This window comes from Nicotiana tabacum, chromosome 17, assembly GCF_000715075.1.
Source record: "Nicotiana tabacum cultivar K326 chromosome 17, ASM71507v2, whole genome shotgun sequence".
Classification (NCBI taxonomy): domain Eukaryota; kingdom Viridiplantae; phylum Streptophyta; class Magnoliopsida; order Solanales; family Solanaceae; genus Nicotiana; species Nicotiana tabacum.
The window spans coordinates 132,677,333-132,738,280 of NC_134096.1; the positions used below are offsets into that span (position 1 = coordinate 132,677,333).

The 60,948-nt window shown below is 38.4% G+C and overlaps 4 protein-coding genes across 4 annotated transcripts; 2 read left to right on the forward strand and 2 right to left on the reverse strand.

Annotated features, from left to right (window-relative positions):
• The first annotated feature begins 145 nt into the window (after positions 1–145).
• On the forward strand, positions 146–3,850 carry LOC107789296 (fe(2+) transport protein 1-like). The gene is made up of 3 exons (XM_016611074.2): positions 146–990; positions 2,945–3,094; positions 3,332–3,850. The coding sequence occupies exons 1-3, from the start codon at positions 379–381 to the stop codon at positions 3,635–3,637; spliced, it is 1,068 nt and encodes a 355-aa protein (XP_016466560.1). The 5' UTR covers positions 146–378; the 3' UTR covers positions 3,638–3,850.
• Positions 3,851–18,277: 14,427 nt separating this feature from the next.
• Positions 18,278–21,964, forward strand: LOC107759040 (fe(2+) transport protein 1-like). Its single transcript, XM_075235111.1, has 3 exons — positions 18,278–19,075; positions 21,181–21,330; positions 21,435–21,964. Exons 1-3 carry the CDS (start codon positions 18,470–18,472, stop codon positions 21,738–21,740), a joined length of 1,062 nt encoding a protein of 353 aa, XP_075091212.1. The 5' UTR covers positions 18,278–18,469; the 3' UTR covers positions 21,741–21,964.
• Positions 21,965–45,883: 23,919 nt separating this feature from the next.
• On the reverse strand, positions 45,884–54,155 carry LOC107789293 (fe(2+) transport protein 2-like). Its single transcript, XM_075235896.1, has 6 exons — positions 53,944–54,155; positions 49,624–49,705; positions 49,349–49,505; positions 47,695–47,795; positions 46,291–46,440; positions 45,884–46,189 (listed from the first exon to the last, which is right to left on the reverse strand). Exons 1-6 carry the CDS (start codon positions 54,153–54,155, stop codon positions 45,884–45,886), a joined length of 1,008 nt encoding a protein of 335 aa, XP_075091997.1.
• A 2,592-nt stretch (positions 54,156–56,747) lies between these two features.
• Positions 56,748–60,337, reverse strand: LOC107789294 (fe(2+) transport protein 1-like). Its single transcript, XM_016611068.2, has 3 exons — positions 59,684–60,337; positions 57,426–57,575; positions 56,748–57,321 (listed from the first exon to the last, which is right to left on the reverse strand). Exons 1-3 carry the CDS (start codon positions 60,287–60,289, stop codon positions 57,016–57,018), a joined length of 1,062 nt encoding a protein of 353 aa, XP_016466554.1. The 5' UTR covers positions 60,290–60,337; the 3' UTR covers positions 56,748–57,015.
• Between the last annotated feature and the right edge of the window lie 611 nt (positions 60,338–60,948).

Consider the following 60,948-nt stretch of genomic DNA (forward strand, 5'->3'; position numbering starts at 1 on the left):
AACTTCTTTTAATTATATACGGCAAACACTAAAATTTGTTTCCAGTTGGCTTACTTAGTAGATTTTAGATCTTAACCCGCTCAATTATGAATAGATTATCAAGCAATCTGATAAACTTTAATCCCAATGTCTGTCGTTTGATTATAAATTAAAAAGTAACAAGAAAAATACAACTTGTACACTAACATGTCAGCTTAGCATTTAAGACCTTAGTATACTATTTTTATCAATGCACATGATATCACCAAATTCTATGTCTATATAGTTAGTATCTCCCAGATATCATCACAACTCACAATTACCTCAAACCAAAGCAAAATAAATTTCACTAAAACCAAGAAAAGAAGCCACCGAGAGAAAGAGAACAGTGGCTCATCAATGGCTTCTTCCAAAAATTTCAAGCTTATCTTCATCTTTTTCATCCTCATCTCCATTTTCACACCTCAAGCTTTCTCAGAAGAAGATCGCTCATGTGGTTCAGAAACACACAACACATGCAACAACAAATCCAAAGCTTTAACCTTAAAAATCATAGCCATAGTCTCCATTTTAGTAACTAGCATGATCGGAGTATGCTTGCCTCTTGTCACACGTTCAATATCGGCGTTAAGCCCCGACCGGAGCCTCTTTGTTATCGTTAAGGCATTTGCTGCCGGAATTATTCTTGGTACTGGTTTCATGCATGTCTTGCCGGATTCTTTCGACATGTTGTCGTCCGGTTGTCTGAAGGAAAATCCTTGGCATAAGTTCCCTTTCACTGGATTTGTTGCTATGTTATCGGCTATAATTACGTTGGCTATTGACTCTATGGCTACTAGTTTGTATAGCAAGAAGCACAAAAATGGTGTCACTCCTGAAAATGGTGGTCATGATCAAGAAATGGGCACAATAAATAATGGCCATTTGCATTCTCATCACCACGGATCCCTAAGCTCTAAAGATGGAGACATTCAAGGAACAAAACTACTGCGTTACCGAGTCATTGCAATGGTTAGTCTCTATTTCTGGTTAATTTATGTGACGTAATTTGAAATAATATTCCTAGCTATTCGACATGAAATAATATTTAAGCTATATATACGCACCTAAAACATAAAAAATATTTACATACTTATAGTATAAGAAATTTCTTCCACTGGCGGTATATATTAACTTAAATGCTTCAAGATTTGAAGGGTTGACAGTGGGTCGTTGCTCTGAAAAAGAATAGATTCTTGCCTAATTCTGGTTGACTGCTCCAAACCATTCATAGATAGATCCATTTTTATACAGCCACATGCATGCCTTTTAGTATCAACTGCAAATGATCAGATTCTTGCCGATTATTAGCTAGGTTGCTGCTCTAACCATTACTAAATTAGCTAAAACCTACTCCCTTCCTTTCAAATTCAAATTAGATGAGCTACTTCTCTCTCCGTTTTAAATTTGATGAGGGACTTTCCTTCTTAATCTGTTCCAAAATAAATGACACATTTCTAAATTTGAAAATAATTTAACTTTAAACTCTTCATTTTATCCATTATACCCTTAATTAGAAGTTTTTATAACCACACAAATATCATGGCCTCACAAAGTTTTTACCCCTTAAACTTTTAAGATTATAAATTTCAAAAGTTTTTTTTTTTAAAACTCCGTGCCAAGTCAAACTATCTCGTTTAAATTGAAACGGAAGGAGTATTTTAGACGGTGGTCTATGTGCCTGTGCTGCCTAATATTCTAACCCCTTATGACAACATTATTTGCAATCAAACTAGTCATTTTAGTAAGTGCAACTATACATCTTATTTACGTTGCTTTCTCCAACTCAATTTACTTTTAGGATTTAATTAGTTGTACATATGAGAGTGCAATATATATTTTGAAGAATTAATATAAATAGCTGCTCACTTAACTGTTTAATCTAAAAATAGTTGGCAAATGTATTCTATGTGTGTAATTAGTATATAATTTTTATATATACCGGCTAAGATAAGTAAAGAATGAATCCATCTGACTATTTGTGTAAAAATCCCTATTTTTAGCACTATGTAATTTTTATCAATTATTTACACTAGTTTATTGTTTTAAGCTCCAGTTTACTATATCACGTTTCGTATAAAACTTGTTATTATAGTTAAGTGATGAAGTAAAAAGATTATAAATTGCTAGTGCGTAAACTCTTTCTGTTATGAAACTACTATTATGTAAGGTGCCACCTTATACGATTACAATTTGTGGAGTCACGTTTTTTTAAATTTAACTACGACTTCTTCAAAAATTTCAAGATATTTGTGATTTATAATACTTCTAATGGAATTTTCCTTTATAATATATGATTTCATACTGAAAATTAAAATGATTCGATCACTGTATTTCGTAGACAGGTTTTTCAGGGGGATGGATAGATTTGTAGTATTGCATGGAGGATATTAACAAGAAAGAGTCAAACTCAAATAAAATAGGGAAAGGTAAACATTAGTATACGGAGTACGTACTTAGAATTTAGATGTTGGAATAAAGCTAAATTGCTGATGAGCATATGGCCCGCTCTTTGATAAACTTGCCGGAAAAGGATGTAGGTGAGGGATATTCATTTATTACTTCAGTCCTATTCATAAGACACTCTTTTCAAGTTTCTCCTTAAAAGAAAAAAACAGACATTCTTATATTTTAAAAAAATAATTTTAAAATTCTACTTTTATTTTTAAGGACACGATTATATACTCAGATAGACATTCACGACATGTTTTAAGCTACTTTTTAGATTTAATGCTCGGTTAAATACTTTCACATTAAATGACATGTGGGAATATCTTCACGGCAAATGTCAAAATATATAATAGGAGATGCAATCTCTATCCGAATCTTAATCAGCAAAAGTTATTAGTATATAAATTTTTAGTTTAAAAGTTTAGGTGGACGACTATTTGAGTTAATTTCTTTTTTTTTTTTTTTTTTCCTGCAGGTGCTAGAGCTTGGTATCATTGTTCACTCAGTGGTAATAGGGCTTTCTCTAGGAGCTTCAAACAATACTTGTACAATTAAAGGACTCGTTGCTGCCCTTTGCTTTCATCAAATGTTTGAAGGAATGGGCCTTGGCGGTTGCATCCTCCAGGTAATTAGTTAATTAACATTTCCACTTCTTCCATAAGATAAAAGAGATAATATAACGACAACAAAAATAATAAATTATAGCACATTAGGAAAAATTGCCGATTGGATAACAAGGACAATAATTCAATAAAAAAGGGGATAGTCTGAGTCGTTGCTGCTTGACTAGTTCACCTCTTTTATTTTATTTTAAAAGTGAAAGAATTTCTGATGCTTTTCCCGTGTTGTTTTTTATAAACAGGCAGAATACAAAATGTTGAAAAAGGCAGTAATGGCATTTTTCTTTTCAGTAACAACTCCATTCGGCATAGCACTTGGAATTGCATTGGCAAAAACTTACCAAGAAAACAGCCCGCGGGCACTAATAACCGTTGGATTGCTGAATGCGTCATCGGCCGGCCTTTTGATTTACATGGCTTTAGTGGATCTTCTAGCTGCAGATTTCATGGGTGACAAATTACAAGGTAGCATCAAACTACAGATCAAAGCTTTTATTGCTGTCCTTCTAGGTGCTGGTGGGATGTCTTTAATGGCCAAATGGGCTTGAGATTTATCCTAAAGTACGTACGTAATTTGTATGTCAATTTCATCGTATAACTTAGGACATTCCATGTGTCAATAAACATGACATGTCTACTTCATACGAGTAATTTTATTGCAAATTCGTCCTTTCTTTTTTAATTTGGTACCTATGCAGAACCCATACTGATCTTAACCTTGTAATTGTCCGGTCAAATTAAATGACATGCAAGGCTTTCTACGTGTCAAATTTACATCTTTTGACCAATCAGATACTGTCTAATTTCAATTAATAAATATATCGGTTCAATAAAGAGGCTGAGCTAGAGAAATTGATACGGGTTTGGACGAACCAACTAGCTTTTGATTAGATCCTGTATTTATAATATTGTTTACCCGAAAAATCAGATAACGTTAAATTTGTGTATGGTTCTAAGGATATGTGATACAATTTGATACAAATCGTATAGAGAGATAGAAATATGTGTATTCTTGACCATGAGAATGGGAATAGTGAGCAAAAAGAATGAATAAGATAAAGTAAGACAAACACAAGGAGATATCTTTCAATATGAGAAGTGATCTTTTGTTACAGTGTGTGTGGTGTTTCTATGCTTACAAGGATTCTCCCTTTTATAATAGAGGGATCCTACTTTATTTATAATTGTCTCTTCCTCGATTCCCGCCAAGATTCTCTCCCTTAGTGCGGTTGTAACGGCTCTTGTCTGTGAGCTCGATACTAGCTCGAACTCGTTATTGCGTCGAGCCCTCGGTTTTGGCTTGAGTTCGACCTTCGGGGTGGGCGTAGCGCATTTTCGACCTCGAAGCAATGTCTTGTGGATCGATTTGGTCACGGGCTCGATAAAAGTATCAAGCCGACTCCTCGATCAGCCTTCGGACTTGAGGCTCGTTTGTACTGTCTTCGGCACTCATCCCAAAATCCCACTCCGGTTGCTTATCATTCGAACTCGATCGAACGTAGGAAGGCCGAAATCTATTTCGACCGTATACAGATAGTCCCCTCGTTTCTCGGGAAGGATGTGGTGAGAATCGATATGATTTTCGACGGTTCGATCGGGTTATAAGCTGACATTTTCACAGGGCTTGATCTTGACGTATGTGATAGCTGTCCCATCGATTTAGTCTTTCAAGGTATTTAATGCATGTCAGATGGTGGTCGGCCACCTCTGATATTGAACTGCCACGATGCAAGCCTATAAATAACCCCTCCATCTAACATTTACCACTTTTACGTCTTCACTCTTCCAAATTTTCTTACCCTTTCTCTCTATTTCGCCGCTTGCAGAGTCATCTACACCAACGTTTGGTGTCATCAACTTTTCATCTTTCTTTGCCTTTCTTTCTCTCATATCAATGGCCAAAACTTTAAAAATTGTACCTCAGAAGGAGAAAGCTTCTTCTTCACGGCCGTCCGACGACAAGACGCCGGTGGAGCCGCCTACCTATGAGTATGTTCCAGGCCCGTGTACTCTGCAGATCGATTTTAAGGTTGAGAATCCTTTATCTGTTCCGGGTCGATGTGAGCATGTATCGATGTACATGTGCTCGATAACTGAGGGTTATCTCGAGGCTGTGAGGAAAGACTGCAACTGGGGTTCCGAGGTTGTGTTGCAAATTCCCTCCCCCGAAGAGAGCGTCATCACCCATGTGGAGGGGTTTTTAAGTGTTTACACTTACCCCTTCACATTGGGTCCCGTCGACCCGGTGATCATTGATTTTTGTAAAAGATATTAGGTCACCCTTGGTTAAATTCATCCCTCTCTATGGTGTATAGTAACCTTACTTCGCTTCTTCTCCAACAAGGCCGGAGGGCTGGATTTTTTCCTGAATCATCTCATACGATTGTATCGGCCTCAAATCTTTCGAGGACTAATCAGACTTCATCATCGGGCATTGAAGGCTTTGATATCGAGCATCAACGAAGACAAGGATCGGGGTTGGATGGGCCGTTATATCCGGGTGAGGACCCGTGACCTCATTCCGGAAGAGAAGATGTCGTTCCCCGAGGAATGGAATTTCGATGGTAAGTGGTTTTCATAAGACGTTGCTTTTCGTATCTTTTTTCGATTTTATCTGATGTCTTTCTCCGATATACAACTGCCCCTTGGATGCCACAAGCGGTACCCGACCTCGAGGATTGGGTTCGGAAGTTAGCCTCGACTTCCTCTTATGCCGAACATGCTTGGCGTGATTTGGCAAAAGGTAGATGGGAGGCCAAAAATCATGGTAAGGGTTACTTCTCGTGTTCTTCGAAATGTTTTTTATGCTCCATTAGTTATCGATTTCCTTTCATGCAGGTGTAACCAAGGATGCCATTTTGAGGCCTTCGAGTGGTGAAGAAGGAACCAAGTCCCCGGTCCCGGAACCGGGGAAATATAAGAAGCGAAAAGCTGTCTCTCGGTCAGAGGACCCCAAGCCCAAAACTCGAAGGGTGAGGAGGAAGGAAATCGCTCTTTCGATGGACTCGGTCCAATGAATGAGAGAAGAAGAAGAAGAAGAAGAAGAAAAAGATGATGCCTCGGCTTTGGTGATCCGATCTGCGAAAGCTATCGAGGTCGCTAGAGCTTTTGAGCCGATGGCGGTTGTACCGGTCGGGGTCGGTTCCGGTACCCCGAGTCTCGATCAGAGATTCCCGAGCAATTCGCTTGGGACTATGACAGTGGGTCATTTGCCTTCTCTTCCAACCTTTTCTGAGGAGGCGTTAAAGGAAGCTCGAGAATTGAAGACCCCCGATATGGGCGAAGGCTCTAGTATAGGGGACCCTTTTCGGGATTGCTTTACTGGAGTCGATGATGCCTCCGACATTGGTGACGCTTCTCTTCTCCTATAAGAGGCCCAACATTTCATTTCTCGGGTAATGATTTTATTGTACTTGGTTTCTTCGGTCTTTTCCAAAGTTGACTTGTATTCTTTCCCTACTATGCAGGCCATTAGTAGGTTTCGAGTCGACCTCAGCCAGTGTGAGGTCGAGCTTCAGAAGGTCTCAGGGGAGAGAGATGCCCTGCGACTTCTTTGCAGCCAAAAGGACGAGGCTATAAAGGACCTCCAAGCAGATTTAGCTAAGCCTCGTAAAGAAGAGGCTGAACTAGATAAAAAGGTGAGCCTCGTTCTGTTAGAGTATGGGTTTGACTCAACTGTGGAAGTTAACCCTTCATTATCTTAGCTGCAGCAAAAGTTTGAAAAGATCGGGTTACTTCGGGAAGAAGTCGATCAAATCAAGGCTGAATGTAATCGGTGGAAGGAGACTATCGACCGCCTGGCTGCGAAAAAAGAAACCATCTTGGCCAAATTATTATCGGTCGATGTTCAGCTTTGAAGCATCAATCAAAAGGGTTCGGCTAAGGCTAAGAGGATCGAGGAGCTTGAAACATGGCTTGCTGAGGCCAAGGCGGAGGTTGAGTCGTCAAAAGTCATGGCGGACAAGTCCATTGCCGTGTATCGGGTTGATGTCGAGGCTGCTCAGATGGAGGCACGAGAGGCGGCAGATACTGCTGACACTCAAGCACATTGGGTTGCCGAACTTGCTAAGTGTCGGTCTCGGAGGGAGACCTTCGAGGAAATACACGCTCGAGGTTTCGACCTTGCTGAAGAGATAAAAAAGGCTAAAGAGCTCGAAGCTAAAGCTGAAGCCTTGGCTTCTGATGGCGATGATGATGATGATGATGGTAGCAAGAGCGGATCTGAGAATGGGGGGGATCCCGATCCCGATAGAGAAGAAACCGCTCCTGAGGATGACCGGGAAGCTTAGTCCTTAGTTTTTATGTTTGTAATCAATCATGTAGACAATTTTGTATATAGACAACTTTGCCGACTTGCTTCTGTTTTGTGAAGACTTTATACATGCCTTATAAATGTTTTCACAAAGATTTAAACAACTTAATCAAATTCTGGATTTCATAGCCTCAATAATCGAGCGAGTGCTTATTCAAATTTGAAGTGATGTAGCCCTTAGGCTTATTAGTTGAGTCAATGATTCGAACTCGAAGTAATGTAGCCCGTAGGTGTAATGGACGAGTGAGTGCTTGCTCGAACTCGAAATAAAGTAGCCCGTGGGCTTAGTAATCGAGTGAATGATTCGACTCGGGATTAAGTGGCCCGTAGGCATAATGGTCGAGTGAGTGCTTGCTCGAACTCGAACTCGAAATGAAAGCAGCCAGTAGGCTTAGTAGTCGAGTGAATGATTCGAACTCGAAGTAATATAGCACGTAGGCATAATGGTCGAGTGAGTGCTTGCTCGAACTCGAAATAAAGTAGCCCGTGGGATTAGTAGTCGAGTGAATGATTCGAACTCGGGATAAAGTGGCCCGTAGGCGTAATGGTCGAGTGAGTGCTTGCTCGAACTCGAAATGAAAGTAGCCCGTAGGCTTAGTAGTCGAGTGAATGATTCAAACTCGAAGTAATGTGGCCCGTAGGCATAATGGTCGAGTGAGTGCTTGCTCGAACTCGAAATAAAGTAGCCCGTGGGCTTAGTAGTTGAGTGAATGATTCGAACTCGGGATAAAGTGGCCCGTAGGCATAATGGTCGAGTGAGTGCTTGCTCAAACTCGAAATGAAAGCAGCCCGTAGGCTTAGTAGTCGAGTGAATGATTCGAACTCGAAGTAATGTAGCCCGTAGGCATAATGGTCGAGTTAGTGCTTGCTCGAACTCGAAATAAAGTAGCCCGTGGGCTTAGTAGTCGAGTGAATGATTCGAATTCGAAGTAATGTAGCCTGTAGGCATAATGGTCGAGTGAGTGCTTGCTCGAACTCGAAATAAAGTAGCACGTAGGCTTAGTGGTCGAATTTATCTTAACTCTGTTTGTGTAATAAATCTCCAAATAGAGAAATGTTTCTTGGATATAAGATGTCGGTAAAGAGGAGAACTTTCTTTGCAAGTCACTATACATGTGTTCATGTTTCGCGCCTGGGTTCGGTCCAACTACATGAGCATGGTTCGTTTTGACCATTTGGCTCTTACAACTTTTCCTATTGGAACCTCGTTGTTGCTAAATAACTTTCTTGCATCAGAACTTGATATATTTGAAGGCTAATGCCCCCCCAGTATTCGAGGTCGATTGTAAAGAGGCCTCAGATACTGTTGTAAGTGCAGCACGATCTTTGGTTGCCTCGTTAAAAACCTTTCCGAGAAACCCATTTGGGATAAAATCGGTCTAAGGGAAAAAGATTGCAACGCGTGCTTTCAGATCTATGGCGAAGGATCCATCTTAGCTCCTGCTCGGACTTCTGCAGGGGTCAGTTTTGAAATATAAATAAATATGGAAGGGTCGTACCTTAGCAGTAGTATCATTTTAGATGTGACACATTCCAATTACTTGATAGTTGTTTGCCGTTTATAATGCCGAGCATGTATGATCCCTTTCCTACGTTCTCGAGAACCTGATATGGTCCTTCCCAATTTGGTCCTAGTTTTTCCTCGTTCGGATTTCGGGTATTGATGGTGACTTTCCTTAGTACTAAGTCCCCGGGCTTGAAATGGCGGAGCTTGGTTCTTCGATTATAATATCTTTTGATTCGCTACTTTTAGGTGGCCAATTGGATGAGAGTAGCTTCTCGTCTTTCGTCTGATAATTCGAGGCTAGTGTTCATAGCCTCGTTATTTGATTCTTTCGTCGTGTATCGAAATCTGGTACTGGTTTTGCCGACTTCGACTGGTGTCAATGCTTCAGACCCATATACCAAGGAGAATGGGGTCGCCCCCGTACCAGATTTCAACGTCGTTCAATATGCCCAAAGGACTTCGGGTAGGATTTCTCTCTACTTTCCTTTAGCGTCGTTCAACCTCTTCTTTAGGTTCTGAATGATGGTTTTGTTCGTTGATTCGGCCTGTCCGTTCCCACATGGGTGATACGGTGTTGATAATATCCTTCTTATTCTGTGGTCTTCGAATAATTTTGTCACTTTGCTGCCCAGAAATTGTTTCCCATTGTCACATACTATTTCGACGGGTATCCCGAATCGGCATATGATATGATCCCAGATAAAGTCTATAACTTCTTTCTCTCTTACTTTCTTGAACGCCTATTCTTCAACCCATTTAGAGAAATAGTCAGTCATAAATAAGATGAATTTGGCTTTACCTGGGGTCGATGGCAGAGGGTCGACGATATCCATTCCCCATTTCATGAATGGCCATGGGGATAGGACCGAGTGAAGTTGCTCTCCGGGTTGATGGATCATTGGTGCAAACCTTTGACATTTGTCACATTTTCGAACAAATTCTTTTGCATCTTTGCCTATATCGATCCAATAATACCCTGCCCTGATTATTTTTCGGACTAATGGATCGGCACCGGAGTGATTCCCACAAGTACCCTCGTTCACCTCGCGTAAGATGTAATTGGTATCTCCTAGACCCAAGCATACTGCCAATGGTCCGTCGAATGTCCTTCGGTATAACATTCCATCTGAAGCCACCGTGAATCGAGCAACTTTAGTCCGTAGGGCTCTTGAATCTTTAGGGTCCAATGGGAGCTTTCCGTCCTTTAAGTATTCAATATACTTATTTCTCCAATCCCAGGTTAAGCTTGTAGAATTTATCTCGGCGTGACCTTCTTCGATCACGGATCTCGAGAGTTGAACGACAGTCCCCGAGCTCAAGTCACCTTCCTCGACCGATGATCCCAAATTCGCAAGTGTATCAGCCTCACTGTTTTGCTCTCGTGGAACGTGCTGTAAAGTCCATTGTTTGAAATGGTGCAAAGTGACATGTAGTTTGTCCAAATACTTTGCATTCTATCCTCTCTAACTTCGAAAGTTTTGTTTACTTGACTTACCACCAATAGATAGTCACATTTGGCTTCGATGACTTATGCTCCCAAGTTTTTAGCTAGCTCGAGACCTGCAATCATGGCCTCATACTCGGCCTCGTTGTTAGTCAACCTGGTACTTTTAATAGATTGCCTAATAGTATTACCTGTGGGTGGCTTTAAAACTATGCCCAACCCGGACCCTTTTACGTTCGAGGCCCCGTCCGTAAAAAGGGTCCATACCCTCGAGGACGTACCCGATTTCAGCAGGAATTCTTTTTCGACTTCGGGTACGAGGGTTGGCGTGAAATCGGCCACGAAGTCTGCTAAAATTTGAGACTTGATGGACGTACGGGGTTGATATTCGATATCGTACCCACTGAGTTCGACGACCCATTTGGCCAATCGGCCTGATAGTTCGGGCTTGTGCAAAATATTACGAAGTGGGTAAGTTGTTAATACGCATATGGGGTGACATTGAAAGTATGGTCGTAACTTTTTAGAGGCGCTTATCAGTGTAAGTGCCAATTTTTCTAGGTGTGGATATCTAGCTTCTGCTTCTCCTAAGGTTCGACTTATATAATAAATGGAAAATTGCGTACCTTGCTCTTCCCGAACTAGGACACCGCTTACTGCGATTTCTGATACTGCCAAGTATAAGAAAAGTTTTTCGTCTGCTTTTGGAGTGTGAAGTAGTGGTGGGCTCAACAGATATTGTTTCAGTTCCTTCAATGCCTGTTGGCATTCCGGGGTCCAAGCGAAATCGTTCTTCTTTTTGAGTTGGGAGAAAAAATTGTGACTTCGATATGATGATCTCGAAATGAATCGGCCTAGGGCCGCAATTCATTCCGTTAGCCTTTGTACAGCTTTTACGCTGTCCATGATGGTGATGTCTTCGATGGCCTTGATCCATTCAATAGAGACTCTTGAAGTTTTGTTGTTACTCTATTTCGTTAGTTGGCTGATTTTTTCTGATGCTTGTTAGATTATAGATGGCAGATGCTTGGAATGTTGGTTTTGCACTTTTGCTGTTATTCTATTTCTTCCAAATATCAAATCAAACATAAATTCTAGTATTATATAGCAGGTAGTAGCTAGCTTAGCACATCGTGTATAAATGTTGAGTCCACTGTCCACTCTATCTATATTATCTATTCTGTTAATGTATTAAACCGAAACCGTACCGAACTAAAGTAAGAAATACCGAACCATACCGAACTACTTTGGTACGGTATTTGGTATTCACAATTGATAAAACGAATACCGAATCAAAATTTTTAAATACCGAACCGAAAACCGAATGCCCACCCCTAGTTCCAATACCAAGTTTGAATATAAAAACTAAAGAAAAATCCGAAGCGTAAGAAATTATACTACCGCGTCGCACTGTCTCTGAAATTTTGCAATGTGGCACATGAGGGCGCATGGCATGTCGCGCCTGTGCAATATTACCGCTCAGTTTTCTCACTTCAGCTTAGAGAGGGTAGTTTGATTCGGGTCCATTTTTACTTGGTATAAATATACTCAAAATACGTTTTTCAAGGGACTTTTGACCTACGAAAGATTAAGAGAGCATTGGAGACCTCAAGATACTAAGACTTAATCATCCTTCCATCAATTCAATACGCGAGTTTAGATTGTAATATTGGATTAATATTTTCTTATTCTACAACTTCATTTGTGCTGATTTCTCATACTATTATGGAGTAGATTACCTTAAGTTTGACATGGTTTGATGACTTGATTGTTATTTATGGATTCGATTATTGTTTAATTGCTTGAATTTGTTGGAGGAGCTTTAATTTTATTTGTGATTTTATTCATTATCGTGTATAATTGAAAGAAACATAATATTGATTATTGAATATTATCACAACACATGCGTTAATTTATTTTAGTGGTTCTTTAAAATAATCGAAAGAGCTTTGTGATTCACTATTTGAATTAAGATTGAGAAATATTCGCGAGACGTTTCTCTTAGACTATTCCTATAAATTATACGGCTTGGGTTTAATTTAGAGAGGGATCTAAGTCAGAAGAATAAAATAATAACCTATTGAATTCGTGAGAATCAATAGAACCTACCACATTGTCAAATCCGGGATAGCAATCTTGCACCTATCATGCCATGACCCTTATTTCTCATATTAATAACTGTCACGCCCCAAAATCGGGGAGCACGACCGGCGCTCAACCGAGTGAACCCGACCGAGCAAGCCTGTTAAAATTTCCTTCTACCCAAACTCATCCATGAATAATGATAATACATATTTTTGTTAATTATATAATAAGGTGATTATGTCTACAATACCAATTCATTACCATTAGTTACTCAATTAATAATTCCCAAAACACACACGTACACCTCTTCATGGTTCAAAGTGGAACAAGTGATTTAATCACAACACAACTTGTTTAACATTCCCAACACCCATACAAAATCCACATTTAGTCTACAGAGCCTCTACAAATATCAAATAGTACAATGATAGTGCCGACAATAAGGCTCCGGCTATACCTCAAAACACATACGAAACAAAAGATGCACAATCCCGGAATGAGATGGGGCTCACCAAGTCAACTGGGAAGAACGAGCACTGCTGTCACTGGTCAGTATCTTCCGTTGTGGAACCACATGCATCCATTAAAGATGCAGCGCCCTTGGCAAAAGAGACGCTAGTACATATCGAATAGTACTAGTATGAAAACCCAACACCAATTTAAGAACTCAGAAATATAGTAAGAATATGATGAATCAAGGCGACAACAGAATAGCATAGATAGCCGTTTAAACCAAAGCAAGTTTATCAAGAGCTGTCATTAACATTTATAGAACTTAAGATGAGATCCTTTGTAACCATTTTCACACAAAGCGGTACCGCCTCCTCACCCCAATATATGCAGGTGGAGGTGTAAGCACAATACCAAAACTCTACTCAAACGGCCCTGCCGCCTCACCCCAATGTATGCGGGTGGAGGTGTAAACACAATACTCATTTCACACAAAGCAGCTTCACCGCCTCACCCCAATATATGCGGGTGAAAATGCATCAACGATACCAATACCTACACAAAGCGGCCATGCCGCCTCACCACAATATATATATATATATATATATATATATATATATATATATATATATATATATATATATATATATATATATATATATATGTGTGTGTGTGTGTGTGTGTGTGATACCAAAACCATACACAAAGCGGTATGCGGGTGGAGGTGTAATCACAATCACAATCTTTACAATTTAGCATAATAATTTCCACATAAATTACGACTTGGAATCATAATATGTAGATACGCAATCCATAGTTTGGAACACATCCTCAATTTATAATACAATATGATAAGACCATTTGAAACACGAATTGAACATATATATTTGTCACAAAACTTATTCGGAATACTCGATTTGTAATAAATATCTTGGAACTTACAAGGATATTGAGGTTCCAATTCTTAAAGAAGAGTTTAGCCAACATACCTCAATTGAGCTTCCTTAAACTCTAAAATGTTCCGAAAATCTTAGCAACTTCAATCTATTTTAGAAATATAACAAGTTGAACCAAAATTAGAAAGATGATCATGGTTCTAGCTCATTTGAGCATTTTATCAAATACTAGGTGTGCATTAAGGTATCAAAGTCCTTTTATGGAGGATTCCATCACCCCACAATTCATTCTTTACCATTTTTAGCTCAATAATTTTTCTACACCCTTTGATAACACATGCATGCAAAATAACCAACTCCCATATCCAAGAATCATTTTACTAATTAGCCAATTCTAGATAAAATTCGAGATTGAGAATTATGGTGTAGAATCTTACCTCTAGGATGAAGACCTAGAGAGTTTTCCTTGTTAATCTTCAAAGATTTGAGTAAGAATTGAAGGACAGTTTGTTGAAGATCACCCTCCCACTCTTGGGCACTCTCTCACTCACAAAATATCAAGTTTTTGCTCAAAATAAGGTCCTTTGCGTATATATAACGAAGTAGGGTCGGGTTATAAAAATCAAAAAAGGAAGCTCCAGAACAGGATATGCGGTTGCATATGCGATCGCAGAATGGATATGCGGTCCGCAAATTGACCGCATAACTTGGTGCCAAAAACTAGAAAAATCTGCGTGGGTCTGCGGTCACTATGCGGCCCGCAGATGTTCTGCGGTCGCATAATAAATCGCAAAACAGTTCTGCGGTCGCATAGTCGATCACAGAATGGCATCCAACCCAGCCCATATCTGCCTCACTCTGCGGCCATTATGCGGTCCGCAGAGTGATTCTGTGGTTGCATAATGGACCGCAGAAACGCATTTCTCTGCCAAAATTTTTTCTTTACTCCTCAATGCATTGTTCGACCCAAAAAGTCCGAGCCGCGGCGAGCAAGTTCGCCGCGAAGAATTTCTACAATCCTCAAATATGTAAGCCTAGTCCGGCACCATGAAATATTATTTTCCTTTACGAAATTTTACGGGGCCTTACAATAACAACCCGTTTAGCTCAACTCCATAGTTTTTCTGTGAATGAATTTACCAATCATAGTTTTAGTTTAATAATTATAGTTAGTAATCATTCAAAATTAAAGTGTTGATCATCCTGGATAGTATTTAAGGCAGAAATTTACTGAAATATTATTTAATTAAATTCCTATGATTACGATAAATAATTTATATTATCTTTGACTAGCAAACTAAGTTTTAATATACTGATTTTGTGCTAGTCAGTGGGTGATCAATCTAATTCTAATTCTAGTAGGGTCAAAGTACTTGGTTATAACTATAACACTGATGGTTTACTTTTTACTAATTAAGCCGACCTCCTACCAAAAATTGAGAAAGAGAATTCAACTATACTATGTGTTGTTTGGATGAATTTAAAGATTGGTTAGCTCAACATATTGTTCTGTGGGTGCTAATATAGAAGGTCCTTTTATTTCTTTTGCCTTGATGTTATGAATTGTACTAGTTGATTTACACTACTCCTTAATCTCTACAGTAAACAGTAGATTTCCGTTATGTATTTGATATGAGTTGAATAGTTTATTTAATTAGCTGTATTATATTTTATGTTATGTTCTGGATTATGCTGAGCATTATGGAAAGGGATTTTAAGCAGTAAGCATGCATTTTGTGTTGAATTATTTATAAGCAGTTTAGATGCGACATAAATCAGGTAAAGTAGTTGAAGTAAACCAAACTTTTGATAGCAACTAATAGGGAATTTGATTCAACAAACAGAAAGGAAATTTAAAAGCTGCAAACAGAAGGGTAAGAGGTGAGAAGGGATTACACCAAGAGAGTGGGGAGGAGACAGAGAAAGAGCTGCAACATTAGACATTAACGATACCACTACTGATACTAAATTTGTCTATTATTATAATAATATAATATTCCCTTAGAACCAATCAGCTATTGACACTTGTGCCTCAACCAGCTTGCCATATAAAATCCCCCAAAAACCTATTGGGCTGTTTTAATCTTGAGGCAATTTCACTTTTAGCCACTCGGCTGAAACTTTTGACAAGTTCTAGCCCATAAATCTATTATACAATTTGAAGTCACAAACTAACTAATGACTTTTTTACACGCTTGATCCTTTTTTAACTATTATTTAAAAAAATAACATCATTTATTATTTATTCCATAATGAATATTTTTTTTTATTATTAGCATATTATAAAAATTAAGCTCAATATTTAATAAGTTAACTAACTCACTAATCAAATGAATTACTTTTTTTATCTATCTCCATTCTCCCTTTCCAACATTCATCTTCTTCACTCTATTTTTGAAAATCTGATGCATATGTGAATGCCACCTAAATTCAAGATGTATTTATTAATACATCTTTTATATTTTGTATATCAAGTATTACTTTAATTTAAAATATATTTTTATGTATATAATTATTGTATATTTATTTGTGAAGTGCCATCTTATTTTAAGATGTATTTTTAATGTATATTTTAAATATATTTTATATGTCAAGTGCCACTTTAATTCAGGATGTATTTTTTATGTATATGTTTTTTATATATTTATATGCCATCTTAATTAAATTTAAGATATATTTTTTTTATGTATATTTTATATTTCTAAGTGTCATCTTAATTGAAGATGTATTTTTTATGTATATTTTTTTAAATATATTTTGTATATTTTAATTCAATGTATTTTTTTTATATATGAGTTTTGTATATATTAAAATATATTATTATCGAAGTAAGATCTTTATGTTAAGAAAGGAAGAAAGAAGGAAGAGAAAAACTTAAGAAAGATAATTAAAAAGAAAACAAATGGAACAAATTTAGAAAATATATTGGCTTCGGCAGAAAATAAAATTAAGAAGATGAAGAAAAAGAAGGATAGCTAATAGATAAAGAGAAAAAAAGGCATAATTTTTGTACAAAGAATTATTGACTTTCCATTCAAATTGCTTATGTTTAGGGATTAATAATTAATATTCCTATTTTAATAGAACTGTGTGTTACAAATATAAATATTTTTTTGCCACAACTGTAATATTAGATTTCATGCTAAAAATTTGTTATATTTTTTTTAAACTGTGACAGTTATGTAAAGTTCCCAAAATTAATTAAATGCAGTTGATCCCCAGGCCCAAATGGTCTTCCAGCCCAACTACAACATTATCCAACATTGGGTCCAATATCACGGTAGTCGTTTATCTATTTTAGCATTCATCTCTTAATATCGATTCTAAATGTAAACTCATAATCCTTAATTAAATGCTTGTATTGTTTTCGTTGCTGCAACCAGTTGCATTTTGTTTTAATCATGAAAAGGTTGTATTTTGTAAAGTCCACGTACTATAGGGATATACCAAGTCAACATCAAACCTCGTTCCAAACACGTGCCTGCCTAATTCAGCTGAACTGAAAACTTATTTCATCACCGGCTAAATAAAAGCACAACTTAAATTAGAGTTTGGATAAACATGTGGTCCGTATTTGTAAGTACAATGTCCACTTGTACAGATTTAAGTTTATAGAAAACTATATATATGGTCCAGTTCATGCCTTTGCTAATAGCGTTTACTTTTATTTTTCTATTATAGAAAACTAATTTTGGCTAAGTTATTGAATTGTATCATTATAGAAAACATATTCTATTTAATTGTTTATAAGATGAAGGGGAGCCTTGGCGTAACTTGTATAAAGTTGCTTCCATGTGATCAGGAGGTCACGAGTTCGAGCCGTGAAAACAGCCTCTTGCAGAAATGCAGGGTAAGGTTGCGTACGATAGACCCTTGTGGTCCGGTCCTTCCCACGAGTTCGAGCCATGAAAACAGCTTCTTGTAAAAATGCAGGGTAAGGTTGCGTACGATAGACCCTTGTGATCTGGTCCTTCCTCGGACCTCGCACGTAGCGAGAGCTTAGTGCACCGTGCTGTCTTTTTTGTTTATAAGGTTATGGAATGAGAATGATTGGGCATGTTGATCACATTAGCTTAGTCGGTGAACCCACTTAATGCTGATATTTCTCTTGTGACATAAATTAATCAGATAAACTAGTTTATCTATTTTAGCATTAATCATTTGTGGATATTGATTGTAATTCACTATCATCAAATTAAATATTGCTTTTATTTCATTTCATTCACCCTTTCTTTCAGTTACATATTTATTAATCATGAAATGGTTGTATCTTGTAAATTCCACGCATGAATTGAAACCACGAAGTCAACATCAAAACTCGTTGCAAACACGTGGTTTCGTAATTAAGAACAGCAAGCAACTCCTTAAAACACACACACCCTTTGTCGTTTTGGAATTAGGATGCACATGTCCGTATTTGTAAGTACAAACTCCATTTGTACTGAATTAAGTTGACAAATCATTTAGGTGCAGTTCATGCCATCGCTAATATAGCGTTTACTTCTATTTCTCTATTCTAAAAATATTCTTGTGGCTGATTTCAGCTACGGCATGCCATATTGTTCATTCCATTATTTTTTAATCCTAGCACACGAAATCAAAAAATTCTACGTATATATATAGTTGCTCCCGGATAACATAACTCATAACACCAAACAAAAGAAAAACACATTATTCACTCAAACAATGGTTAGTTATAAGCACATAGCCATAATCTTAATTCTCATCTCAATTTTCACACCTCAAGCTTTATCAGTAGTAGAAGATTGTGGGGCAGAAGAAGACAACTCATGTGTCAACAAATCAAAAGCTTTAGGCTTAAAAATCATAGCCATAGTCTCCATCTTAATCACAAGTATGATTGGAGTATGTCTTCCACTGGTCACACGTTCAATCCCAGCCCTAAGCCCAGAGCGTAGCCTTTTCGTGATCGTCAAGGCATTTGCTGCCGGAATTATTCTAGCCACCGGTTTCATGCACGTGCTTCCCGATTCATTCGACATGTTGTCGTCAAGTTGCTTGAAAGAGAACCCTTGGCATAAGTTCCCCTTCACTGGATTTGTTGCAATGTTGTCTGCTATTTTTACTTTGGCTATTGACTCCATGGCTACTAGTTTGTACAGCAAGAAAAACAAAGCTGGTGTAATTCCAGAAAGTCAAGCTCAAGCTCAAGGTGGTGATCAGGAAATGGGAGCTGGAAACCATGTTCATTCCCATCATCACCATGGATCCTTTTCGACTAAAGATGGAGTTGATGGCACGAAACTACTTCGATACAGAGTGATTGCCATGGTTAGTTTCCTATTCTGTTACTCCTTCCGTCCCATTTTATTATGTGATATATTTTACTTTTTAGTTTGTCCAAAAAATAATTTAACTTTAAACTTTTTATTTTACCTTTTAATTTAATTTTATAGCTACAAAAATATCATGGTAAGATCACAAATTTAAAAAAAATGGACGGAAGGAGTACTGATAATTAATTTGCTTTATGTCATTTTTAATTCCACATGGTAGAAATTTTGAAGCATGTCGTCACAATAGTTTGGAGATAATTAACTAACTTATCAAAGTGTAAATATACTAAAGGGAGTTAGAAAAGATTGGATTAGTTTGTAAGCTCTTTGATTATGTTATTATGTTTTGATAGAGACCAACTTAATTATTGTTCACTGTGTTGCTACGTTGTTGACGTTAGATTGTTATGTTATTTTAATTAGAATAATAAAACAGATTGATATCATCGAACTAGACAGTGAAGGATGGGAGAAAAACGAACACGGTATTGTTATCTAAGCCATGTGTATTGACTCAATGTACGATGGTCCTTTTAATATTTTCCGTATTAAGTTATGAAAAGGGCAAATGTCCAAATATGTCCTTGTACTATAATAAATTGAGCATATTTGGCATTCGTTAATATTTTAGCTCAAATATGCCCTTACCGTCACATAGTTGGTCCATATATGCCCTTAGAGTTACACAGTTGGCCCATATATGCCCTTTTCGAAACGGAATTCACCCAAACTAATTAGCTCTTTCGTTAATTATATTAAAGTGTATTACAAAAACTATTTCCTTTTTATTAGTATTTTTTTCTTTACCTTTTTCTTTTCTTTCTTCTTTTTTCTTTTCTTCTTTTTTTTCCTTTTTCTTTCTCCTTTATCCGATTTCCTCCATTACTAATGTCTTCTCCATTTTTGTCACCAATTTCACTTGACAAAACTCATGAATTCCAATTACTAAGAAAATTCTCCCATAAGGTAATCAAGTTCCAATTTCACTGGCCCTCTAAATAAACGAAATTAAATTATTCCAAAAATTATGGTTTAAACTTTAAAATAATAAAAATATTTCAATACTCAAAAGACCAAAATATTTAAATTCTTTCCAGAAAGATAATTTAATGATTAAAAGCCTAGAGTTCAAGTTGTAGTGTTATAAATTTGAGTTTTTCATATTTTTTCAGCTAGATATTTTCTATTTTTTTTATTAACTATGTAAATTAGGGGTGTACATGGAACGAGTTGGTTCGATTTTTGTCAAAACCAAACCAAACCAATTATATCGGTTTGGATTGTTCGGTTTTGTTAGAATTTTAGAATTTTTTTTTTACATAAATATTATTTCAAACTTTGTTAAATTTTTTAGAACTAAATATATGTTCAGTAAAAATTAAAAAATTAACAAACATATGATCTATAAAAATATTCTTATGGGAGAATTTTCTTAGTAATTAAAATTCATGAGTTTTATCAAGTGAAATTGGTGACGAAAATGGAGAAGACATCAGTAATGGAGGAAATCGGATAAGGGAGAAAGAAAAAGAAAAAAAAAAGAAGAAAAGAAAAAAAAAAGAAAGAAAAGAGAAAGGTAAAGAAAAAAAAATACTAATAAAAAGGAAATAGTGTTTGTAATACACTTTAATACAATTAACGAAAGAGCTAATTAGTTTGGGTGGATTCCGTTTCGAAAAGAGCATATATTGGCCAACTGTGTAACTTTAAGGGCATATATGGACCAACTATGTGACGGTAAGAACATATTGAGCTAAAGTATTAACGAATGGCAAATGTGCTCAATTTCGTATAATATAAGGACATATTTGAACGTTTTATGAAAATAATACTCTCATTCGATCGATATTCATAAAATATCCACACACAAAGAAAATAATTAGTTGGTTATTTGACTCTTGGGAATTGAAATGGCTCCACTAGCTTGAGATGTGTGAAATGATTTGTGTTCAAGGATAACAATAGTATGTTAATTATTTTGTTACAGATAAATAATTGAGAATTAATGCCTTATTCTTGAAACATTTTATGTCAACATTTTCTTATCGTTATGTTGAGTTCCGCAAAATAATTTAAAATTACGGAAACGTTTTTTGGCAGGTGTTAGAGCTGGGAATCATTGTTCACTCGATTGTGATAGGGATTTCTCTAGGTGCTTCAAATAATACTTGCACAATTAAAGGACTTGTCGCTGCTCTTTGCTTTCATCAAATGTTTGAAGGAATGGGACTTGGTGGTTGTATTCTCCAGGCAAGTTTTTATTTTACGACATATAATAAAAATAATTCTCAGTTCACTTTCAATATAATTCATTGTTTACATTTACTAATTCATATACACTTGTTTTAATTCAGGCTGAGTACAAGTTCTTGAAGAAAGCAATAATGGCATTCTTCTTCGCAGTAACAACCCCATTTGGTATAGCACTTGGGATAGCACTTTCAAGCACTTACGAGGAGAACAGTCCTCGGGCATTAATAACCGTTGGATTGCTCAATGCGTCATCTGCTGGTCTTCTTATTTACATGGCTTTAGTAGATCTTCTTGCTGCAGATTTTATGGGTGACAAGTTACAAGGCAGCATTAAGCTACAGATCAAGTCTTACATGGCTGTTCTTCTTGGTGCCGGTGGCATGTCTCTTATGGCCAAATGGGCCTAAGATTTGTTACCTTGATTGTTTTAGGAAATAAGTTTTTGTGTGAATCCTCCCCCCTTTTTTTCTGTCCCTCCTTTCCTCCAATTTTAAAATTGTAATTTGGTATCCTTTTCATTTTCGTGACTCATTGTGAGTTTCAACATATTGTGTAAAATATGTCTCCTCTTTTTTCCTTAAATGTTTGCCAATGACCAAATCGACATATCTTATATAAGTCTTTCTAGTGAGTGAATCTTTGCAACTATACTCTTTAGAAATCACTAGAATTTTTTTTTTTGTCTCTACTGACTACTATTCTTTTGTCCTTTTGTCATGACCCAAGTAGGGATGACCATCACTTAGTTGGCTTAGTCCCCAACCATGCGAACCAACTTAACTCATAACCATCTCCAAGCTACACAACGCAACTGAACTTAGCAACTGAAATCCGTAAATTCAAAACTCAAGAACTAACAAAGATTATATGGAGTAACTCAAGATATGTGGCCGTTGGACAACAAAAAAGTGAACATAATCCATTCGTTCCCACGGAAAGACCTCGGATGCTAGCTCAACACAAGAATGCCATAAAAAATATCTAGACTTTTTAAACAAATTCAGTCAAAACATACAACAAATATACAATTTGTATATAATTTTTTATTGTAAAGAATCCGTTCAAATACATATATCTTGCATGTAACTTGCACAATTATGTTAGTTGTATATATTTTGTATGTCATTTGTATACCTGACATAAAATTTGCATACAATTTATCTATGTTTTTCTCTTCGAGTTTCAATCTGACTAATCAAAACCAACTCGAGGTTTCACCGAACTCTTTCAAAATTGAGATATAAACTCCAAAGTATATTACTAATCATTCGCAATAACACCAATCCAAACAAATAACAATGTCACAAAACCCGATTTTCGAATTCTAACGCTTCAAAACTTTTAAATAAATGTCAATAGAGTTTTTAATGGAGTTTAATTAGGTTTATTATTTTGGATAAATGATTGAGATCTACTACTATTAGTCAAGGTTTATATTTCGCGATAACATAGAATTAAAATAATCCTCAGTTCAATTTCACTAATTCATTGTTTACATTCACTAATTCGTACTCTTCTTTTAATTCAGGCTGAGCACAAGATCATATAGAAAACAATAATGGCATTCTTCTTCGCAGTAACAACCCCATTTGGTATAGCACTTGGAATAGTGTATACGGTAGAAATCGGGGCTACCCGATTTCACTATTTGATGGAAGAGCTGAGACATTGAGTCCGAAATCGAAGCCTTCTTCTAGATCGAGGTCGATATCAATCGAAGCCAGAAGAGACAGACTTCGAGTAATATCGGGATAGCTTTGTAACGGAAAGAGCGAGATATCCATGATTGGTCGAGGATCGTGGCGTGAATCTCGGAACAGATCAAATCGGTAGCGGTTAATCAGCTGTTTATACGATTTCCTTCTGTAATTAGAAGTATACCATAATTAGAATTCCTCTACTATATAAAGAGGATTTCCAGTCATTTGTAATCATTATTGTTCATTAAGAAAAAGCTATACAATCATTTCTCTCTTGCTTATTGTTCTGCTTATTGTTCATCAGAGTTATTTTATCTTACTCGTTTGTGTACTACTATCACCTCGAGAATACATCATTTCAAGGTCGAGGCTCAGCTTGCATACTAGTTTGATTTATTTTACAGTTTAATTTAGTCATTTACTTTCTCATTTATCAATTGGTATTGGGCGAAATCGCATATCCTTAAAATCATAATATAAATTTAATTGTTATCCAAATTTTAGGGTAAATAGTTTGGCACCCATCGTGGGGCTAAGGATAATAGTGATTATTCAATACCGATTCCAATAACACACACTACTTTACGCTTGTTCTTGTCAAGTATTTTTTCTTTCAAGTTAAAAACATGTCAAAATCATAAACCGTACCCACACATGGTGACAATGGCCTCGGATTTCATGGGGAAAATGACAATGTAATTGCTCCAGGGGTCAAGGTTTCACAAGCTGATCTCGGGGGAGCACCGGTTTCCAACCCAGTTGACATCTGTTCACATATTGCTTTGAATGCGAATCTAGGCGCGGACCCCGAAGGGAGTGTACGTAGAGAAGGCCGACCCGGTGGTCAACTTACACAGGGTGGAGGAGATGGAGGAGTCAGTCTCCAAGTGATATTCGAAATGCTACAGGCCCAACAAGCTGCTATTGCACAACTACAAAATCAACATCGAACTCCGAGTGGGGCCGAACCGGAAGCCGCCCACCGAACTGAGCTAGTACCAGAAAGGCCGAATGCTAGTGAATAGGGGACTGACCCGGCGATAATGAAGATGCTCGAGGAGCTCACCAAACGAATTGAGTCGAGAGAGAAGAAAATTGAGGCAAATGATAAGAAAGTAGAAACGTACAACTCCCGAGTTGATCACATAGCGGGGGCACCGCCAATTTTGAAAGGGATGGATTCAAAGAAATTTGTGTAGAAGCCGTTTCCTCCAAGTGCGGCTCCGAAGACCATTCCCAAAAAGTTTCGTATGACGGATATACCTAAGTACAATAGGACCACCGATCCCAATGAGCATGTCACCTCCTACACATGCGCCATCAAAGGTAATGATTTGGAAGATGACGAGATCGAATCTGTTCTATTGAAGAAGTTCAGAGAGACTCTATCGAAGGGGGCAATAATTTGGTACCATAATCTACCGCCAAATGCCATTGACCCATTTGCCATGTTAGCGGATTCTTTCATAAAGGCACATGTCGGGGCCATAAAGGTTGCGACGAGGATATCAGACCTTTTCAAAGTAAAACAGAAGGATAATGAAATGCTTAGGGAGTTCGTGTCCCGATTTCAAATGGAACGCATGGAGTTGCCACCGGTCATGGATGATTGGGCTGTTCAAGTCTTCACTCAGGGGTTGAATGAACGAAGTTCGATAACATCACGTCAACTGAAGCAGAACTTGATCGAATATCCGGCGGTAACCTGTGCCGATGTACATAATCGGTACCAGTCGAAGATCAGAGTCGAAGATGACCAATTAGTAACTACTTCCAGTTCCGTATATCCGAACAGGCCCACCGCCAAAAATTTGAGAGATATCGATAGGGAATCTCGGTCGAACAAAGACCGATATCAACCATACATAGCAGATCGCAGGAACGACGGTCCTGGACGCAATTCCACCCGAAATGACCGAAGAAGTGATCGAGGACAGAGTTCTCAGGGATTTATGAGCAAAAGTGATTTTGATAAGCACGTTGATCCCACAAAAGCACCTCGATTGTCGGAGTATAACTTTAATATTGACGCATCATGTATTGTATCTGCAATTGGACGAATCAAAGATACTAGATGGCCGAGGCCGATACAGACCGATCCTTCCCAAAGAAACCCCAATATGATGTGTAAGTATCACGGCACACATGGGCACAGAACTGAGGATTGCAGGCAACTAAGAGAGAAAGTAGCCCGTCTATTCAATGAGGGTCACCTTCGAGAGTTCTTAAGTATCGAGCCAAGAATCATTTTAGAGAAAGGGACGCCAATAGGAAAAATGAACAGGAAGAGCCACAACATGTGATCCATATGATCGTCGGCAGGGTCGATATTCCACAAGGGCCTGTGTTCAAACGCACTAAGGTATCAATTACTAGGGAAAATCGGACCTGAGATTATGTGCCAGAAGGCACCGTATCATTCAACGATGAGGAAGCAGAAGGAATTTCTCAACACCACAACGACGCTCTGGTAATTTCTATCTTTATGAATAAAGTTCAAGTTAAGCGTATTTTAGTGGATCCAGGTAGCTCAACAAATATCATCCGATCGAGGGTCGTGGAGCAGCTCGGCCCGCAAAACAAAATCATGCCCACAGCTCGGGTCTTGAACGGTTTCAACATGGCCAGAGAAACGACAAAAGGAGAGATCATTTTACTGGTGAATGTGGCTGGAACTATTCAAGAAACCAAGTTCCATATAATCGAGGGCAACATGAGGTACAACGCCCTACTCGGGAGGCCATGGATTCATAATATGAGGGCAGTCCCTTCGACTCTCCACCAAATGATGAAATTTTCGATGCTGGACGGGGTGAAAACAGTATATAGGGAGCAATATGCTGCAAAGGAAATGTTTGCGGTCGATGAGGTAATACCAATTTCTCCACTTTCGACGTCAAAGGGATCGAAGGTCAAAGGAAAACAGGAGGCCAAATAGCAACCACAGCCACCAGCCTCGGCTGAATCGGAGAAGCATGGAATGGAAGAAGAAGACGATGATTATTGGATCCCTCGATCCTTCGTTATTCCCGAAGATTCCGACGACACCAAATCAATAGTCGAAGAGGTGGAACATGTTATATTGATCGAGTACCTACCCGAATGAAAGGTATACCTGGGTATGGGGTTAACCCCCGAACTCAAGAAGAAACTCATTAAATTTCTTATTGATAACATGGATTGTTTTGCTTGGTCCAACTTAGACATGATAGGGATCCCACCAGAGATAACAACACATCGATTGAGTCTGGACCCAAAGTTCAGGCCAGTGAAACAAAAGAGAAGGCCCCAGTTCGAGGTAAAACACGCATTCATCAAGGACGAGGTAACTAAACGTCTCAAAATAGGATCCATTCGGGAAGAAAAATCTCCTGAATGGTTAGCCGATGTAGTTATAGTCCCTAAAAAACACAGGTTCTACCTACCAACGCCTAGTAAATAAAATATTCGAAGAACAAATAGGTAAGTCAATGGAAGTATATATTGATGATATGCAAGTTAAGTCCCTGCACGCAGAGGACCATTTGACACATTTGTAGGAAACGTTCAAGATACTGAGAAAATACAACATGAAGGTCAACCCCGAGAAATGTGCTTTCGGGGTCGGTTCGGACAAGTTCCTTGGCTTTATGGTGTCGAATTGGGGGATCGAGATCAACCCCGATAAAATCAAGGCTATCGAAGACATCACAGTCGTAGACAGCGTTAAAGTCGTATAAAGGCTGACAGGGCGGATAGCTGCTTTAGGTCGATTCATCTCGAGATCGTCAGATTGGAGCCATAGGTTCTTCTCACTACTCAAAAAGAAGAACAATTTTGCCTGGACCCCGGAATGCCAACATGCATTAGAAGAATTAAAACGATACCTCTTGAGCCCACCATTGCTTCATACTCCAAAGGAATATGAGAAGCTCTACTTATACCTAGCAGTCTCAAAAATTACAGTAAGTGGTGTCCTAGTTCGAGAAGAGCAAGGAACGCAATTTCCTGTTTATTATGTAAGTCGAACTCTAGAGGCAGGGTCTCGACAATCGTCGCCGGTTTAGAGGACTTGGCGGTCTCGACAGTCTTCCTCACTCGTGTCATAAGCGCCGAGTCACCACCGTCATTTTCTTCTTTTCTTCTTCTCTCAGCGTTTGGACTGACTCTACAGTCAGAGGGATAACATTCCCCCTGCATCTTCGAGCTGCTGCCTTTTTGGGTTTGGGGTCCTCATATGTCGAGACCCTCTTTCTTTTATTATCTTTCCCCGGCTTGGGAGCCGGGGCCATAGCCTCTTCCTCGCTGCTCGGAGGCCTCAAAACTGTATCTTTGTTAAGGCCTGCACAAGAAAGAAGTAAATAAAAAACGCATAACCAATGCCTCAGAAATAAGAAAACGGAAACTCACTGTGGTTATTTGCTTCCCATCGGCCTTTTGCCAAGTCACGCCAACATCGCTCAGCATAGAAAGAGGTCGAAACCAGCTTTTGAACCCAGTCCTCAAGGTCAGGGACTGCTCGAGGCATCCAAGAAACCGCTGCATGACGAAGGAAGATGTTAAATGAAGCAGAAAATAAAAACATTGAAATTGACAATTAGAGTGCTACTTAAGCTTCGGGATCCATTTCTCGGGAAATGGCATTTTCTCCTTCGGGATGAGGTCACAAGTCCTCACACGAACGAACCGACTCATCCACCCCCGGTCCTTGTCCTCGTCGATACTCGAGAATAACATCTTGGTCGCTCAATGTTGCAGTTTGATCAACCCTCAAAAGATTCGAGGGAAGTATAACCTGATGAGGTGATCGAGGGTGAACAACAACCCCTCAGCTTTGCTAGAGAAGAACCGGAGCATGATCACAATGCGCCAAAAGGAAGGGTGTATTTGGCCTAGAGTCACCTGATAGTAATGGCAAATGTCAATGATGACCGGATCGAGGGGGCCCAACGTGAAAGGATAAGTGTAAACACTTAGATACCCTTCCACGTGGGTAGTAATGCTTTCTTCAGGAGAAGGGATCTCTACAACTTTGTCCCCCCAGTTGCAATCCTTTTTGATATCCTCGAGATATCCCACCATTATCGAGCAGATATACCTCGATACGTGATCACATCGACCAGAGACCGATGGAGGATTTTCGATTTTAAAGTCAGATTTAAGAACACATGGGTCTGGAAAATACTCCCTAGGGAGCGGTTCCGCCGGCGTTTTATCACCGGCCAGCCGTGAAGAAGAAGAGGAAGCTTTTTCCTTTTGTGGAACAGTTTTGGATATTTTTGCCATTATATGAGTTGAAGAAAGAGGAAAGTAGTAAGTTCTGGTGGTTCGGAACTAGCAGAGATAACCTAAGGAGTAATGAAAGAGAAGAGATTAAGAGAGTTAAAAGCTTAGAAAAACTGATGAAGATGAAAGTAAAGTTTGATTCAGCAAAAAGAAGCCATATTTATAGATTTACGGTGACGGCTCGATGTCACTAGTGGCCGACCGCCCAGTGATGCGCATTAATTATTTGTGGAACTGTACCGACGGGACGTTTCGGTCACTTTAATCGCTTACGTCACGAGGATGACATCATTATCTATCGAGTTCATAGAAAAATCAAGGCTCAATTCATTTCTTATCATTATATTCCAAGAAACAAGGGGTTTATCTGTATACGGTAGAAATCGGGGCTACCCGATTTCACTATTTGATCAAAGTGCTGAGACATTAAGTCCGAAATCGAAGCCTCCTTCTAGATCGAGGTCGATATCAATCGAAGCCAGAAGAGATAGACTTAGAGTAATATCGAGATAGCTTTGTAACGGAAAGAGCAAGATATCCGTGATTGGTCGAGGATCGTGGCGTGAATCTCGGAACGAATCAAATCAATAGCGGTTAATCAGCTGTTTATACGATTTCCTTCTGTAATTAGAAGTATACCATGATTAGGATTCCTCTACTATATACAGAGGAATTCCAGTCATTTGTAATCATCATTGTTCACTGAGAAAAAGCTATACAATCATTTCTTTCTTACTTATTGTTCTCCTTACTGTTTACAATCATTTCTTTCTTACTTATTGTTCTCCTTACTGTTCATCAGAATTATTTTATCTTACTCGTTCTTGTACTACTATCACCTTGAGAATAAATCATTTCTATTTCGAGGCTCAGCTTGCATACTGGTTTGATTTATTTTACAATTTAATTTAGTCATTTACTTTCTCATTTATCAATTGGTATTGGGTGAAATCGCATATCCTTAAAACCATAATATAAGTTTAATTGTTATCCAAATTTTAGGGTAAACAAATAGCACTTTCAAGAACTTACGAGGAAAATAGCCCACAAGCATTAATGACCATTGGATTGTCAACGCATCATCTGCTGGCCTTCAGATCTATATGGCTTTGGTAGATCTTCTTGCTGCAGATTTTATGCGTGACAAGTTACAAGGCAGTATTAAGCTACAAATCAAGTCTTACATGGCCAAATGGGCTAATATTTGTTTCCTTGATTGTTTTAGGAAATAAGTTTTTGTGTGAATCCTCCCCCTTTTTTTTTCTTTCTGTCCCTCCTTTCCTCCAATTTTAAAATTGTAATTTGGTATCCTTTTCATTTTCGTGACTCATTGTGAGTTTCAACATATTGTGTAAAATATATCTCCTTTTTTTTTCCTTAAATGTTTGCCAATGACCAAATCGATATATCTTATATATTACGTCCCCATATATTGTACTTATTCTTACAATCTATATACGAGGTAGGGGATAATGCCAAACCCCTATCACCTCAGGCCACTATTGTAACGAACCGACTGGTGGTTTTGAGAAATTGCATCCGTCTCGGCAGTTTGATGTCACGAGTAGTTTCACACTATGTATTATGACTTGCGTGCATCATCGGTTCGGGATTTTGAGAGGTTCGGAAAGGGTTTTTAGGAGTTACTCTCATTTGAGAAGCTCGAAGTTGAAGGAAATGACCCAGGGTTTGACTTTTGAGTATTTGATCTCGGATCGGAGTTTCGATGGTTCTGGTAGGTCCAGATAGTGATTTTGATCTTGGGCGTATGCCCGAAATTTCATTTGGATGTTTCTAAAAGGTTTGAGCATCATTTGGCAGAAGTTGGCAATTTAAAGGTTTAGAATTTTCCTAAATTTGACCATGGTTTGACTTTAAGGCTATAGGGTCAGGATTGTGGTTTTGGAACTTGAAATAGGTTTGTTTCTTCATTTGTAACTTGCCTGCAAAAAGTGGTATCATTTGGAGTTGATTTAATATGGTTCGGACGCTCGGTTGCGATTCTAGAAGTTCATTGTGTTTTTCATGTGTTTTGGCATTCAAATCGTGATTCTAGAGGTTATTTTGATATTTTGATTGCTCGAGAGAGTTCATGTTATGTTTTCAGACTTGTTAGGGTGTTTGGTTTAGAGCCCTGAGGGCTTGGATGAGTTTTGTACACGTTTCGGAGTGTTGGATGAATGTTCAGTTGTGCTGGTGTCTCTGTTCTCGCATTTGCGTGGTTTTCATCACATTTGCGATGTCCGCATTTGCGAGATCATTCTCGCATTTGTGAGGATAGACTGGGGCATGGTACTTCTCATTTGCGAACTATTTCATTGCATTTGCGATTAGGCAACTCCGCATTTGCGATTAGGCAACTCCGCATTTGCGACACAAGCAGTCGCTTTTGCGAAAACTCCGAGCTCGCATTTGCGAGTCTTTTGTCGCATTTGCAACTTTGACAGAGCTGGTCAGCCTTCGCTTTTGCGATACTTTTGTCTCATTTGCGAGCATCGCATTTGAGATTATGATGTCGCAAATGCGATATCTGAGACTCGTATTAAGACTTCCATTTTGGGACTTAGCTTTATTTTATCATATTTTGAACCCTAGCCTCGATGGGAGGCGATTTTGTAGAAGAATTTTTATACCAAATCATTGGGTAAGTACCTCTTATCAATTTTCAATTGTATTTTGTGATTATACATTAGATTTAACATCAAATTGATGAGAATCTAAAGAAAAATTTGGGGAAAATTGTAAAATCTTTCAAAATGAAAAAAATGATGATTTGAAGGACGAATTGGTATCCGAACTTGATAATTTTGGTATGGTTGAACTTGTATCGGAATGGGTGTTCAGATTTTGTAAATTGTATCGGGTTCCAAGGTGCAGGCCCCCTGGGGGGTTGACTTTTGTTGACTTTTTACAAATTGTATAAAGATCATAACCTTGTTTATTGAATTTGTTTTCTCTTGCATTGCTTGATGTATTTAAGTCGTCTTTGGCTAGATTAAGCCGAGCGGAGGTGAATTTGTAAAGAAAAATCTAATTTGAGTATTGATTTGGCTGAATTGAGGTAAGTGTCTTGCCTAACTTTGTATGGGGGAAGCTACCCTTTAGGAATTGAGTTAATTGTGCTATCTTGTTATGTGAAAGCCGTGTACACAAGGTGACGAGTGGGTACATGGTCTATATGTGGTATTTGATCGGTTTAGATTGTCTAGTGTCATTCCATACCTTTAATTGAATTGTCACAACATGTAGTATCTCGTTGTTAGTCTGCTCTTACATGCTTTATCTGACGTTGTTAGCACCTAACTGTACTTCTTACTCGTTATTTGGCCTTATATGCCTTAGTTGAAGTTATTGCCTTCTTTATTGTCTTGTTACCGCTTAATTGTTGAGTTTCTTCTATGTCTTGTACTTATCTGCTACCTGTCCTAATTGTTGCGATTGCATACTTAGTTATCACGTTCCTTACCCGTCTGGTGATTTTTGTAAAGTTTGTTGTGTTCCTCCGGGTTCTATGTGGTTCCTTTGTTATTGCGTACTGATACTCTTGATTGTAGAAATTCTTGTAAATGGAGTTATTGAATTGTTGTTGTTAATTTAAATTATTGTAAGGGGGATCACGTTGCACGCCGCAACAGGTGAAATAAGGGAGGTGGTGAAATAAGGAAGGATGTTTATATTGTGATATTATTATTATACGGTGGGACCGGGTTGCATGCCGCAACAGGTGAAATAAGAGTGAATTGATGTGGTGAAATAAGGGTGAATTATGATATTGATATTATATGGTATGATCGGGTTGCGCACCGCAATATATTTTGTTTATTGGTATGATATTGATATTGTACGGTGGGATCGGGTTGCACACCGCAATATGTGAAATAAGGGTGAATTGATATGGTGGAATAAGGGTGAATTTTGATATTGATTTATATAGTGGGATCGGGTTGCGCGCCACAACATATTTTGTGTTTTGTATTCCATGTTTTGTGCATTAGTTTCAGTTCTTTCATACGAGATTCTGAGAATTTGTATTCCCGGTTCTTTACTGTTTTTCGAGGATTGAGTTATTGTCTTTGACTTAGAGCCTTGACGTCACTTCCTGAGTTCTTTTTCCTAATACTATTATTCTGGTAAATTGATTTTCTAGGTGAATTTACTACGTTGAGTCATTGCCTCATGTCTTGCTGAGTTGTTAGTAATATAGTGATTTTAGATAAATAAAAAAATTAATATCATGCTGCCTTGTGTGACTTTTAAGTTAAAACCCGCCGTTTATTTCGATACTTACCATTTTCTACTAGTTGTCATATTTTACTTCAATTGATTTCTCAACCTAATCTCCTTGTCCCGTCTGAGTTTTTTTTATTTTACTTTAAAAGGAATCGTTATTATATTGTAATTCAATAAATTCTATATTAAATTCAGTAGCTTATTCGATGTTGTATTTATTTGAAAAAGGTTATTTTCATTACCCAAATGATTTCCAAAATAAACTCATTTTTCTCATTGATTTCCTACTTGGTTCAGAAGCTGTAGTTTTACTTTTTGATATATATACATAAAGTTTCTTGAATATCCTAATTAGCATTTTTCATGGATATTATGTACTGCGTAGCACGTGAATTTTGCCATGCAAGGTGAGATGGAAAGATGTGGGCACAAGGTGCCGTGGGTGTTAAAGGTTTTAAAGATGTGATCTATGGTATGAGATTACGAGAATTGGGATTATTGGAGTCGTGTATTAGAAACAATTTGATTGGTTGAGTTGACATCATTTTCCCTACTTGAGCACATTTACCCTTGTATGTATCCCAACTATGTTGTTGTCTAATTACTTGGTTATTTCTCATTGCCGGTCGCGTTTCACCTATCGTTACTACTGTTTGTAATCTGATTCTGTTTGCTATTGACATTTTTTTAATATTCCTTTCTTGCTAGCTTTATGTCATATCCTGCACAAGTTTAGATGTTCAACGAGTGTCTTGGCCTGGACTCGTTACTGCTCTACCGAGGTTAGGCTCGATACTTACTAGGTACCACCGTAGTGTACTCATACTATGCTTCTGCACATTTATTTTGTGCAGAGCGAGGTACTTCGGATCGAGTCGGTTTTGAGACTCATGCTTGGTGTGACTGGAGATTTCAAGGTACACCTGCCGGGTGTTCGCAGGCTTCGAAGTCACCCTCTAATGTATTTGTTTCCATTGTTTCCTTCTATTTCGGAACAGTGATGTATTCATTATGTAAAATTTCTCCTAGAAAGGCTTATGACTTGTACTACCGGTTTTGGGATATTGTATCATATTGAGACTATTAGTTTATCCAGAATTTCTGGTTCATGTTCAATAGCTGTTTAGTAGAATCTGTTATCTTTTTGGTATGCGTTAGTGTAACGACCCGTCCGATCATTTTTAGTATTATAATTCCGTTCCCCCATTTATTGCTTAATTTATACTTTACAGTTATTTTATGACTTACCGGGTTAGTTGGTTCGGGTCCAGAAGGAATTCTGAGTGAAACGAGACACTTAGTCTCATAATTAAAAATTTTAAGTTAGAAAAGTTGACAGAATGTGGACTTATATGTAAACAACCTCGGATTTGAATTTTAATGATTTCAATAGATCCGTATGGTGATTTTGGACTTAGGAATGTGTCCGGAAAATTGTTTTGGAGGTCGGTAGAGGAATTAGACTTGAAATGACGAAAGTTGAATTTTTGGGAAGTTTGACGAGGGGGTTGAATTTTTGATATCGGGGTTGGAATCTGATTCTAAAAATTGAAATACCTCTGTTATGTTATTTATGACTTGTGTGCAAACTTTGAGGTCAATCACACATGATTTGGTAGGTTCCGGGATCGTTTATAGAAATTGGAAGTTTCAAAGTTCATTAGGCTTGAATCTATGTGTGATTCATATTTTTATTGTTGTTGGATGAGATTTGAAGACTCGACTAAGTTCGTATGATGTTTTAGGATTTGTTGGTGTATTTGGTTAAGGTCTCGAAAGATTTGGGTGAGTTTCAGATGGTTAACAGATCAAAAGTTGGACTAAAATAGCTGCTACAATTTCCTTCTGCTGGAAATTCCTTCGGCCAGAAATCGAGCCCAAAAATCGAGGGCTATGATCGAGGGCCATGATTGAAGGCCAGGGTCTAGGGCCATGATTGAAGCCAGGATTAAGGGCCAAGATCGAGGGTCAGAATCGAGGCCCAGGACCGAGGCCCAGGATCGAAGGCCAAGATCGAGGCAGGATCGAGGGCTGCCTAGACAGAATTATAAAGCAGGGGACTTTATCCCATTCGCCATTTTTGACAAATTGGAGCTTGAGGATAGGCAATTTTTGATAGATTTTCAAGGAAAATATTGGGGTAAGTGATTCTAACTCGGATTTGGTAAATATACACGAATATATCATTATTTTCACCATTTAATTAGTGTTTTGAGATTGATATTTGGGAAAATTTTAGAAATCTCATATTAAAGAATTTTTGAGATTTCGGTGTCGATTCGGAGCCATATTTGAGTCAAATTAGTATGGTTGAACTTGTAATTGAATGAGTTGTCGAATTTTGTGAGTTTCGCTGGATTCCGAGACGTGGGCTCCACGGGCTATTTTTGAGCTAAATTTTGGATTTTTATGGAAAATTAGTATTTTCTTATGGAATTAATTCCAATAAATTTTATTGACTGAATCGAATTATTTGTGGCTAGATTCAAGGTGTTTGGAGGCCAATTCACGAGGCAAAGGCTTAGCGGCATAGGAATTTCACTATTTAAGGTAAGTAACAGTTATAAATCTGGTCCTGAGGGGATGAAACCCCGGATTTTGTGTCATGTGATTATTCTGGAGGTGACGCACATGCTAGGTGACGGGTGTGTAGGTGTGCACCGAGGGGATTGTGACTTGGTACGTCCCGTGAAACTGTAAAGTTGAATAACTTATTGTTAGCTATATGCCCTCTATGTGTTAAAGAAATTTGACTGTAAATCATGTTAGAAATCATGCTTAGGCTATGTTGGTACTGTTGGGACCCGCAGAGGTCGCGTACTTGTTGAATTATTTGCTAATTGTTGTCTTGTACTCAGTTAGGATTTTACTTGCGTATCATACCTCAGTCTTTCTTGATTTTGTTGATACACTATGTTATCTTTGTTTGGACTGATCTTTGTGATTTCTGAGAGCCGAGAGACCAGAGAGGTTGAGGATTGAGTAAGGCCGATGGCCTGTCGATGAGGTAAGGATACTATAGTGGGTTGTACTCATACTACACCCTACACTTCGTGTGCAAATCCAGGTGTTTCCGGACATAGTGGGTGTTGATTTTCTCGTACAGTTCATTTTTCGGAGATTCAGAGGTAGCTGCTGTATTTCGCAGACCTTGTCTCCCCTTCCTTATCTCTTTGTTTACTGTATTTGGTTTTAGACTATTATGGACCGTATTTTCCAGACTTGTATTCACATTAGATGCTCATGTACCCAGTGACACCAGGTTTTGGGAGTATTTATATTTGTACTAGTGAGATTGTTTTCGTTGAATTTAATCATTCTATTTTCAAATTTGAAAGATATGTGATTCATTGAGATTGTCGGCTTGCCTAGTATCAAGATAGGCGCCATCACGACGGGTGGGATTTTGGGTCGTGACAAGTTGGTATCAGAGCCCTAGGTTACATAGGTCTCACGAGTCATAAGCAGGTTTAGTAGAGTCTTGCGGATCGGTACGGAGACGTCTGTACTTATCTTCAAGAGGTTGCCGAACCCTTAGGAAAATTTCACTTTCTTATATTCTGTCGTGCGAATTTGTTGATTCTGAAAACTAAATTTCTGTTATTATATTCTCTCACAGATGGTGAAAACACGCATTACCAGATCAGACGGTCAGCCACCAGTGCTACCAGTTAGGGCCGTGAGAGGCCTGGGCCGTGGTAGAGGCTGGGGCTGAGGTAGAGGTCGAGGTGTAGCTCGTACTACAGTTGGACCAGCACCTGTAGTACCACTAGTTGCTCTAGCTCAGGAGCAGATTAAAGATATAGCCGAGCCGACATGACCAGCTCAGGCACCAACTGTGCCTATTGAGATTTCAGGCCTTCAGGAGACTTTGGCCCAGATATTGATAGTTTGCACTGGTCTTGCTTAGGTGGTTCCGGCTCAGGCCGCACCTGCCACTTCTCAGGTCGGGGGAGGTACTCATACCCCTGTTGCCCGTACTCCAGACCAGGTAGTACATGGACTTCATATACCGGGGGCACTACCAGCCCATCCAGTTGCAGCTGCTCAGGCCTTGGTCGTTCCTGTTATGGAAGATGATGAGCAGAGGAGACTTGAGAGATTTGAGAGTCTTCGACCTCCACCATTTAGCAGTGCTGAGTCAGAGGATTCTCAGGGTTTTCTAGATAAATGTCAAAGGATGCTTCGGACAGCAGGTATTTTGGAGTCTAGTGGGGTCTCGTTCACTACTTTTCAGTTTTCAGGGGCTACCTTCAGATGGTGGAAAGCTTACGAGAGGCGTAGGCTGGTCGGCGCAACACCCCTTACCTGGCAGCAGTTCACCAGTCTATTCCTGGAGAAGTTCGTGCCTCAGTACTGCAGAGAGGAGCTACGCAAATAGTTTGAGCAGCTTCGTTAGGGTGATATATCCGTGACATAGTATGAGATTAGATTTTCAAAGTTGGCCCGTCATGCTATCTGGTTGATTCCCACAGACAGAGAAAGGATCAGGAGGTTCATAGATGGCCTCACTTTTTAGCTGCGATTACTCATGACTAGAGAGAGAGTGTCTGGTGCTACTTTCGATGAGGTTGCCGACATTGCTCGCCAGATTGAGATGGTTCGCAGCCAGGAGCGAGTTGAGAGGGAGGCTAAGAGGCCTCGTGTTTTAGGTGATTTCAGCGGTATTCCTTCAGGGGGTCAGTTTTACCGCGGTAGGGGTCGTTCTTTCAGACACGCTTAGGCGACTCGTCCAGTTCATCATGGTGCATCAGCTAGCCACGGTTCTTACAGTGCTCACTTAGGCCAGTCTTTATTCTGTGCACTACCAACGCAGAGTTCTCATCATGCCTCATCCGCTCAGGCTTCTACAGGTAATTCTTCGGGTTATCAGGAGCAGCGGTTCCGTTAGAGGAGGGGTTGTTTCGAGTGCGGAGAATTGGGTCATTTCAAGAAATATTATCCTAGGCTGTTGAATGGGGCTCTACAGTAGAGTTCTCAACCAACGGCACCAGTACCAGCAGTTACACCACCCACCCAGCCAGCTTGGGGTGGGGGTCAGGGAGCTAGGGGTCACCCAAGAGGGGGATGCCGATCAGGTAGCGGTCATGCCCGATTCTATGCTTTTCCTGCTAGGCCAGATATTGTTGCTTCAGATGCAGTGATCACATGTATTGTTTCAGTGTGCCACAAGGAAGCTTCTATATTATTTGACCCTGGCTCCACTTATTCTTATGTATCATCGCATTTTGCTCATTATCTGGATATGCCCAGCGAGTCCTTAGTTTCACCTGTTTGTGTATCTACACCAGTTGGCGATGTTATTACTGTGGACCGTGTGTATCGGTCGTGTGTGGTAACTATTGGGGAACTGGAGACTAGAGTTGATCTCTTATTACTCGATATGGTAGATTTCTATGTAATCCTGGGTATGGATTGGTTGTATCCATGTCATGCTATTCTGGATTGTCACGCAAAAACCGTAACATTGACGATGCCGGGGTTGCCAAAGGTTGAATGGAGAGGTTCTCTAGATTTTGTTCCTGGCAGGGTAATTTCTTATTTGAAGGTGCAACATATGGCTGGAAAGGAATATTTGTCATATTTGGCCTTTGTGAGAGATTTTGATACAGATACTCCTATTATTGATTCAGTACCGGTCGTGCGAGATGTTTCAGATGTATTTCCTGCAGACCTGCCAGGTATGCCACCCGACAGGGATATTGATTTCAGTATTGACTTGGTGCAAGGCACTCAGCCCATTTCTATTCCTCTGTATCGTATATCACCAGCTGAGTTAAAAGAATTGAAAGAGCAACTTCAGGAACTCCTTAAAAACGGGTTTATTAGGCCTAATATGTCACCTTGGGGTGCACCGGTTCCTTTTTGTGAAGAAGAAAGATGGTACTATGCGGATGTGCATCGATTTTAGGCAGTTGAACAAAGTTACAATCAAGAATAAATATCCCTTGCCGTGTATTGTCGACTTATTTGACCAGCTTCAGGGAGTGAGGGTGTTCTCCAAAATTGATTTGAGATCTGGGTATCACCAGTTGAAAATTCGGGATTCGGATATTTTGAAGACAGCATTCAGAACTCGTTATGGCCACTATGAATTTCTTGTGATGTCTTTTGGGCTAACCAATGCCCCAGTAGCATTTATGCATTTGATGAATAGTGTATTCCAGCCATATCTTGATTTATTTGTCGTAGTATTTATTGATGATATCCTGGTGTACTCATGTAGCCAGGAGGAGCATGTATAACACTTGGGTATTGTATTACAGAGGATGAGAGAGGAGAGACTTTATGCCAAATTCTCTAAATGTGAGTTCTCGCTTAGTTCGGTGGCATTCTTGGGACATATAATGTCTAGTGAAGGAATTAAGGTGGATCCGAAGAAAATAGAGGCAGTTCAGAGTTGGCCCAGGCTATCTTCAGTTACTGAGATTCGGAGTTTTCTCGGCTTGGCCGGTTATTATCGTCGCTTCATGGAGGGTTTCTCGTATATTGCATCGCCTATGACTAAATTGACCCAGAAAGGTGCTCCGTTCAGGTGGTCGGATGAGTGTGAAGAGAGCTTTCAGAAACTCAAGACAACTTTAACTACAACTCCAGTATTGGTGTTGCCTACAGGTTCAGAGTCTTATACTGTGTATTGTGATGCGTCGCGTATTGGGCTCGACGCAGTGCTTATGCAAGACAGTAGGGTGATTGCCTATGCATCCAGGAAGTTAAATGTACATGAGAAGAATTATCCGGTCCACGATCTTGAGTTAGCAGCTATTGTTCATGCCTTGAAAATTTGGCGGCATTACTTGTATGGTGTCTAGTATGAGGTATATACCGATCATCGGAGTCTACATCATTTGTTTAAACAGAAGGATCTTAATTTGCAGCAGCAAAGGTGGTTGGAGTTGCTTAAGGATTATGATATCACCATTCTCTATCATCCCGGAAAGGCCAATGTAGTGGCCGATGCCTTGAGTCATAAGGCGGAGAGTTTGGGCAGCTTAGCATACTTACCGGTAACAGAGAGGCCTTTAGCCTTGGATGTTCAGGCCTTGGCCAACCAGTTTGTTAGATTGGATGTTTCCGAGCCGAATCAAGTTTTGGCTTGTGTAGTTTCTCGGTCTTCTTTATATGATCGCATCAGAAAGCGTAGTATGATGATCCACATCTGCTTGTCCTTAAGGACACAGTTCACCACGGTGATGCTAAGGAAGTCACTATTGGAGATGATGGTGTATTACAGATGCAGGGCAGGCTATGTGTGCCTAATGTAGATGGTTTGCATGAGCTGATTCTCCAGGAAGCTCACAGTTTGCGGTACTCTATTCATCTAGGTGCCACGAAGATGTATCAGGATTTGAGGCAGCATTATCGGTGGAGGCGAATGAAGAAAGATATAGTTGGGTTTGTAGCTCGGTGTTCAAATTGTCAATAGGTGAAGTATGAACATCAGAGGCCGGGGGGATTGCTTCAGAGACTTGAAATTCCGGAGTGGAAATAGGAGCGTATTACCATAGATTTCGTAGTTGGGATTCCACGAACCTTGAAGAAGTTTGATGTTGTTTGGGTGATTGTGGATCTGTTGACCAAATCTACGCATTTTATTCCAGTTGGTACTAATTATTCTTCGGAGCGGTTGGCTAGGATTTATATTCGCGATATTGTTCGCCTACATGGTATGCTAGTGGCCATCATTTCAGATCGGGGCACGCAGTTTACATCACAGTTTTGGAGAGCAGTGCAGCGAGAATTGGGCACACAGGTTCAGTTGAGTACAACATTTCACCCTCAGACGGACGGAGAGTCCGTGCGCACTATTCAGATATTAGAGGATATGCTACGTGCTTGTGTCATTGATTTTGGGGGTTCTTGGGATCAATTTCTGCCACTCGCAAAGTTTGCTTATTATAATAGCTACCAGTCAAGAATTCAGATGGCTCCATATGAGGCTTTGTATGGGAGACGGTGCCGGTCTCCGGTGGGTTGGTTTAAGCTGGGTGAGGCTAGGCTATTGGGTACTGACTTGGTTCAGGATTCTTTAGAGAAGGTCAAAGTGATTCAGGAACGGCTTCACACGGCGCAGTCTAGACATAAGAGTTATGCCGACAGGAAGGTTAGTGATGTGGTTTACATGGTTGGGGAGAAGATTCTGCTCAAGATTTCACCCATGAAGGGTGTGTTGAGGTTCGGGAAGAAGGGCAAGTTGAGCCCTCGGTATATTGGGCCTTTTGAGATACTTAAGAAAATTTAAGAGGTGGCTTAGAACTTGCTTTGCCACCTAGTCTATCAGGTGTTCATACAGTGTTCCATGTATCCATGCTCCGAAAGTATGTCGCGGATCCGTCTCATATTTTGGATTTCAATACAGTACAGCTGGTCCGTAATTTGACTTATGATGTGGAGCCGATGGCTATTTTAGACTGGCAGGTTCGAAAGTTGAGGTCAAAGAACATAGCATCAGTGAAGGTACAGTGGAGAGGCCAGCCAATCGGAGGAGCTACTTGGGAGATTGAGTAGGAGATGCGGTACAAATATCCACACCTATTTGAGACTCCAGGTATGATTCTAAACCCGTTTGAAGACGAACGTTTGTTTAAGAGGGAGAGAATGTAACGACCCGGCCAGTCGTTTTTAGTATTATAACCCCGTTCCCCCATTTACTGCTCAATTTATTCTTTACAGTTATTTTATGACTTACCGGGTTAGTTGGTTCGGGTCTGGAAGGAATTCATAGTGAAACGAGACACTTAGTCTCATAATTGAAAATTTAAGTTTGAAAAGTTGACTAGATGTGGACTTATGTGTAAACGACTTCAGATTTGAATTTTGATGATTTCAATAGCTCCGTATAGTATTTTGGACTTAGAAACATGTCCGAAATTTTTTTTTGGAGGTCGGTAGAGGAATTAGGCTTGAAATGGCGAAAGTTGAATTTTTGGAAAGTTTGACCGAGGGGTTGACTTTTTGATATCGGGGTCGGAATCCGATTCTGAAAATTGGAATACCTCTGTTATATCATTTATGACTTGTGTGTAAAATTTGAGGTCAATCGAACATGATTTGATAGGTTCCGGCGTCATTTGTAAAAATTGGAAGTTTCAAAGTTCATTAGGCTTGAATCTATGTGTGATTCGTGTTTTTAGTGTTGTTGGATGTGATTTGAAGACTCGACTAAGTTTTTATGATGTTTTAGGACTTGTTGGTGTATTTAGTTGAGGTACCGAGGGCTTTGAGTGAGTTTCGGATGGTTAACGGATCAAAAGTTGGACTAAAACAGCTGCTGCAATTTCCTTCTACTGGAAATTCCTTCTGCCAGAAATCAAGCCCAGAAATCGAGGGCCATGATTGAAGGCATGATCGAAGGCCAGGGTCGAGGGCCATGATTGAAGCCAGGATCAAGGGCCAGGATCGAGGGTCAGAATCGAGGCCCAGGATCGAGGCCCATGATCGAAGGTCAAGATCGAGGCAAGACCGAGGGCTGCCTGGGTAGAATTATAAAGTAGGGGACTTCGTCCCATTCGTCATTTTTGACAAATTGGAGCTTGAGGAGAGGCGATTTTTGATAGATTTTTAAGGAAAAATATTGGGATAAGTGATTCTAACTCGGATTTGGTCAATATATTCGAATATATCATTATTTTTACCATTTAATTAGTGTTTTGAGATTGATATTTGAGACAATTTTAGAAATCTCATATTAATTTTTTTGAGATTTCGGTGTCGATTCGGAGTCGGATTTGAGTGAAATTAGTATGGTTGAACTTGTAATTGGATGGGTTGTCAGATTTTGTGAGTTTTGTCGGATTTTGAGACGTAGGCCCCACGAGCGATTTTTGAGCTAAATTTCGGATATTTATGAAAAATTAGCATTTTCTTATGGAATTAATTTCAATAAATTTTATTGACTGAATCGAATTATTTGTGGCTAGATTCAAGGTGTTTGGAGGCCAATTCACGAGGCAAAGGCTTAGCGGAATAAGAATTTTACTGTTTGAGGTAAGTAACAGTTATAAATCTAGTCCTGAGGGTATGAAACCCCGGATTTTGTGTCATGTGATTATTTTGGAGGTGACGCACATGCTAGGCGACGGGCACGTGGGTGTGCATCGAGGGGATTGTGACTTGGTCCGTACCGTGAAACTTTAAAGTTGAATAACTTGTTGTTAGCTATATGCCCTCTATGTGTTGAAGAAATTTGACTGTAAATTGTGTTAGAAATCATGCTTAGGCTATGTTGGTACTATTGGGATCTGCAGAGGTCGCGTACTTGTTGAATTATTTGCTAATTATTGTCTTGTACTCAGTCAGGATTTTACTTGCGTATCATACCTCAGTCTTTCTTGATTTTGTTGATACACTATGTTATCTTTGTTTGGACTGATCTTTGTGATTTCCGAGAGCGGAGAGACCAGAGAGGTTGAGGACTGAGTAAGGCCGAGGGCCTGTCGGTGAAGTAAGGATACTATAGCACGTGAGTTGTCCGTGCATGATATTATAGCACGTGAGTTGTCCGTGCGGATTATGGCGTTTGGGCTGTAGGAGCCCCTCCGGAGTCTGTACACCCCCAGTGAGCCTGAGTACCCATTGAGTGAGAGTGCTGAGGGAACCGAGTGGTTGAGCTGTTGTGACGAGTTGAGTGACTGTTGCCCTGAGAGGCTGTACTGGCTTTTCATTTGTTTTTACACTTAGTTGCCATCTGTCATTGTTGTGAGATTCTCTGAAAGATTTTATATCCGGATTACATGAATTTGAACTGTATAAAATTAATTTGACTTAAACTGCTGGATTTGAAAGCATGTCTACTCTCTACTGGAATTACTGAAAATGAACTATAACTGTGTAGCTACTCATTATCTTTAGTTCCTTAGTTATTATTGTTACTTGCTGAGTTGGTTGTACTCATACTACACCCTGCACTTTGTGTGCAGATCCAGGTGTTTTCGGACATAGCGGGTGTTGATGCTCTCGTACAGTTAATTTTTCGGAGATTCAGAGGTAGCTGTTGTGTTTCGCAGACCTTGTCTATCCTTCCCTATCTCTTTGTTTACTGTATTTGGTTTTAGACTATTATAGACCGTATTTTCCAGACTTTATTCACATTAGATGCTCATGTACCTAGTGACACCAGGTTTTGGGAGTATTTATATTTGTACTTGTGAGATTTCTTCCGCTGAATTTAATCATTCTATTTTCAAATTTAAAAGATATGTGGTTAATTGAGATTGTCGGCTTGCCTAGTATCGAGATAGGCGCCATCACGACGGGTGGGATTTTGGGTAGTGACAGTTAGGCTTACCTAGTTTTAGAGACTAGGTGCCATCACGACTCTATCGGAGGGATTTTGGGCCGTGACAAGCATAGCCCGGGTGAATGGTTTATAACCCAAAAAAAAAAAAAAAACTCCTAGCTACATACAACTTAATGAAATCTACGGCTTAATGAGTGTAATTGCAACTGAACTTAGAAACTGAAATCCGTAAACACAAAACTCAAGAACTAACAAAGATTATATGGATGGAGCAACTCAAACTATGCGGCCGTTGGACAATAGAAAAGTGAAACATAATCAATCCATTCGTTCCGACGGAAAGATCTTGAATGCTAGCTCAACACAAGGATGCCACAAAAAGAATCTAGCTAGAGTTTTTTTTTAAAACAAAATATATTCAAATTCCGTCAAAACATACAACCTTTTTTTTGCACAAAATTTAGTCAAACACATATAACTTGCATACAATATTATATATATATATATATATATATATATATATATATATATATATATATATATATATATTGTATTTCGTTTTTACACCTCAAATACAACTTATTTACGTCTTTCTCTTCGAGATTCAATATGAAATTTCAACAAAAACTAGCCCAAATATTCACAAAACTCTCTCAAAATTAAGGTCTAAACTCCTAAGGATATTTTCTATCATTTGCAACAATGCATAATCAAAACAAATAACAATTTCGCAAAACCTAATTTTCGAATTATAAAGCTTTGAAATTTTTTAATAGTTGTCATGGAGTTTAAAATGGATTTTAATTAGGTCTATTATCTTGGATGGAATGATTTAGACCGTCTACTATTGATCAAGGTTTATATTCTGATTTATAATAAATTTCAATGGTCATACTTCAATTTAATTCATAGTATCATATGTTTGAATCTTAATTGATCTTCTAATCATTACTGTCCAATTGAGTCTTGTAGATCTGCTCTAATTTAAACTTTATGAAGAAAAGAAAAACCTCTAGTCAGAGAAATATGGGAATGATATGAAGTGTCAACAAGCGGTAAAAAAATTGGGTTTGAGAAAGAAAAAAGGGTGAGAGAGAATGGAAAAGAGGGAGTGAAATTAGGAAAGATTAAAGTCTAATATATTATTTGATAGATAATTGGTAATTATGTATAGGATATGTAATTAATTGAGAAGTCCTCTCTAATATTGATAATTAGGTTCATAATATAGCATAAATAAGTAAGAATCCCCTGTATTTGATTTAAGTCATTTGAATTAAATAATTAATCCAAGGTTATTGATGTAAAAAAATGACTTGGTCCAATGTGCCTTAAATTAAGGATCCAACCCAACTTTGTATTGACTGATCTAAGAAATTTCTTCTTCTTTTTTTTTTGGGCCAAAGAAAATTTTGATGTCTACAAATACGATAAGACATGTAAGAAGAGAAGGCTAAAGTTAAAAGCAAAGGGTTAAAACTTAAGAGTTTTTGTTAAATGTATATGATATGTTATACTACTATATATGCACTATATAACATATTATATACTTGGATGATTTGAGATATGAGTTTGTTGTGCATCGTGTGTTGCATTATATATTGATGGTTTCAGAATTAGTATGTCCAAATCAAGTCTTGGATTGGATTACTACTCACTTAGTCATGCAAACTGATCCCTCAATCGTTATGTCTTTCAAGTATAGATCTGGGCAGACGTGCTGATAAAGAATTGTAGAGGCTGACACCTTGTGAGCGCCACATACGTTCGTGGATGCTGGTTGTTTTGTACTGTTTGCAAGCTTTGTTTATGTTCTAAATTTTAGAGTGATGATTATCACTCACCGGTTGTATATTTATATAAGGCATTTTAATTTTACCACCAAAAAAACGTTTGACCAATTTGACAATGAAAAGCTCCAAATAGGCACACAGTAATTTTGAGGGGAAAGAAAAAGAGAGAAGACACATTTTACAGAATATTTTGCCAACTCAAAATCTGTTATATAATTAAGCAGAAGGCGAAATTACAATTTTAAAATTGGAGGAAATGAGTGATGGAAAAAGGGGGACAAGGTTCACACAAACTTCTTTCTAAACAAATTAAGGTACAAATCTTAGGCCCATTTGGCCATGAGAGACATGCCACCGGCACCAAGAAGAACAGCCATGTAAGACTTGATTTGTAGCTTGACACTGCCTTGTAACTTGTCACCCATAAAATCTGCAGCAAGAAGATCCACCAAAGCCATATATATCAGAAGGCCAGCAGACGACGCATTGAGCAATCCGACGGTTATTAATGCCCGTGGACTGTTTTCCTCGTAAGTGCTTGAGAGTGCTATACCAAGTGCTATACCAAATGGAGTTGTTATTGCGAAGAAAAATGCCATTATTGCCTTCTTCAAAAACTTGTACTCAGCCTGAATAAAAAGAAGAGTATATGAATTAGTGCATGTAACAATGAATTAGTGAAAGTGAACTGAGAATTATTTTTATTATATGTCGTAAAATGAAAATTTGCCTGGAGAATACAACCACCAAGTCCCATTCCTTCAAACATTTGATGAAAGCAAAGAGCAGCGACAAGTCCTTTAATTGTGCGAGTATTATTTGAAGCACCTAGAGATAGCCCTATCACAATCGAGTGAACAATGATTCCCAGCTCTAACACCTGCAAAAACGTTTCCGTTTTTTATGATGAATTTGCTTGGCTAAATATAATTTAACAATATTTTATTTTTGGTTTAGAGAATAAATAAGAATTTATAACAAGTATAGATAACTTGCTAAAAGTGAATATTGCCCTTGTGCATTTCTTAGGTTTAGAAACGGAGTGTACATCAAAACTTTGCCCATCAACTTTTCCAATTCCTTTAAAATTTGAAGGAAAAAAAAAAGAAATAAGTGGTAAAGTTATTTATTTAAATCCTTCCCAAGTATGAACGAAAAGAAAAACAAGTACACTATTCAACGAAGGTATGTAAACAATTCGTCGCTGATTAATGAATCCTATATTCATCTTTTAGTTCAATGATTGAAGAACCAATTACCGATCAAGAAGCAATAAACTCAGTCAAAGGGACAAAACAATATGAAAATGATAAAAATGACAGTATAACAAAAATAAACAAATAGATAAGTTGCTTGTAAACTAAGAAGACCAGATCCCGACTATGCAACTCGTCTCTAATTCAGCCGTGGTACTTGAATCACTATCAGGCAAGTACACCAAATAATTGATCGTTTGACTTTCACCTTATTGAACGGTTTCTTTTCTTAAAAATGATGAATGCATGCAAGATTCTTTATTATATAAGGATCCATAAGATATCATCAATATAAGTAACGACAACTATTGCCACTCCATTTTATCTGATATAGTTTTTCCTATCATTTTGAAATACTTGATACTTTGCCATTATTTATAAATGATGACACGATGATAAGAACAACAAAATTAACAATAATAATGTCATAATCATCATCATAAATAAATAAGTAAATAGATAAAAATAAATGAATTAGATGAGTAATGATAATGAAAACTACGACCACGAGAACAACGATTAAGTGGTTATTCGTTATATATCAAACATACTACCGATATATTCAACAGGTTTTCAAACTAATCCAGCCTTTTCTTCCCTATTTCAACTAGATATTTCACAACGATAAGATTATTAAATTATCTTCAAAATATTTGTGAGTGCTTAGCCAAATTTCTACCACATTAATATTAATTAAAATAATGATTTATTTGTGTACACCAACCGCGTAAAACAATTAATAGCATGTAACTTACTTTATTGTCCAGGTTACTAATTTTACAAGCAAAAAATTATATTTGTGCGGGATAGGGCATAGATGTTAAAAGAAAATAAGAGAGCAAAGGCATGACCACTAATAGATCGAATAGGAAACTAACCATGGCAATCACTCTGTATCGCAGTAATTTCGTGCCATCAACTCCAACTTTAGTCGAAAATGATCCATGGTGATGATGGCCATGACCATGACCAATTCGTCCTTCAAATCATCATTTTTTTTTATTTTGAAAGATTTTACAATTTTTCCCAAATTTTTCTTTAGATTCTCATCAATTTGATGTTAAATTTAATGTATAATCACAAAATACAATAGAAAATTGATAAGAGGTACTTGCCCAATGATTTGGTATGAATATTCTTCTACAAAATTGCCTCTCATCGAGGCTAGGGTTCAAAACATGATAAAATAAAGCTAAGTCCCGAAATGGAAGTCTTAATACCAGCCTCAGATATTGCATTTGCGACATCATAATCTCAAATACGATGCTCGCAAATGAGACAAAAGTATCGCAAAAGCGAAGGCTGACCAGCTCTGTCAAAGTTGCAAATGCGAGCTCGGAGTTTTCGCAAAAGCGACTGCTTGTGTCGCAAATGCGGAGTTGCCTAATCGCAAATGCGATGAAATAGTTCGCAAATGAGAAGTACCATGCCCCAGCCTATCGTCGCAAATGCGAGAATGATCTCGCAAATGCGGACATCGCAAATGCGAGAACAAAGACACCAGCACAACTGAACATTCATCCAACACTCCGAAACGCATACAAAACTCATCCAAACCCTCAGGGCTCTAAACCAAACACCTTAACAAGTCTGAAAACATAACATGAACTCTCTCGAGCGATCAAAACATCAAAATAACCTCTAGAATCACGATTCGAACGCCAAAACACGTGAAAAACACAATGAACTTCTAGAATCGCAACCGAGCGTCCGAACTATATTAAATCAACTCCAAATTATACTAAATTTTACAAGCAAGTTTCAAATAAAGAAACGGACCTATTTTAAGTTTCGAAACTACAATCCGGACCCGATAGCCTTAAAGTTAAACCATGGTCAAATTTAGAAAACATTTAAACCTTTAAATTGCCAACTTCTGCCAAATGATGTTGAAACCTTTTAGAAACATCCAAATAAAATTTCAGGCATACGCCAAGACCAAAATCGTTGTCCGGACCTACCGGAACCATCGAAACTCCGATCCGAGATCAAATACTCAAAAGTCAAACCCTGGGTCATTTCCTTCAACTTCGAGCTTCTCAAATGAGAGTAACTCCTAAAAACCCTTTCCGAACCTCTCAAAATCCCGAACCAATGATGCACGCAAGTCATAATACACTGTGTGAAGCTACTCGTGACCTCAAACTGCCGAGACGGATGTAATTTCTCAAAATGACCAGTCAGGTCGTTACAATGCTGGCCTGAGGTGATGGGGGCTTGGCATTATCCCCTACCTCGTATATAGATTGTAAGAATAAGTACAATATATGGAGACATAATATATAAGATATATCGATTTGGTCATTGGCAAACATTTAAGGAAAAAAGAGGAGACATATTTTACACAATATGTTGAAACTCACAATGAGTCACGAAAATGAAAAGGATACCAAATTACAATTTTAAAATTGGAGGAAAGGAGGGACATAAAAAAAAGGGGGAGAATTCACACAAAAACTTATTTCCTAAAACAATCAAGGAAACAAATATTATCCCATTTGGCCATGTAAGACTTGATCTGTAGCTTAATACTGCCTTGTAACTTGTCACACATAAAATCTGCAGCAAGAAGATCTACCAAAGCCATATAGATCTGAAGGCCAGCAGATGATGCGTTGAGCAATCCAATGGTCATTAATGCTTGTGGGCTATTTTCCTCATAAGTTCTTGAAAGTGCTATTTGTTTACCCTAAAATTTGGATAAGAATTAAACTTATATTATGGTTTTAATGATATGCGATTTCACCCAATACCAATTGATAAATGAGAAAGTAAATGACTAAATTAAACTGTAAAATAAATCAAACCAGTATGTAAGCTGAGCCTCGACCTAGAAATGATTTATTCTCGAGGTGACAGTAGTACAAGAACGAGTAAGATAAAATAATTCTGATGAACAGTAAGCAGAACAATAAGTAAGAAAGAAATGATTGTATAGCTTTTTCTCAGTGAACAATGATGATTACAAATGACTGGAATTCCTCTGTATATAGTAGAGGAATCCTAATCATGGTATACTTCTAATTACATAAGGAGATTGTATAAACAGCTGATTGACCGTTATCGATTTGATCCGTTCCGAGATTCACGCCACGATCCTCGACCAATCACGGATATCTTGCTCTTTCCGCTACAAAGCTATCTCGATATTACTCTAAGTCTATCTCTTCTGGCTTCGATTGATATCGACCTCGATCTAGAAGGAGGCTTCGATTTCGGACTTAATGTTTCAGCTCTTCGATCAAATAGTGAAATCAGGTAGCCCCGATTTCTACCGTATACAGATAAACCCCTTGTTTCTTGGAATATAATGATAAGAAATGAATTGAGCCTTGATTTTTCTATGAACTCGATAGATAATGATGTCATCCTCGTGACGTAAGCGATGGAAGTGACCAAAATGTCCCGTCGGTACAGTTCCCCAAACAATTAATGCGCGTCACTGGGCGGTCGGCCACTAGTGCGGTCGAGCTGTCACCGTAAATCTATAAATATGGCTTCTTTTTGCTGAATCAAACTTTACTTTCATCTTCATAAGTTTTTCTAAGCTTTTAACTCTCTTAATCTCTTCTCTTTCATTACTCCTTAGGTTATCTCCGCTAGTTTCGAACCACCAGAACTTACTACTTTCCTCTTTCTTTAACTCATATAATGGAGAAAATATCCAAAACTGTTCCACAAAAGGAAAAAGCTTCCTCTTCTTCTTCACGGCCGGCCGGTGATAAAACGCCGGCGGAATCGCTCCCTGGGGAGTATGTTCCCGACCCGTGTGTTCTTAAATTTGTCTTCAAAATCGAAAATCCTCCATCGGTCTATGGTCGATGTGAGCACGTATCGAGGTATATCTGCTCGATAATGGTGGGATATCTCGAGGAGATATCAAAAAGGATTGCAACTGGGGGGACAAAGTTGTAGAGATCCCTTCTCCTGAAGAAAGCATTACTACCCACGTGGAAGGGTATCTAAGTGTTTACACTTATCCTTTCACGTTGGGCCCCCTCGATCCGGTCATCATTGACATTTGCCATTACTATCAGGTGACTCTAGGCCAAATACACCCTTCCTTTTGGCGCATTGTGATCATGCTCCGATTCTTCACTAGCAAAGCTGGGGGGTTGTTGTTCACCCTCGATCACCTCATCAGGTTATACAGCCCTTGAATCTTTCGAGGGTTGATCAAACTGCAACATTGAGCGACCAAGATGTTGTTCTCGAGTATCGACGAGGACAAGGACTGGGGGTGGATAAGTCGGTTCGTTCGGGTGAGGACTTGTGACCTTATCCCGAAGGAGAAAATGCCATTTCCTAAGAAATGGAACCCGAAGCTTAAGTAGCACTCTAATTATCAATTTCAATGTTTTTATTTTCTGCTTCATTTAACATCTTCCTTCGTCGTGCATCGGTTGCTTGGATGCCTCGAGCAGTCCCTAACCTTGAGGACTGGGTTTGAAAGCTGGTTTCGACCTCTTCCTATGCTGAGCGTTGTTGGCGTGACATGGCAAAAGGTCGGTGGGAAGCAAAGAACCATGGTGAGTTTCCATTTTCTTATTTCTGAGGCATTGGTTATGCATTTTTTACTTACTTCTTTCTTGTGCAGGCCTTAACAAAGATACAGTTTTGAGGCCTCCGAGCAGCGAGGAAGAGGCTATGGCCCCGGCTCCGAAGCTGGGGAAAGATAATAAAAGAAAGAGGGTCTCGACATCCGAGGACCCCAAACCCAAAAAGGCAGCAGCTCGAAGATGCAGGGGGAATGTTATCCCTCTGACTGTAGAGTCAGTCCAAACGCTGAGAGAAGAAGAAGAAGAAGAAAAAAATGAGGGTAGTGACTCGGCGCTTGTGACATGAGTGAAGAAGACTGCCGAGACTGCCAAGTCCTCTAAACCGGCGATGATTGTCGAGACCCTACCTCTAGAGTTTGACTTACATAATAAATAGGAAATTACGTACCTTGCTCTTCTCGAACTAGGACACCACTTACCATAATTTTCGAGACTGCTAGGTATAAGTAGAGCTTCTCATATGCCTTTGGAGTATGAAACAATGGTGGGCTCAAGAGGTATCATTTTAATTCTTCTAACGCATGCTGGCATTCCGGGGTCTAGGCGAAATTGTTGTTCTTTTTGAGTAGTGAGAAGAACCTATGGCTCCGATCTGACGATCTCGAGATGAATCGACCTAAAGCAGATATTCGCCCTATCAGCCTTTATACGGCTTTAACGTTGTCTACGACTGTGATGTCTTCGATAGTCTTGATTTTATCGGGGTTGATCTCGATCCCCCGATTCGACACCATAAAGCCAAGGAACTTGCCCGAACCGACCCCGAAAGCACATTTCTCGGGGTTGAGCTTCATGTTGTATTTTCTCAGTATCTTGAACGTTTCCTACAAATGTGTCAAATGGTCCTCTGCGCGCAGGGACCTAACTAGCATATCATCAATATATACTTCCATTGACTTACCTATTTGTTCTTTGAACATTTTATTTACTAGGCGTTGGTAGGTAGAACCTGTGTTTTTTAGGGACTATAACTACATCGGCTAACCATTCAGGAGATTTTTCTTCCCGAATGGATCCTATTTTGAGAAGTTTAGTTACCTCATCCTTGATGAATGCGTGTTTTACCTCGGATTGGGGCCTTCTCTTTTGTTTCACTGGCCTGAACTTTGGGTCCAGACTCAATCGATGTGTTGTTATCTCTGGTGGGATCCCTATCATGTCTAAGTGGGACCAAGCAAAACAATCTATGTTATCAATAAGAAATTTAATAAGTTTCTTCCTGAGTTCGGGGGTTAACCCCGTACCCAGGTACACCTTTCATTCGGGTAGGTACTCGATCAATATAACATGTTCCAGCTCTTCGACTGTTGATTTGGTGTCGTCGGAATCTTCGGGAATAACGAAGGATTGAGGGATCTAATAATCGTATTCTTCTTCTTTCATTCCATGCTTCTCCGATTCAGCCGAGGCTGGTGGCTGTGGTTGCTATTTGGCCTCCTGTTTTCCTTTGACCTTCGATCCCTTTGACGTCGAAAGTGGAGAAATTGGTATTACCTCATCGACCGCAAACATTTCCTTTGCAGCATATTGCTCCCTATATACTGTTTTCACCCCGTCCAGCATCGAAAATTTCATCATTTGGTGGAGAGTCGAAGGGACTGCCCTCATATTATGAATCCATGGCCTCCCGAGTAGGGCGTTGTACCTCATGTCGCCCTCGATTATATGGAACTTGGTTTCTTGAATAGTTCCAGCCATGTTCACCGGTAAAATGATCTCTCTTTTAGTCGTTTCACTGGCCATGTTGAAACCGTTCAAGACCCGAGCTGCGGGCACGATTTGGTCTTGTAGGGCGAGCTGATCCACGACCCTCGATCGGATGATATTTGCCGAGCTACTTGGATCCACTAAAACACGCTTAACTTGAACTTTATTCATAAAGATAGAAATTACCAGAGTGTCGTTGTGGGGTTGAGAAATTCCTTCTGCTTTCTCATCGTTGAATGATACGGTGCCTTCTGGCACATAATCTCGGGTCCGGTTTTCCCTAGTAATTGATACCTTAGTGCGTTTGAACACAGGCCCTTGTGGAATATCGACCCTGCCGACGATCATATGGATCATATGTTGTGGCTCTTCCTGTTCATTTTTCCTGTTGGAGTCCCTTTCTCTGAAATGATTCTTGGCTCGATACTTAAGAACTCTCGAAGGTGACCCTCGTTGAATAGACGGGCTACCTTCTCTCTTAGTTGCCTGCAATCCTCATTTTTGTGGCCATGTGTGCCGTGATACTTACACATCATATTGGGGTTTCTTTGGGAAGGATCGGTCTGTATGGGCCTAGGCCATCTAGTATCTTTGATTCATCCAATTGCCTATACAATACATGATGCGTCGATATTAAAGTTATACTCCAACAATCGAGGTGCCTTTGTGGGATCAGCGTGCTTATCAAAACCACTTTTGCTCATAAGTCCCCGAGAACTCTATCCTCGATCACTTTTTCAGTCATTTCGGGTGGAATTGCGTCCAGGACTGTCGTTCCTGCGATCTGTGATGTATGGTTGATATCAGTCTTTGTTCGACCGAGATTCCCGATCGATATCTCTCTGATTTCTAGCGGCAGACCTGTTCGGATATACGGAACCAGAAGTAGTTCCTAATTGGTCATCTACGACTCTGATCTTCGACTGGTACCGATTATGTACATCGGCACAGGTTACTGCTGGATATTCAATCAAGTTCTGCTTCAGTTGACGTGATGCTATCGAACTTCGTTCATTCAACCCCTGAGTGAAGGCTTGAACAGCCCAATCATCCGTGACCAGTGGCAACTCCATGCGTTCCATTTGAAATCGGGACACGAACTCCCTAAGCATTTCATTATCCTTCTATTTTACTTTGAAAAGGTCTGATATCCTCGTCGCAACCTTTATGGCCCCGATATGTGCCTTTATGAAAGAATCCGCTAACATGGCAAATGAGTCAATGACATTTGGCGGTAGATTATGGTACCAAATCATTGCCCCCTTCGATAGAGTCTCTCTGAACTTCTTCAATAGAATAGATTCGATCTCGTCATCTTCCAAATCGTTACCTTTGATGGCGCATGTGTAGGAGGTGACATGCTCATTGGGATCGGTGGTCCCATTGTACTTAGGTATATCCGTTATACAAAACTTTTTGGGAATGGGCTTCGGAGCCGCACTTGGAGGAAATGGCTTCTACACAAATTTCTTTGAATCCATCCCTTTCAAAATTGGCGGTGCCCCCGCTATGCGATCAACTCGAGAGTTGTACGTTTCTACTTTCTTATCATTTGCCTCAATTTTCTTCTATCCTGACTCAATTCATTTGGTGAGCTCCTCGAGCATCTTCATTATCGCGGGGTCAGTCCCCTATTCACTGGCATTCGGCCTTTCTGGTACTAGCTCAGTTCGGTGGGCGGCTTCCGATTCGGCCCCACTCGGAGTTCGATGTTGATTTTGTAGTTGTGCAATAGCAGTTTGTTGGGCCTGTAGCATTTCGAATATCACTTGGAGACTGACTCCTCCATCTCCTCCACCCTGTGTAAGTTGACTACCGGGTCGGCCTTCTCTACGTACACTCCCTTTGGGGTCCGCGCCTAGATTCGCATTCAAAGCAATATGTGAACTGACGTCGACTGGGTTGAAAACCGGTGCTCCCCCGAGATCAGCTTATGGCGCCTCGACCCCTGGAGCAATTACATTGTCGTTTTCCCCTTGAAATCCGAGGCCATTGTCACCATGTGTGAGTACGGTTTATGAGTTTAACATGTTTTTAACCTGAAAGCAAAAATACTTGACAAGAATAAGCGTAAAGTAGTGTGTGTTATTGGAATCGGTATTGAATAATCACTATTATCCTTAGCCCCACGGTGGGCGCCAAACTGTTTACCCTAAAATTTGGATAACAATTAAACTTATATTATGGTTTTAAGGATATGCGATTTCACCCAATACCAATTGATAAATGAGAAAGTAAATGACTAAATTAAACTGTAAAATAAATCAAACTAGTATGCAAGCTGAGCCTCGACCTCGAAATGATGCATTCTCGAGGTGATAGTAGTACAAGAACGAGTAAGATAAAATAACTCTGATGAACAATAAGCAGAACAATAAGCAAGAGAGAAATGATTGTATAGCTTTTTCTTAATGAACAATGATGATTACAAATGACTGAAAATCCTCTTTATATAGTAGAAGAATTCTAATTATGGTATACTTCTAATTACAGAAGGAAATCGTATAAACAACTGATTAACCGCTACCGATTTGATCCGTTCCGAGATTCACGCCACGATCCTTGACCAACCACGGATATCTCGCTCTTTCCGTTACAAAGCTATCCTGATATTACACGAAGTCTGTCTCTTCTGGCTTCGATTGATAACGACCTCGATCTAGAAGAAGGCTTCGATTTCGGACTCAATGTCTAGCTCTTCCATCAAATAGTACCCGATTTCTACCGTATACACTATTCGAAATGCTATACCAAATGGGGTTGTTACTGTGAAGAAGAATGCCATTATTGTTTTCTATATGATCTTGTACTCAGCCTGAATTAAAAGAAAGTATGAATTAGTGAATGTAAACAATGAATTAATGAAATTGAACTGAGGATTATTTTAATTCTATGTTATCGCGAAATATAAACCTTGACTAATAGTAGTAGATCTCAATCATTTATCCAAAATAATAAACCTAATTAAACTCCATTAAAAACTCTATTGACATTTATTTAAAAGTTTCGAAGCGTTAGAATTCGAAAATCGGGTTTTGCGACATTGTTATTTGTTTGGATTGGTATTATTGCGAATGATTGTAATATACTTTGGAGTTTATATCTCAATTTTGAGAGAGTTCGGTGAAACCTCGAGTTGGTTTTGATTAGTCAGATTGAAACTCGAAGAGAAAAACATAGATAAATTGTAAGCAAATTTTATGTCAGGTATACAAATGACATACAAAATATATACAAATAACATAATTGTGCAAGTTACATGCAAGATGTATGTATTTGAACGGATTTTTTACAATAAAAAATTATATACAAATTGTATATTTGTTGTATGTTTGACTGAATTTGTTTAAAAAGTCTAGATAATTTTTATGGCATTCTTGTGTTGAGCTAGCATCCGAGGTCTTTCCGTGGGAACGAATGGATTATGTTCACTTTTCTGTTGTCCAACGGCCACATATCTTGAGTTACTCCATATAATCTTTGTTAGTTCTTGAGTTTTGAATTTAAGGATTTCAGTTGCTAAGTTCAGTTGCGTTGTGTAGCTTGGAGATGGTTATGAGTTAAGTTGGTTCGCATGGTTGGGGACTAAGCCAACTAAGTGATGGTCATCCCTACTTGGGTCATGACAAAAGGACAAAAGAATAGTAGTCAGTAGAGACAAAAAAAAAAATTCTAGTGATTTCTAAAGAGTATAGTTGCAAAGATTCACTCACTAGAAAGACTTATATAAGATATGTTGATTTGGTCATTGGCAAACATTTAAGGAAAAAAGAGGAGACATATTTTACACAATATGTTGAAACTCACAATGAGTCACGAAAATGAAAAGGATACCAAATTACAATTTTAAAATTGGAGGAAAGGAGGGACAGAAAAAAAGGGGGGAGGATTCACACAAAAACTTATTTCCTAAAACAATCAAGGTAACAAATCTTAGGCCCATTTGGCCATAAGAGACATGCCACCGGCACCAAGAAGAACAGCCATGTAAGACTTGATCTGTAGCTTAATGCTGCCTTGTAACTTGTCACCCATAAAATCTGCAGCAAGAAGATCTACTAAAGCCATGTAAATAAGAAGGCCAGCAGATGACGCATTGAGCAATCCAACGGTTATTAATGCCCGAGGACTGTTCTCCTCGTAAGTGCTTGAAAGTGCTATCCCAAGTGCTATACCAAATGGGGTTGTTACTGCGAAGAAGAATGCCATTATTGCTTTCTTCAAGAACTTGTACTCAGCCTGAATTAAAACAAGTGTATATGAATTAGTAAATGTAAACAATGAATTATATTGAAAGTGAACTGAGAATTATTTTTATTATATGTCGTAAAATAAAAACTTGCCTGGAGAATACAACCACCAAGTCCCATTCCTTCAAACATTTGATGAAAGCAAAGAGCAGCGACAAGTCCTTTAATTGTGCAAGTATTATTTGAAGCACCTAGAGAAATCCCTATCACAATCGAGTGAACAATGATTCCCAGCTCTAACACCTGCCAAAAAACGTTTCCGTAATTTTAAATTATTTTGCGGAACTCAACATAACGATAAGAAAATGTTGACATAAAATGTTTCAAGAATAAGGCATTAATTCTCAATTATTTATCTGTAACAAAATAATTAACATACTATTGTTATCCTTGAACACAAATCATTTCACACATCTCAAGCTAGTGGAGCCATTTCAATTCCCAAGAGTCAAATAACCAACTAGCTGTTTTCTTTGTGTGTGGATATTTTATGAATATCGATCGAATGAGAGTATTATTTTCATAAAATGTTCAAATATGTCCTTATATTATACGAAATTGAGCACATTTGCCATTCGTTAATACTTTAGCTCAATATGTTCTTACCGTCACATAGTTGGTCCATATATACCCTTAAAGTTACACAGTTGACCAATATATGCTCTTTTCGAAACGGAATCCACCCAAACTAATTAGCTCTTTCGTTAATTGTATTAAAGTGTATTACAAACACTATTTCCTTTTTATTAGTATTTTTTTTTCTTTACCTTTCTCTTTTCTTTCTTTTTTTTTTCTTTTCTTCTTTTTTTTTTCTTTTTCTTTCTCCCTTATCCGATTTCCTCCATTACTGATGTCTTCTCCATTTTCGTCACCAATTTCACTTGATAAAACTCATGAATTTTAATTACTAAGAAAATTCTCCCATAAGAATATTTTTATAGATCATATGTTTGTCAATTTTTTAATTTTTACTGAACATATATTTAGTTCTAAAAAATTTAACAAAGTAAGATTGAAATAATATTTATGTAACAAAAAATTCTAAAAATCTAACAAAACCGAACAATCCAAACCGATATAATTGGTTTGGTTTGGTTTTGACAAAAATCAAACCAACTCGTTCCATGTACACCCCTAATTTACATAGTTAATAATAAAAATAGAAAATATCTAGCTGAAAAAATATAAAAAACTCAAATTTATAACACTACAACTTGAACTCTAGGCTTTTAATCATTAAGTTATCTTTCTGAAAAGAATTTAAATATTTTAGTCTTTTGAGTATTGAAATATTTTTATTATTTTAAAGTTTAAACCATAATTTTTGGAATAATTTAATTTCGTTTATTTAGAGGGCCAGTGAAATTGGAACTTGATTACCTTATGGGAGAATTTTCTTAGTAATTGGAATTCATGAGTTTTGTCAAGTGAAATTGGTGACAAAAATGGAGAAGACATTAGTAATGGAGGAAATCGGATAAAGGAGAAAGAAAAAGGAAAAAAAAGAAGAAAAGAAAAAAGAAGAAAGAAAAGAGAAAGGTAAAGAAAAAAATACTAATAAAAAGGAAATAGTTTTTGTAATACACTTTAATATAATTAACGAAAGAGCTAATTAGTTTGGGTGAATTCCGTTTCGAAAAGGGCATATATGGGCCAACTGTGTAACTCTAAGGGCATATATGGACCAACTATGTGACGGTAAGGGCATATTTGAGCTAAAATATTAACGAATGCCAAATGTGCTCAATTTATTATAGTACAAGGACATATTTGGACATTTGCCCTTTTCATAACTTAATACGGAAAATATTAAAAGGACCATCGTACATTGAGTCAATACACATGGCTTAGATAACAATACCGTGTTCGTTTTTCTCCCATCCTTCACTGTCTAGTTCGATGATATCAATCTGTTTTATTATTCTAATTAAAATAACATAACAATCTAACGTCAACAACGTAGCAACACAGTGAACAATAATTAAGTTGGTCTCTATCAAAACATAATAACATAATCAAAGAGCTTACAAACTAATCCAATCTTTTCTAACTCCCTTTAGTATATTTACACTTTGATAAGTTAGTTAATTATCTCCAAACTATTGTGACGACATGCTTCAAAATTTCTACCATGTGGAATTAAAAATGACATAAAGCAAATTAATTATCAGTACTCCTTCCGTCCATTTTTTTTAAATTTGTGATCTTACCATGATATTTTTGTAGCTATAAAATTAAATTAAAAGGTAAAATAAAAAGTTTAAAGTTAAATTATTTTTTGGACAAACTAAAAAGTAAAATATATCACATAATAAAATGGGACGGAAGGAGTAACAGAATAGGAAACTAACCATGGCAATCACTCTGTATCGAAGTAGTTTCGTGCCATCAACTCCATCTTTAGTCGAAAAGGATCCATGGTGATGATGGGAATGAACATGGTTTCCAGCTCCCATTTCCTGATCACCACCTTGAGCTTGAGCTTGACTTTCTGGAATTACACCAGCTTTGTTTTTCTTGCTGTACAAACTAGTAGCCATGGAGTCAATAGCCAAAGTAAAAATAGCAGACAACATTGCAACAAATCCAGTGAAGGGGAACTTATGCCAAGGGTTCTCTTTCAAGCAACTTGACGACAACATGTCGAATGAATCGGGAAGCACGTGCATGAAACCGGTGGCTAGAATAATTCCGGCAGCAAATGCCTTGACGATCACGAAAAGGCTACGCTCTGGGCTTAGGGCTGGGATTGAACGTGTGACCAGTGGAAGACATACTCCAATCATACTTGTGATTAAGATGGAGACTATGGCTATGATTTTTAAGCCTAAAGCTTTTGATTTGTTGACACATGAGTTGTCTTCTTCTGCCCCACAATCTTCTACTACTGATAAAGCTTGAGGTGTGAAAATTGAGATGAGAATTAAGATTATGGCTATGTGCTTATAACTAACCATTGTTTGAGTGATAATGTGTTTTTCTTTTGTTTGGTGTTATGAGTTATGTTTTCTGGGGGCAACTATATATATATACGTAGAATTTTATGATATGGTATGCAAGTTGGGACTAAAATATAGTAGTAGTATATATTCTTTTAGCCCAATATCTAAATATTTTTTGTTAAACAACTATAGAGTGATCAACTAATTGGTGGTTATTTTCCATTAAAGAGAATTATAAAATAACATTGAAGCCAAATGGCAGTGCAGCCAAAGCATGTGGCGGCATGAATGATTCATGCCAATGCCATAGCTGGTGGAATCAGCTAAAAAGGACATTTACAATAGAAAAATAGAAAGTAAACTCTATAAACTTAAATATATACGTACGTACAAGTGGGTACTTGCGCGTATATACCAATAAGGGCATGTGTATGTATGTGGTTTTGACAAGTGAATTGAATTATTTAGCTTTCCTGCATTACACAGGCACGTGCTTGGAACGAGTTTGAAAGTTGATTTCTCGTAATTTCTTTTCCTGCGTAGAATTTAAATTATACCACACCCTTCATGTTAAAAAGAAAAGGCGAATGAAGCAATGAATTCTATTTATGAGGGATGTAGTAGTTTCTTAGGTGGTAGTTGTAGTTGTAATTATTTTTCTTTTTCACCGCCAT

Excerpts from the sequence above, each read along its gene's own strand:
- LOC107789296 (XM_016611074.2), top strand. The coding sequence starts at position 379 with ATGGCTTCTTCCAAAAATTTCAAGCTTATCTTCATCTTTTTCATCCTC. Across the intron at positions 991-2,944 it reads GTTACCGAGTCATTGCAATG|GTGCTAGAGCTTGGTATCAT; the intron begins GTTAGTCTCTAT and ends TTTTTCCTGCAG. Across the intron at positions 3,095-3,331 it reads TTGGCGGTTGCATCCTCCAG|GCAGAATACAAAATGTTGAA; the intron begins GTAATTAGTTAA and ends TTTTATAAACAG.
- LOC107759040 (XM_075235111.1), top strand. The coding sequence starts at position 18,470 with ATGGTTAGTTATAAGCACATAGCCATAATCTTAATTCTCATCTCAATT. Across the intron at positions 19,076-21,180 it reads GATACAGAGTGATTGCCATG|GTGTTAGAGCTGGGAATCAT; the intron begins GTTAGTTTCCTA and ends GTTTTTTGGCAG. Across the intron at positions 21,331-21,434 it reads TTGGTGGTTGTATTCTCCAG|GCTGAGTACAAGTTCTTGAA; the intron begins GCAAGTTTTTAT and ends GTTTTAATTCAG.
- LOC107789293 (XM_075235896.1), bottom strand. The coding sequence starts at position 54,155 with ATGGAGTTGCCACTGGTCACGGATGATTGGGCTGTTCAAGCCTTCACT. Across the intron at positions 49,506-49,623 it reads GAGGCTCAGCTTACATACTG|GGTAAACAAATAGCACTTTC; the intron begins GTTTGATTTATT and ends TCCAAATTTTAG. Across the intron at positions 46,441-47,694 it reads GATACAGAGTGATTGCCATG|GTGTTAGAGCTGGGAATCAT; the intron begins GTTAGTTTCCTA and ends ACGTTTTTGCAG.
- LOC107789294 (XM_016611068.2), bottom strand. The coding sequence starts at position 60,289 with ATGGTTAGTTATAAGCACATAGCCATAATCTTAATTCTCATCTCAATT. Across the intron at positions 57,576-59,683 it reads GATACAGAGTGATTGCCATG|GTGTTAGAGCTGGGAATCAT; the intron begins GTTAGTTTCCTA and ends GTTTTTTGGCAG. Across the intron at positions 57,322-57,425 it reads TTGGTGGTTGTATTCTCCAG|GCTGAGTACAAGTTCTTGAA; the intron begins GCAAGTTTTTAT and ends GTTTTAATTCAG.